The 72089-nt window shown below is 39.6% G+C and overlaps 3 protein-coding genes across 6 annotated transcripts; 2 read left to right on the top strand and 1 right to left on the bottom strand.

Annotated features, from left to right (window-relative positions):
* Positions 1–5124: 5124 nt before the first annotated feature.
* LOC113057379 (uncharacterized) lies at positions 5125–8779 on the bottom strand. Of its 2 annotated transcripts, none has more exons than XM_026224761.1 (3): positions 8492–8779; positions 7240–7410; positions 5125–6101 (listed from the first exon to the last, which is right to left on the bottom strand). In XM_026224761.1, the coding sequence occupies exon 3, from the start codon at positions 6076–6078 to the stop codon at positions 5434–5436; it is 645 nt and encodes a 214-aa protein (XP_026080546.1). In that variant the 5' UTR covers positions 6079–6101; positions 7240–7410; positions 8492–8779; the 3' UTR covers positions 5125–5433. The 2 variants fall into 2 exon arrangements, with proteins under 2 accessions (XP_026080546.1, XP_026080545.1); XM_026224760.1 differs by lacking the exon at positions 8492–8779 and adding an exon at positions 7760–8425.
* A 7709-nt stretch (positions 8780–16488) lies between these two features.
* LOC113057376 (interferon gamma receptor 1-like) lies at positions 16489–28449 on the top strand. Of its 3 annotated transcripts, none has more exons than XM_026224758.1 (8): positions 16489–16683; positions 22299–22416; positions 22490–22671; positions 23505–23638; positions 23743–23914; positions 24232–24258; positions 25194–25315; positions 25661–28449. In XM_026224758.1, the coding sequence occupies exons 1-8, from the start codon at positions 16614–16616 to the stop codon at positions 25985–25987; spliced, it is 1152 nt and encodes a 383-aa protein (XP_026080543.1). In that variant the 5' UTR covers positions 16489–16613; the 3' UTR covers positions 25988–28449. The 3 variants fall into 3 exon arrangements, with proteins under 3 accessions (XP_026080543.1, XP_026080542.1, XP_026080544.1); XM_026224757.1 differs by having other exon boundaries at positions 24229–24258; XM_026224759.1 differs by lacking the exon at positions 24232–24258 and having other exon boundaries at positions 16490–16683.
* Positions 28450–38050: 9601 nt separating this feature from the next.
* On the top strand, positions 38051–62385 carry ifngr1l (Interferon gamma receptor 1-like). The gene is made up of 7 exons (XM_026224756.1): positions 38051–38239; positions 58482–58599; positions 58714–58895; positions 60303–60436; positions 60541–60712; positions 61110–61231; positions 61402–62385. Exons 1-7 carry the CDS (start codon positions 38170–38172, stop codon positions 61636–61638), a joined length of 1035 nt encoding a protein of 344 aa, XP_026080541.1. The 5' UTR covers positions 38051–38169; the 3' UTR covers positions 61639–62385.
* Positions 62386–72089: the final 9704 nt, after the last annotated feature.

Raw genomic sequence — 72089 nt, 5'->3', positions numbered from 1 at the left:
AACTATACACTTTCTATAAATGAAAACATACAAAAAAACAATCTTTGTGAAATTGTAATTACGGTAACTTAAAATTTTTATAAATCGTTATTTTTTATATATTATCTAAATTAAGATACTATCTGATGATACTATAAAAATCTTAATGCAAGTACAATAAATGTATCTTTGTATGTATTATTGCATTTGCTTTTTTATTAATACAAGACTATAAATCAATGAATTATAATTCGCTAAATTCAATTCAATTCAATTCAATTGAACTTGAATTGAATTTAATTTAATAAATTCACTAAAAAAGTCTGACAACATTTAATCCACAATGAAATAAAAATGTTTTTACTCTGTCCTCATAGAAACTTTACTGACAACAGTTTAAATATGTCTGCATCTTTCACTGTTGATCGGACCATTATGTTTGTCATCTCTCTCTTTTTTTCTTGAATTATATTTCTCGACCTCAAAGGACTTCCGATTATGACAACAGTTTCTTTGAAAAAGTACCACCATTATATTCTGTATGAGACCATCATAATAATCATCATGATTTTTCACAGTGACGGCAAGCAAAAAACAAAGCTGACGTCTGGAGCCGGAGACAGCAGCCCACCATGGGCCTAAACCAACAAAAGTGCCAGTTTGTTTAATTATTGTGCGTGTTTCTCCACCGGCACGCCAAGCATCTCTAAACACCTCACTAACTCATTACCGCCCGCAACCCAGACTTTACCCACAATCCATCTCAGCGGTGAAGACAGCACACATCGTGCCGGCAGCCACTGAGAAAGAGGTTTATAATTGTAATCATATATGTAGAGACGCTGCATTTGTGCCATACTGTACGATTAGTAAGACAAATAAGTAATAATTTGCTAATGACAACATTATGTTGAGTCAGTTTAGGGGCAATTAAAGGGAGTTATATTTACATATGCCTAATGAATCACTGTGCAGTGGCAGCTTCAGGAAGCCTCATGAATATTCATCCATGCATGCGCCAGCCCCGCTGCAGTTTATAAACTGAATTATGGTTGATTTGCCCTTTTAAAAAATGAACATGGGCGCATCTCCCACAAGGAGCACGTGAACAATAAAGGCTGATTATAAAAATGTTTTAGTAGTGAACTGCCGGTGAGGAGACCAAAGGCTGATTTTTATAGACTTCCCAGGCTTTTGTGTAAGAAAAAACAGAAGAATAAATAAAAGCCATGCGTTGGAAGCACTGGAGCAATCTGTGGCTCCCCAGCCCCATTCAACTGGTTGGCACCCATTAGTGAGGTCATCTTTATCAGCGAGGGTTCACCAGCAATCAGCTCCAAACACAGCCTTAATCTGTCATTTTTCATCAAACGCCTAGTCTTTCAGCAGGTGCGCTGTTGTTTGAGATCCACACGCTGCATGAGGAGGGAGGCACCACATTCAGTTCACTGATTTTTAGCCGCAAGTTTTGCATTTGTTAATTGGTGGCTATTAATTGCAAGATGTGCGTTTTGAGCTGGGAAATGCAATTCCCTGGGTAGATTATTAATTGTAAATGCCAACATCTGCCGTCATGAGAGTGATTTGATCCTGCCAACTCTGAACTTTTGACCCTGATCCATATCACAAGTTTCTGTGTTCTTTATGATCAATAGGTATTTTGAAAACGTTTCATGGAATTTAGTGTTTTAGCAATCATACTTTATTTCAAACAAAAGATTATGTGGTGTCTACTAGACGAGAATATTTAATATTTTAAACAATGCTAGTCTTTACCTCTCATGGACAGTCACTGTGATCTTTTAAAGGATTTGGTGCTTTTCAGGGTTTTGACGCAGATAAATTCCCTAAAGTCAGACTTCCCAAGGTGATGGAAACCTGGAAATGGGAAAAGGAAATTTTTACATTGTGGTTCTGGGAAAATCATGGAAATACAATCTCAAATTCAAAATGTCAAGAAAACATTTTATCTAATTTAGATTTTCTTATTATTCAAAGATTTAAATTGTACATTTGTTTAGTACCAATCATACACCTTGAACTTATCAATTAAGCAATCTATTTTTCCAAATTTCTGGAAAACTGGGATAGTTACCCCTGTCTTCAAAGCAGGTGATCCACTAAACGTAGCAAATTCTAGGCCAATCTCAATTTTTTTCAGCGGTATCTAAAATAACAGAAAAAGTAGTAACTGAGCAAACTGTAATTTTTTTAGACAAACAAAATAACTTATTGTGCCCAATGCAATTTGGGTTTTGTAAACAGCACTCCACAAAAACTACTGTATGTTATTTAATTTAGGAAGTGTGATTAAAATTACATAAGGGGGTTGTGGGTGCGGCGTTTCTCACATTTGACACGTTAAACCATGATATTTTATTGTCTAAATTAACACATTTTTATTTTCTGTGCAAACAATTAAATGGATTGAGTCTTATCTTACATCAAGGAAACAATGCACCTGGATTAAAACATGTATATCTTCAACAAGACACTGTGCAACAGGGGTACCTCAGGGGTCCATACTAGGACCTCTACCTTTTAGTTTGTACCTGAATGATCTTCCAGATATTTGTTCTGATGCATTTATTCAAATGTAAGCAGACAATACTGTGATTTATATACATGCTAAAACAAATGAAAAGGTATCACAAAAACTATCTGCTGTCATGACCAAAATCTCAGACTGGTTAAATCAGTGTTGTTTATCGTTAAACGTCCAGAAAACTGCTTGTATGTATTTTAAGATTAGAAAGATGGATGAGACTATACCAGATATATTAGTAAATCATGAAAGATTATAAACTGTATCGGACTTTAAATACCTTGTAGTTATTTTAGACACTCACTTAACATTTGCAAAGCATGTTAAAAAAATTGTTTGTACAGTTACACCCCAACATAGAAATGTGTACTTTTAGCAGAAGCTGCAAGAATCTTTCTACACTCTTTAATCTTTTCTCATTTCTCTTACTGCATTACTTCATGGTCCCAAGCAGGAAAATCTACTCTTAGACCTTTACATAGTTTATACAAATGTGCTATAAAAGTGTTTGATAAGAAACCTGACACACATCATCATTGTCTAATAATTAGAGAACAGAATCTCTTTACTTTTAGAAACTTTGTAATATTTCACAACTGTAGTTTAATGTATAAAATTGTGAATGATCTTGCACCTTCACTTTTAAAGATGTTTGTTTCATTGCGCAATGACTGCATAAGACAGACAAGAGCCTCGTTAAGAGGTAAAACAGATTTTTGACAATCAGCTTTTTCTGTAAATGCTGTTAATAATTGGAATAGTTTACCAACTGATATTAGACAGTGTACTACCTTTGTGCAGTTTAAATTACATTTAAAAAGATTTTTAAAGGCAAGTCAGGTTTGTGATCATTGATTATACAAGGTAATGATTTTTGAATATTTTTTAATCCAGCTTCATGGTACAGGCCCCTGGGCAGCTTTTCTGAAAAGCATCATAAGTTCACCATAGACGCATTAAAAACCAGTGGAACTGTGATCAACTTAGGCTTACAATGCTTTTTGGAAATAACAGCCCAGGTTATTATGATCAGGTATCATAAACAACACTTACAATGAGCTCACATCTGACAAACCATCATCTTCTCAGCTTTGAGTTTCCAGCTGAGAGCAGTCAGAAAGAGAAATCAGCACATCACATAGAGCATTACTGACACCTGCTGGCTTGAAGCACTGAGCTCGTCCATTAGCCCACTATATATATATATATATATATATATATATATATATATATATATATATATATATATATATATATATATATATATATATATATATATATATATATATATATAAAATAACACTTCTGAAGAAAAAGGATGAAGCTTATGCTGATGTGTTGAGAAGATGTGCAGCCAGGTCTGTCCAAGATAGCCTACAGTATTTGTCCCAAGTGTGTGAAGAAGTCTTCATTACCTGATGGGATAGATACACTTACAATGATTTTCATGTTTTAAGAGCTTTATTTTTATTTCCAATACTTTGCATTTTAAAATAAACTTCAAAATGTCATTTAAATATCTGTAGTCCATCATTTTAGATTACAAAATGTAGTAATTGTGGTGCTTCTGATAAACTTATAAAAAAGCAGCTGCTTAAAATAAAATGTGCAAAACGTTATGCTTTACTACCAAACTAAGTAGTGTTATAATATTTAACTTACACTGGAAAGGTTATCGCAAAATCTTGTGAGATCTTGACAAAAAGTCACATGATTTATTTCCTCAACATGATGCATGCTGGAAAACGCTTAGACTTGAATAGCACTCAGCCACTGGGTTTTGGCATTTGTAAGACCTGGGCCATTCTTGCACACTTCCTTCCTTTTGCATATTGCACACAGTCTCAAGTGGTCAAGACTGTAAGTGTGGGAAACTGGACCCAGACATACTTCTGAAGTATCCTCTGTCCTCTGACCTGTGACATACTAACACTCCCAGAAAAGGTAGGCACTGAACTGACACATAATTTGCCCACAGTGAATAACACCCTTGATATATCTTTAAAAGAGCCACACAATGAAGTCAAATTCTATTGCATTGCAGTATCTCTGTGGACCCCAAAGCTTTTTAACATGTTGAAATAAAGTTTACTAAGCAGCATTTTTGAAATTTTACAAAATCTCATTATACATAATACACGTTCTCTCTTTTCTTTTGGCTGCTCCTGTTATGATTCACCACTGGATGGTCCATATGCTGAACATCACTATCTCTGTTTATTTATACTATTATGAGCAGCTAATAAATTGTGTTATCACATGCATGGTATGTTTTGGACAACATTGGAAAAACTCTATCTACATTTTTGCATAACTACAAATCAGACTGCATGAAATGCACTGCAGTTTCCATGTGAAATGAACACTAGAGGCAGTGGAACACCAACAACTTCACACAAATAATCTATTACATATGTTCAGTAGCTCACCTTGTGCAACAATGCACTTGTGATGCAGAACGCTCAGATACGAGTAGAGACAAGCTTAAACAGCAAAGTGTTCTTATCTCACATTTGCTTTTGCTGTTTTGAACGGGCATTACAAATGACGGGGATCAGATTCTGCAGGGTGGTGGAAAGCTTAACAACAACATCACACAATTCTTTGCCATTTTTTATTATATATAAATATATTTTAAAATCCCTTATTTATTGCAAATACAAAACATCTTAACAGAATTGAATCCCTAGTAAAACAGCAGCACATGTGCAAAGCCCACATTAACAACCTCAGAGAATTAATCTGTTCTTGTTTAGTTTTATGATAGTGTTTGATATTTTTTTTTTATGTTTGCAATGTACGCGATAAGTATAATTGTATAAATTAAGTATATCCATTATTAATTATGCACAACAGCTATTTGTGTTATGGTGACTACAATGAAGCTTTTAAATTCCTGAAAATTCCTCTCAGTACAGAAAAGTGACAAATATCCTGGACATTTCCGAAAGCCCGTTGCGAGACATAAAAATGTTTGGGAAGGACATCATTCCGCTGGGGTCCACTTTGGTCTGGACTGTGTATGACTTCGGCTCTGTTTTCCCGGTCAGCACAGAGGTGTGAATGACAGCGATCCGCGCCTCCTCGTGGTACAGGGCGTCCCTGTCCTTGCCGATGATAATGTCATAGCTCTGTCCAGGCTTCCAGAAGGGATAGGTGACCGTCAGGGTCTCCAAGCGCTGCACTGTGAAGTACTCAAACGGGACGGGCTGCTCGGCGGCGGGCTTGCACTGGATCAGCGACAGGTGCCGCACCTCAGAGTTGTTCAGCAGGAGGGCCACGTTAAGAGGCGAGCTGTACCACACCGTCAGACGCTTTTTGTGAACCGGGCTGGGACTCTCGCCCCTGTGCAGGACAGATGATTGATCCTTGCAGTTGCTGAAATCGCTGGAGTTCATGTTCTCACAGAAGGCCAGATCCTGGTCATATGTGCACATGTACAAGCTGCGCTCGGTCACGTAGGCCACCTTGAATTCAGAGCGCAGGAAGGCAGGCGCAGCGAGCCACAGTATGCAGCACAGCACTGCAGAGCTCATCGGACTGAACAGGATCATCTGGATTCCTTTGAGACCTGCGTCTGCAAGAAAGAAGAATAAATTATTGTTCAGCTTCGACCGTGGCTCCATTCCAATACCTGGTCATCTTTCTTGTTTCTGCATAAAGCATCCTAACTGAAGTGACAGGTCTAAGTGATGATGTGCATCGCTCTTCTTGCAGCCCGCACTGCTTACAGCCCAACACACATGAGAGATCTGACTCAATATTTATATCAGGTCTTTGAAAAGCTGAAGTAATTTTGAAAGGGTAGTATATAGCATGCTTCAGGGATGACATTGTTGAAGACCAAAACCCAGAAACGAGGTTGCAATTGAGCATTTTCAGTTCCATCGTCCCGTCAGTGGGCGTTTTTGAATGGATTTTGGTTAAATAAGGTCTGTGGTTAATTAACACTTAAAAAAAAATCTTACTTTTTTACTATAGTTTTCACTATAAATACCAAAGCAGACATTACAAACCATCAACTATTAACCATTAAAACCATTTAAATGGTTTCCTTAAGATTTAGTGGTCTGAACAAGCCACCAATAGATGACAAATTAGCAGTCCAGACCAGACCATCCGAGACCTTTACAGTTAACAAGTCCGATGTTAAAAGTTTGTAAAAATATCAAACAAAACGTCATAGGAATCAGAAACTTTTTTGGTCACAGAGTTTAATAATCCAAAAGCTCATGGAAAAATCAAACTGGATTTTTGTCAAAGGAGTTATAGCGACACTAATTGTTAACAAAAATACGTCATCAGTACAGTGTCCTATTTGGTGCCTGACAAAACCACTGCAAAATCGAATAATGAAATCTAAAATAAAATAGTTCATTCTGGGTTGGGTAAAATAGTTCATTCGGATTAGACTTATTGATTTACTGAATTATTTTCTTAAACAGTATTAAATTAATTCTATTTACGACCAATAGTTCTTTGTCCCTCCGTAATATTGGGTGATTATCCCTTGCTGTTATTCATTTCTATAAAGAATATTTGTCTTTAAAAAGGATTTGTTTTAATATGCCTTGCAGAAGGATTCTTAGGAACCAGCATATTTGTTCTGTCTCATGGAACAGCCCAGAGAGTGCCTTTAAATCCTGTCTATGCTGCCACTGGCCAGATTTCAGAACAGATCCAGTTTTCTTGCGCGTGAAAGAGCTGCGACCCACCAGTATGATTCAGTGATGCGGGAACAGGAGCGCCACTGTGATGGTTAGTCAGCCAATGTGAGATGTAGAGAGGACAATAAACCAGGCTCGGTCCTCTGCCAGTCTGTGCTGCGATCCACTTCGAGAAGTGCCATGGTTTTAAGGGATAGTTTGAGCCGTGGTCTCAGCTGGCTGAAAGAACAACATTGTCCAGAGAAACATGGTGAACATTTCAAAGCTTATGCACCATGGGAAAAGTGAAGATTTTGAAAATAAAGAAAAAAATATACTGCACAATAGGCAACCATTGAAATTTGACATTGACTGTATTTCCATGTGAACCTAGGGAATGCAGCAGAAATGCTTTGCAATAGATAATAACATAACAATGACAATTGAAGGCTTTCAAGAGTTTCGCAACTAAAGGACGGCACTGCACATTTTTTACTTTACACAGACAACTGCATCCTCAGCATATTTAAAACACTGTTTTCCAGTCAAGTATTTGCACTTATCTACATAATCAATAATGAAGCCTTACCTTTTTATAGACTTTCTTAAGCAACTTCAAACCCAAAGGTTTGGATTTTATGAGCTAGACACTCACAAAAATTCCTAAGCAGCAGTTCAGCTGCAGGACCGTTGCTTGAATTGGCAGTCTACCTCCTCCACAGTCTTAAACTATGTTTGGGTTACTTATTATACAACAGAACTGGCCGGAGGTGACGTGCCGTTTGCAACCAATGTTTCTCCTGCTGGTCCAGAACGCATGCAGCTGTCCTCCATTTTCTGCCCTGAATAACAGCAGGGTGTGTCCACACTTCAGCATGTCAGAGCTCGCTCCAGATTTACTCTCCATCTCAACTCTCGCACAGAGCAAACAGTGCTTTAAGAGCTCTTTCTGAACTGTTGGTTCTCAACTAACATTATTTTCGATCGTTAAATCCTCTTCTTAGCTTTGAATAAAGTGTCTAAAGTACATAATGGACCAATTCATAAAGCTTCTCCTTCATGAAGAATTCCTGGCAGCTTTGTCTGTGCTGATTCACAGTTTCCCGTAACTAATCTAAAAAAAAATCTGTGGGCTGTCTGAGCTGTCAAAAGATATTACCCTGAGCAAAGATGTTTATGATTTGTTAAACTGGTTAGACTGTCTCTAGAAAAACTCTGTCCACATATGGCTCCATTTACAGTAAGTCACATTTAAACAGCAAGAAAAGAAAAGAAAAAAGAAAAGAAGCAAAAAAAGAAAAGTTAAAAAGTCACACAGTACCTGTTTGTCGGCAGTCAAACACATTTCCATCTCTCGGTCTGAGCGTCTGAGGACCTCATTCATGGGCTGCGGGGCTGGACTTACCGGATCCAGAGGCTGCCAAAGACACAAGACCGTGTCCTCAGCATCTTGCTATGCATGACCGGCTAAGCCAAGAAGGAAAATGTGAATTACATCTGGGAGCAACATGAGTTTTATGAGTCAATAAAAAAATATGATGTAAGCACAGATGAAGCTTATAAAAGCATGTGCTTGAAAAAGGGCAGGGGGACGTCTACTGGAAGGTCTGGAAATCTTGATTATGTTAAGAGAAGAGTATATAATTGTTGTGTTTTCAAACAGTTTTCACCCAAAGATAAACTGCAGTGCTTTACAAATATAGGACAGGAAAAGCTAAATAAACTTATCACTGTATCTAAACCAACAACATGTTTATTAGATCCTGTACCCACTAAATTACTGAAAGAGCTGTTACCTGTAGCCGAAGAACCGCTTCTCAATATCATAAACTCTTCGTTATCTTTAGGACACGTCCCAAAACCATTCAAGCTGTTGGTTATCAAGCCTCTTATTAAGAAACCAAAACTAGATCCTAGTGTACTGGCAAATTATAGGCCTATTTCAAATCTTCTATTTATGTCAAAAAATTTTTGAAAAAGTTTTATCTGCTCAATTGAGCTCCTTCCTGCACAAAAATGATCTGTATGAAGAATTTCAGTCAGGTTTTAGGCCCCACCATAGCACAGAAACTGCACTTGTTAAAATTACAAATGACCTGCTCCTTGCGTCAGATCAAGGCTGCATCTCATTTCTAGTCTTACTTGATCTTAGTGCTGCGTTCGACACCATAGATCATGACATACTCATAGATCGATTACAAAACTATACAGGTATTCAAGGGCAGGCTCTAAGATGGTTTAGATCCTACCTATCCGATCGCTACCATTTTGTTTACTTAAATGGGGAGTCATCTCATTTATCATCAGTAAAATATGAATTGCCACAAGGATCCGTCCTAGGTCCCCTTCTATTTTCAATATACATGTTGCCCCTGGGTAATATTATTAGAAAATACGGAATTAGCTTCCACTGTTATGCTGATGATACTCAGCTATATAATATATTGGATAATAGTATTGTATGATATGGAAACTTATTGGTAACAATACACAAGGTTCAATTTGTCAGCAGTTAACTATTGTGATTGGGTGAAGCACACGACACAAGGTGAGTTCCCCGAAGGGTGGATTTTATTAAACAACATGAGGGGTTTCCAGTGCTTGGCCTTCTCTCTCCTTTCCCGTTGCGCAGTGCGTCGGTGAGGGCCAGGTGACACTTACGGGGGTTGGCGGTCAGCCTAGCCCGGCGGAGTTCCAACAGCACCTTCTGCAGCCGCTCCAGGTGATCCTCCCAAGTCTGTAAATGGATGACAATGTCGTCTAGGTAGGCAGCCGCATAGGCTTGGTGGGGCCGCAGGAGGACGTCCATCTGGGGAAGTCGTGGCTTAATGGTTAGAGAGTCAGACTCACAATCGAAGGGTTGTGAGTTCGAGTCTTGGGTTAGCAGGGATTGTGGGTGGGGGGAGTGCATGTACACTGCTCTCTCCACCCTCAATACCATGACTTAGGTACCCTTGAGCAAGGCATCGAACCCCCAACTGCTCCCCAGGTGCCGCAGCATAAGTGGCTGCCCACTGCTCCGGGTGTGTGTTCACAGTGTGTGTGTGTGTGTTCACTGCTCTGTATGTGTGCACTTCGGATGGGTTAAATGCAGAGCACGAATTCTGAGTATTGGTCACCATACTTGGCTGAATGTCAAGTCACTTTCTTTTTTTCACTTTCATCAGACGTTGGAAGGTGGCAGTAGGGGTCGAGAACGTGGTCTTCGGCTTGGCCTGATCGGTTAAGGGGACCTGCAGCATCGAGTAGCTGTCAAACTCCGAGACCTCGTTCAAGCGACGAAAGTCATTGCAGAAGCGGTAGGTGTCGTCGGGCTTCGGAACCATGATGATGGGGCTGGACCAGTGGCTGCGTGATGGCTCAATGGTCCCTAACCTCAGCATCTCCTGTACCTCTTCCTCGATTGCGTGTCACCGAGCCTAAAAGTACTAAAAGGCGGTATCTGTTCTTTACTAGAGTATTATTTTTTTCCCTACTTCCACTTTTACTTCAGTACATATTTTCGATGAGTTTAATACTTTTACTCCGATATTTTTTTATGTGCTGCATCGTTACTCGTTACAATTATAAAAATGTTATGAATCATTCCATTACAAACCCACATTACCACTGCCAGAACTGTAGATGGCAGGTTTGATGAAGCTGGCACATCATTGAGCGAATCAAGCGCGTGCTGACTGAACTGCTGTGAAGAGAGAGAGAGATGAACACCGAGCCGAGCCAGATAATGACTCGTTCACGAGTGAAGAACCGGTTGCATCGGTTTCCGGATCACCAGTAGTTTTTCTGACAGTTCGATTCAATAAACCGATTGAAGAAAACAGTTCACCGGTTCTTTTGAGCTCGACGTAATGACGTAATTGGCGATGATTGCAAGCCTTCGGTTTACATCACTCATAACATTAGCACAGAATCAGTTCAGAATCAGTCACCAAAAGAATCAGTTCGGTTCAGACGCTCTGGGTGTCGGTTTGCTTCACGCTGAATCACACATGCACCGTATCATCATCTCCTCGGTTCTCGAATCGTACACGAATTCGTAAACGGTTATTGACTCAAACGAGTCAGTCTGTTGTTCGTTATCTGGCTCGGCTCGGTGTTCATCTTCAGTTCTCTCTTCACAGCAGTTCAGTCAGTGTACTGTTTGAGTTCATGAATTACTCTGGGATATTGGTTTGTTTTAATTCAGAGGGAGTATCAGCCACATTGAACAACAGCTTAAGTCATTTGTGGATTAATGCGTATTGGAGACGCGAACCGTTTAAAACGATTCAGTTCGATTTGGTGAACTGTTTCAAAAAGATCCGGTTACATCTAATGATTCGTTCACGAACCGGATATCACAAACTGCTTTGTTTTGAACTGTTTTACAATAGACACGGAAGAGAAGACAATGCCAAATAAAGTCGTAGTTTTTGCTATTTTTTATATTTAACTGACCCTCTGATGTCACATGGACTACTTTGATGATGTTTTTCTTACCTTTCTGGACATGGACAGTATCCTGTACACACAGCTTCAATGGAGGGACTGAGAGCTCTCAGACTAAATCTAAAATATCTTAAACTGTGTTCCAAAAATAAACGGAGGTCTTACATGTTTGAAACAACATGAGGGTAAGTTATTAATGACATAATTTTGCAAATTGGGCGAGATCTGTTTTTTGTTTTAAAAAAAAAAGCTACAGTCAAAAGGAATTGTGATGGTCCTTTAGGTTAATCATTTGAAATAGTAAAAACAATGTTCAAACTTTTGACTACTTTCTTTAATAACTACAGAACACAATACTTGTACTTTTACTTTCAGAACTTGAGTAGTAAATTTTAAAATAGACTACTTGCAATACTAAAGTACAAAAAATGTTGAATACTTTAGTACTTCTACTTAAGTGTGGTGCTTAAAGAGCACTTCAACTTCTACTCAAGTCACTTTTTTGATAGAACACTTGTACTTTTACTCAAGTCTGGGTCTCGAGTACTTTATACATCTCTGTGTGGATATCATGCGCGAGTACGTGAGACCGCCCAGGCTGTGGAGAGAACACATCGGTGAACTGACTGACCAGGTGTTGCAGCTCCGACTTTTGGGCGGCCGAAAGGTGGGGGTCCATGTCAACAGCCATGGCAGGTACATGAGCGGGGCCCGGTCCCGACCCAATGCTTCAGGAGATTCACATGGTATATTTGATCTTCCCTCCATCTTCCGGTCTGCCGGACTCGGTAGGTGACAGGGCCATGCGGAGGGCGGCGAGCTCGCGTTTCACCTTGTCGGGAGGCCATTGTATTCAGTGATCGGTTGCTGGTGGATGCTCACTTCTGGGAGGTGCTTAAGATCTTCCATCTTCGGGGAGGAGAGCCACCTGGGAAAACAGACATGGGACATGAGCCAAACAACCAGAAAAAAACAATTTAAAAAAATAAGTCCGTAACAAGTCAAGTGGGGTGATAATGAATGTGGTGGCATCCTGGTCGGTAACTTCTTCACTGCAATTCCCGCATTCTCCACCAGTGTGACGGGGTGAAGAAGCACACAACATGAGGATCAAGGTGAGTTCCCCGAAGGGTGGATTTTATTAACCAACATGAGGGGAAAATAGCCAACCTGAGGGGTTTCCATCTCTCTCTCTCTCTCTCTCTTGTTTTGTATGTATTGTGAATGTAGAACATAATAATGTTTAGATAATGAATTATAAATGATAAAATGTATGATTGTACAATTACAGTTTAGAGAGAGTAAAGCTTAGGGAATTTAAAACATGTAACTGTCACAGCTATGGTGATCAAAATGAACGAAGAAGACAATGAACGATGCAAATAGTCTTTAATAATCCACGATAGAGCTAACACAGGTCAGACAGGCAGGGTGTTTGAACACAGGACTGAACACAACTATATATACTGAAGAAAATTAACCTAATTAATGTCACACACCTAAACTAAATTACACAATCAAACATGAGGGAAAACTGTGCCACACCGAGCATATAAGAGATGAGACACAACAAAACAGGTCCATTCTGATAGTAACAAGGTCATTATTCAAAAAGTGAAAAAATGAACTCTTTCATTTACAGGACTCTTTCAATATAACATTTATGTAGATTTAAAACTAAAATCTTGACTTTCAACAAGTTTAAGTTTCATTTTGACAGAACTACCACTCATCTATGAATCATGCTATGAATCACAAAATTTCCCCCTTTTTTTTTTTGAGTGTAATACATAAAATGACCAGAGGAGGAACCATAAAGTACCTTTGTCAATAATTAAGCAGAAGAATCATCAAGGAGAAGGGGACAGCTTTGTATGCTGAAAATCAAAGGAATTACATGTTTCTACCATTACTGTTCAGGAGCAATCATTAAACACGTGTGCGTTGTGACGAGGGTATATTGTCAGAATGGAACGTGGCAAAAATGTGCAGAAATATCAAACCATTTAAAAAGTACTATACATTTAAGATTTCAAACATGTGAGAACTTACTGTAATACAAACTTTTAACAGTTTCTCAATTTTTATTTATTTTATTTATTTTCCAGTTTTGTTTTGGACAGAATAAAAAGTCTTTTTTTTCCCTCTCAACACATTTACAGGTTGAGGGTGAATCAAAATGTCAGCAAATGTAACATTTTTGGGGTGATCTAACCTTTAAGATACCATCTGAAAAAGATTTCACTAGCTCAACTGATGTGGTTAAACAGCTAGCCATGCTGCACTGGAAAACAGTAGTAAAATGCTAAATTCTGTGGTTGTGGATGCACGGGTGTAACAAACTCTAGAACTGAATGTTCTGCATGTTTTCTGAAGCTGGAGAGGAAATCAACTTGTACACTTCAAAGGGAACAGTAAAGGTCTCTGTTCGTCATGGAGCATTTTCTCATTGTTGCTTGCAGTTTTCATCTATGTTTTCCAAATTTCCAGTCTAGGTTGTTTCTTCTCCTGCAATATTTAAGCTATTTATAGAAATTATGAATTGAATCATACAGCTGAATCAAAATAGCTAAAAAAGCTACCAAAGCATTATAAAGAAAACTTATGTAAAATACCGATGCTGTTGGTATGTCAACATCAGTGTCATGTAAGGTACAGCAATATTTTAAAAACTACTGACATCCGATCCATTGTAGCCCTGAACAAACCACTCAAACTACTCTTGTTTGCATATCTCCATTCCTGACAATTATGGTATTAACTGAGAATAGCTTTCTCAGATAACAAGGGCTAGTTGCACTACTTTAGTATCTTAAATTAGGACATTTTGTAAGTCAAGTCAAGTCTGCTTTATTGTAAATTTGGTGGGCCAGACATCAGTGTTGACAGGGGCAGAAGAGGGGAGATGGGGCAAGGTCGGGAGGGAGTTCAGCTTCCTGACAGACTGATGAATGAAGCTGTTCTTCAGTCTGCTGGTCCTCCCTGATGGTAGCAGACTGAAGAAGCTGTATGTCACGTCACTTTCACTAATTAACATTACTCTAGGGTTATGTAACTCATAATCATATAAGTTGAAAAACAGTCAATCCACAGACAAATGCACACTGCCTGCATAAAGTGCAGTAGCTGTGCCTTTTCACGAGGTGATGTGACTTCCTTCAGTAGGTGATGTCAGAACTACACAGGCACCACCTCTCAGCCACCCCGAGCACTGCCCATCGTCCCATCCCCCTTTTGCCCAAACCCCAGATAATATTCGCTGAGCAACAATGACACAGAAACATGTCAAGAAAACACTGTTCAGTCGATGGGTGTCAGGAAACTACATGATTCATTTGCACAGGCTTCTGAATTAGGGTTGGGCTGACAGATGATGACATCACTGATGGCAGATAGACTTCATGATGTCACCCATAACCCCTCCTCCCTCTCAAACCCCCCATAATCCAGTACACTGTTCGGAAAGAAAATGGCGTACTACTGAACCCCTAAAGTTAATAAATGCAAGATGAGTTATATGGTATGGAATCAGTTATATGGGTGGTGTTAGCGCAGTGGATAAGACACATGGCTGTGGTGTGAGAGACCAGGGTTCGAATCCACTGTGAGACACCAATGTGTCCCTGAGCAAGACACTTAACCCCTAGTTGCTCCAGAGGCGTGCGACCTCTGACATATATATAGCAATTGTAAGTCGCTTTGGATAAAAGGGTCAACTAAATGAACAAATGTAAGTTATATCATTGGGTAATTTACTGTTTAAAATCTGGGGCATCAGGCAAGGAGCCGTTACTATTCCTGGCATAGAAACTGCTTTTGAATGCATGATTTTAGTTTCACTTTTAGTTTCGGGATTAGAGATGGCATACTTTGTTTATACAGAGTGCCAGCACTTACCACCAATTTCACAAGATAAGATGTTTGTCAGTGGTTCTCAGGATCTGCAAATCATCACCGTCCTCAGTCATCTCTCCTTACTCTGTTTTATTAAGCAATAGTTACGCAGATTACTGCATTCGGTTAAAAAAAAAAAAAAAAAAAAAAAAAAAAAAAAAAAAATATATATATATATATATATATATATACTTTCCATTCTGAAACATCCTGTAAAGTGGTTTAAAAAACAACAGGCCAATCAGAAGAGAGGCTCATTAATATTAATTAGACAGGACAAAATCGACCTGTTCTAAGCAGAGCATCCGAGAAATGAGCTGTAAAAAAAAATATATATATATATAAAACTCCAGAAAGGTGTACAATAAGTGACCTTTAAATGTATACAGTAATTACACTGTAACAAGGACCCCTTAGAATAATGTGTAACCATAGCAGGTAATACTATGACAAATAGCCATACTGTATGTGACAACACTGACCACACTGAGAAATTATCACTACAGTCAAAGTTTGACAGTCCTGTTCAGCCTACACTAATATAATTAGGATTACGTGTAGACCTAGTCTATTTTCTTTACCAACAATTCAGGTAAGTTGACTTTCATGAAACGTTTTGCTTAGGGCTGATAAGCTTCTTTGAAATTGATCAGCAAGGTGGAAAGCACCGGATCTTTGAGATGGTCCTCCCTACATAACACCAGATCCTACTCCTTCCACTAAACCACCAATCTCCACCCTCTAGATGTGGAGCCAACCACGCCCCCTGGATCTCATGCTCTGTCTTCAGGGACTACTGGGATCTTTTGTTTTCACCAAGTTGCCAGATTTATTTTAATTCGCAAGACAAAACACAACGTTTCACCATGTTAGCAGAATTCAAATATAAAAAAAAAAAAAAAAATTTTACAATCAAATAAATAAACGACATATACAGTTTTAATGCATTAAAGCATTATAAACGAATCCGTCGCATTATTGGTTTTCTGAGGGTTAATATCTGGCAACCCTGCGAGTTCGCGAGAGACGATCACACACACACAGAGCTCGTTCAGGAACAGCTTTAAGACACACATCTGAGTGCGCCTTGCGACGGGTTTCAAAACACATTTCTGACAATGTCGAAGCATGCTGTGGTTCAGTTCGGTGTCGTTTACGCGTTACTGTTTCCAGGGGTCTTTGGGTTTGGTGAGTAACGTCATTAATATGCTAAAGCCTCTCGTGCTAACGGTAGCACATCTTTATAGTCGTATGTTTTTAACGTGATCTGTCACATTGTGAGCGTCTATGAGATACGCAGCATCCGTTCACTTTTATATTAAAATAAATTAACGTACATTCTTTACAGTAACATATATTGGACATAGTATGAATCCGCTGTGTTTGTGTTATTTAATTGCGTGGATCCATGAGCAGGCCAGGCACGATCAGAGAAATCCTGGGGATATAAACACGCTTTACTTACAATTATAATCTCACTGGCGCAAAATGACTCCAATCTTTAAGGTTTATCTATGGAGAATATGCTATTATATGCATTATTATTTTATCTTCTGATCTGTTTTTGAGTTCATTCTATAAACAAACAAACAAACAAAAAAAAAACCTTTAGCGTATTAAATCCCTTGAAATTCAAACGTTCACAGTTGGTTGTTTTATTTATTTATTTATTTAAAAAAACAACAACACTTATTTAGTGTTTGTTTGTCTATAGTCGTAACGTCAGGCCTGTGTGCTCACATGCTAAAGGTCCTCTTCTCTTTTGTTTTGTTGTTTTCATATATCTTGAGCTAATAGCATAGATCCGAGGAAATTATTTGTATAATAACAAAATGTTCATTCTATACTTTTACATGAATTAAAAACAAAGACTGTATTATTTATGTGTCAATGCACTTTATGTTCACAGTTAAAGAGGAAGTTTTGCACAAACAAGGGTTTTCGTTACTGTAACTATCTAACGTTACCACAAATTACAGTACTAGTGTTTTCGGCTCACGTGTTAGTTTTACATCAATAAACATGGTTCTGATTCAATACCAGTGAATATGAAAATAATTTAATCAGTGCCACAGCGTTTTTGTAAAAGTAAGTGCTTTACAAGAGACATATTTCTGCTTAAAGTCACGTGTAATGTGAGCAAGACATAAAATCGGCTAAAATAATTAAAACAAGACAATAAAGAGAGAATGAGAGAATTATGTTGAGAGAGATTTAATTAGTTTGAGCCAGTCAAATCAATAATTAAACATAATTTCATTACAACACAATCCAAATCTCTCCATTGCAGACACCCCATCCAGCAAAAACCAAATTAATAGTACATTTTTGAGCACATTTGAATACATACATTCACTACTTTAGTATTATGTTTCTGTCTCAAATGGCTAAAATCAATGGTAATGCATCTCTTTTGTATGCAGTTCATTCACTAACTGTCCTTGTTCTGTTGAAGCGTCTTAGCAGTCTGAGTCAATGACTTTATCATTTTTTCATTAAATAATAGATATCTGTTTGGTCTGCTTGGCACATACGAGAGCAGTCATCAGAGGATGCTCGTTCTTACTATCACGAGCGACGCCGTAGCCAGGTTTTGGGAATTAGTGAGGTGAGATGGAGACGATGTTCGTGAAAGATGTTTTCTGGGTTTGAAAGGATGAACACTGTAAAATTATACATTTGTCTATTTATAGCATTGTTAATATTTACTATAGATAAGGGTTGGATAATTATGTCGGTTGTTTATTGTTCATGCAACAATCTGTTATAGTTGTCACTTTAATAACTTTGTCTAGTTCTCTTAGGGAGGTTTTTAGCGTGACTTTGTGAAAATGTAATGCTTACTGAATAAAATAGCGTAGACTTCTTCATTGTTGTTTTGTTTCGTTCTGTTTGATCTGAGTACTAGTGTTTAATGCTACTGTTCTTGACAACATTGATAATGTTTCTAATAGATAATATCATGATGTATTTGCGTTTGCCTTACCGAATGTGCCTAAATGGGAACACAAACTACAGCAGGGTTAAGGTCAGTGAAGGCCGTCTGCATCGTGAAACACTGGGAGGGATGTTACAGAGATCAGCTCTGTGAGAAAACCACTGCTCAAAATGACTTCCAATACACTTAAATTACTCTCTCTTCTTATATATTGTTCCTGTTTTTCTTCTTCTTATTTATATAATTTGCATGCGTCATCAGTAGTGGATTCAGAGTTGATTGTCATGTTACTATGTGTAGTAAAGCATATTTTTATGAAGGTTTACATGTTGTACAAGTGGTTTTATGGAATAAATAAAGACAGGTAGTTTATTATGTCTTTAACAGAGATGTACACCATTTAGGCTAGATTCAAATATGCATATGATGCAAACCTTAGTATTTCTGTTTCTGAATGTAGAATGATCTGTTAGATATCATATATCTTAACAATGAGATTTTGACTGCAGGATCTTCATTTCTCTTCTCTAATGGCTGATCATCACATGGCTTCCAGCTAGAGTCCCACTCAATACGGTTGACTTTAGCAGATGTCGTATCTCTATTAAAGTCATTAATGTGTTTGCCTTGTCTCTATAATCAACGGATGTTTGGGTCTAGAGTTTTGAAGCTTGTTGTAATAGTTAGATTTTTTTTCTTCTGTGTTTGCGTGTTAAACCTTTTGTCATTTCTCTTTTGCACTTTCACTTCCTTCCTGTTCCTCTTTATATTCCTTCATGTCTGTCTCTTATGTTTTCTTTCTCTATCCTTGCTGTCTTCAGCCAGCAAATGCATTGAAATGCTCCGGCCCAGTTTTAAATGATTTAAAAGTACGTTATTGTTTCTAGAACGTGGTATGTAGCCTTTGGGATTATTTTCACACTTGTATCACAGTAAAACCACAGTTCGCTCTGATCTGAGTGGGTGTGAAAACGTCACTCGTGATCACACGTGGTTACAGCTGCAAATCAGTGTGGCCTTAAACCTTGTTTGACAGAGTACATTACATGGAGGTGTTACTCTGTCACTCTCGGCTGAAATCTTAATGGGGATCGAGCAAAATAAACATCAAGCAAAGCAACCGCATCCAGTGGATTATTGCTATTATACAATCTCTGCCCCCTGAGAGGCGTGACAGAGCCCTGATCAAAAGAAATCAGTCTAGAGTAACAACAGAAGATGGGGCAAATGAGCAAAGTTGGCATGTGATAGGGTTGGCAATAAGACCTCAAATCAAAACCTTGATTAATTGAACAAATACAATTATTGAACGATTATTTTATTAATTAATTTATTGATTGATTTAGTTTTGCCCTCATAGTTCTTTAAAGGTTTGTACTGTAAATATACTCTGCTATTAAAAGGTGGGATTTTTTTTGTTGTTATAATTCATATTTGTGATTTTTAAATAATTGCAGGAAACAAGCTATTTGTGGTTATTTGTTGAATATTTCAAACAATTAAAATCAGAGCTTGCTTAAAACGAAGATCGATGTCTTGTGAAAAAAAAAAAAATAACTGTGAATTGTTGGCATTCTGGAAAGTATGTTCATTTACTGCACATGTACTCAATACTTGGTAGAGGCTCCTTGTGCTTTAATTACTGCCTCAGTTCAGCGTGGCATGGAGGTGATCAGTTTGTGGCACTGCTGAGGTGGTCTGGAGCCCAGGTTTCTTTGACAGTGGCCTTCAGCTCATCTGCATTGTTTGGTCTCTTGTTTCTCCTCTTCCTCTTGACAATAGCCCATAGATTCTCTCTGGGGTTCAGGTCTTGTGAGTTTGCTGGCCAGTCAAGCACAACACCATGGTCATTTAACCAACTTTTGGTGCTTTTGGCAGAGTGGGCAGGTGCCGAATCCTGTTGGAAAATTTAATCAGCATCTTCAGAAAGTTGGTCAGCAGAAGGAAGCATGTAGTGCTCCAAGATTTCTTGGTAAACGTCTGCACTGACTTTGGTTTAAAAAAAAAAAAAAACACAATGGACCAACACCAGCAGATGACATTGATCCCAAATCATCCCACATTGTAGAAACGTAACACTGGACTTCAAGAAACGTTGGCTATGATCTTCTCCACCCTTCCTCCAGACTCTAGGACCTTGGTTTTCAAATGAAATACAAAACTTGCTCTCATCTGAAAAGAGGACTTTGGACCACTGGGTAACAGTCCAGTTCTTCTTCTCCTTAGCCCAGGCTCTTGATGCCTTGACCCCAGCCTCAGTCCATTCTTTGTGAAGTTCTTGAATCGATTTTGCTTGACAATCCTCATAAAGCTGCGTTCTCTCAGTTGGATGTGCATCTTTTTCTTCCTCACTTTTTCGTTCCACTCAACTTTCTGCTAACATGCTTGGATAAAGCACTCTGTGAACAGCCAGGTTATTGGCAATTCATTTTTGTGACTTACACTCCTTGTGAAGGGTGTCAGTGATTGTCAGACACCATTTTGAAGGCTCAGGAAACCACTGCAGGTGTTTTGAGTTGATTAGCTGATTGGCATGTCATCATGCTAATTTGTTGAGATTGTAATTTGGTGGGTTTTTGTTAAATGTGAGCCAAAATCATCACAATTAAAAGAACCAAAGACTTAAACTACTTCAGTCTGTGTGCATTGAATTTAATAAGTGAGTTTCACAATTTGAGTTGAATTACTGAAATTAACTTTTCAAACCTAACTTTTTAGGATGATTTGAAAAGGTAAGATTTTTTCAGAAAAGTCAAAATTGTCTAATTAATTTATATATATATATATATATATATATATATATATATATATATATATATATATATATATATATATATATATATATATATATATATATATATACAACAATAAAACAAGGAATTTAAAAACTGTGAAAATGATTAAAAAAATTATTTACAAGACTTTTAAAAATGAATATACATAAAATATAGTGCAATCAGTTCAGACATTGCACAGTGCTCACTGCTCATTCAATAAATGCACAGCTAAACGGATGAGTTGAGTAGCAATGAATAGCAATATATAAAATGCTACAGGGACTTCCATGAATACACCAAGAGTCTGAATTATTTAAGTCTCTATATTAACACAGAGCTGCATTTCCTGTGATCATGGCACATGCTATCAGACAACTTCCTCAATTCAGAATGAACTGAAATAGCAGGCTGTTATGATGGTCGGTCATTCACCAAACACATGTACTCTTCTAAGGCCTTTTTTTTCTAAGGCCAAGTACCTTGACTCATCAACACAAACTCAGCACACCTGAAAATCGAAGAATAGTCCAACAACACTGTCAAGAAAAAAAAATAATAATTCCAATCTTTCCAATCATTTCTGCTAAATAATGAAGTTTATTATCACAAGCAGCTCTGAGTTAACTGTCGTACAGTGAGTGGCTACTGTTCAGCTTCCACGCTGTGCACAAACACTTCAATAGTGCAGATTGTTTTTGATCATTATTAGAGCATCCAGCCATTTAATGTTGCTGCTTCTTAACTTTCAGATGATAAAACACATTTGAGGTTGATGATTGCATTGAACGTTTGGATTTTAAGCAGCTAATTAAATTTGATTGACTGATGGTTAGTAGACTGTTAGGGGGCAACCCTGATATTCAGATCATAAGATCCAAAATTCAGTGATTTTGTGTTTGAGCAAACCTCAAAATCTAGTCCCAAGATTTTCATGTCTCTGAAGATGACATCCGCTTTAAAAGTCAGCATTTCAGTAGCTGTTGAGCAATACTGGAAGGATTTGCTGTTCTCGTGAGCTTTGAGTTTATGAAATAGACTAAATAAGATAATAAACTGAATCTGAATCTAACTTTGTTTTTTTTCTACAGTTCCCTCTCCAACAAACGTCAGTGTTGTTTGTCACAATTTTGTGAATGTCCTCTACTGGAACTACAGTAACCCAACTGAACAGACGAAATTTGCCATAAAAGTTGAACCTTATGAAAGGTATGTGTGTGTCAAAGCAGCAGATCAAGAAATAAATGACATTCCTTAATCTCTCTGTCCCATTTATCTCCAGTCCTTCCCAAACAGTGGACACCTCTCAGACGTACCTTGATATCAGCAGCTACAGCACAGATGTGGAAGATGATTACTTGGTGTTGCTGACAGCACATGATGGGCAAGAGAAATCAGAAAACGTCTCCATTAGATTCACCTACAGCAAAGACTATTTTGATGAGAACAAACATAAATATAAATGTAAGTTTTCTGAGTATAACAGTGTTTGCAAGGCACTGTTGATGACACTATTGATATTTCTCAGAAATTTTACGTCTCATTTTCTAAGTATAAAACATCTGCAGGTCATTCAGCCCAAACCGTTGGTAGAGTTGGCATCATTAAAGGGATATTTCACCCAAAAGTCTGACTAAAGTAGTAATACTTTGTCCCCCACTAGAATGAGATTTTTGGCGGGGGATTCCCATCAAAACATGATTGGGCTAGTTTTGAGTAATTAGGCGGGTTTTATTGTGCAACCCTGTAGTCCGGTGTAAAATGTTAGTGTAAATGTATAGGACTTTTCCTTTTTTTTTTTTTTTTTTTTGAGACCCATTGCTAGTGTGGAGAGACTGTTTATGAATTATTGGGATTATAAAACAATGAGTGGGTGTATTGTTACCATTATAGACAGGTGGTTTTCACACACTGTCGCCACACAACGGTGTTCAAACCTTATAAAAGTGATTTTTGCATTCTGTGGCATTTTTAAGATCTTTTTGATGGAATTCGAGAACTCTCTGACCCTTCAATATTTGCTTAATTGGTGCTTTCTGTACTGCATCTAACTCCTTACATGGCAGCATTTCATTTACACAGAACCAAAGCCTAAAAGAGAATAGCTTCACTAGATCATTAACTCTCATTCTGTTGCCTTCATGCTCTTCTTTTCTTTCACCTCTGCTTTTTCATTCAGGAAATGCAAATCTATTTGTATATTTGAATTTTAGTGTTGGAATTAATTTGCTTTAGTCTATTACCAAATGACGTTTCCATTTCAGATTTCTTAATGCTATATTGCCCTCTGCTTGCAGGCTCTTTGGACTTTCCAGCTGTGAATACATCTGTCCACAAAGATGTGATCGAAGTGTCCTTTCAGCACCCTTTCAAGCTTTATAAGCAAGAGATTATGAATGATGAATTTACGTACACAATCACACATGATGAGGTTGGAAGAGCAGTCACACAGACTCCTCCGTGTCCTTATTAAAATGTTAGTCATGTTGGGACGTTGAATCGTTACAATCACTCTGTTCTTTTCTCCTTCCTCAGCAAATGGTAGAATACTCATGTTTTGAGGATGAGGATCTGTGCAATGCAGAAGTCCACTTTAACCAAAGCGTTGCTGGACAGTGTGTGGAGCTGAAGCTTGAAGGGGTGATTGCTGGGATTCCTTCATATACCTACAGCAACGTTTGTGTCCCTCAGCAGACGCCTGAGACCGGTAAAACCATTATCAGTTTATTTGTTCATTTTTGGTAATGCAGTGCAACTAACTTATCGTGCTAAGAAGTGCAGGCACTGACACGAGCTGTGTTTGAAATCATCGCCATCCCCTCGCTGACTATTCCCCACACACTCTCTGTCATATAGTCCACTACATGAGAAAGGGGAAGCCAAACATCATAGGAAGATGATGATGTTATTGATTTTTGGCAATTTTTAAATCAGATCTGGGTTAGGCTTTGTTCAACTTAATGTACAAAGTTTACTTCCTAAAATGGATACGTTTCATAAATGTGTTATTAATTTTCATAGAAGATTCTGCGATTTCGAGCCATATAAAAGGTAAAAAATAAAATAATTCCCTGCTCAGTTAAACTTAATCTTTAAGACCGTTGTGCTTAAAGTGAAAATGAATGAAAAGTGTTTATTGTGGCATAGGTTTAAGATCTGCTCACAGTGCATACTATTTCATTATGCAGGTTTTTTCCCCAACGTTAGCATAATAACAGATCACACACGGTGTTGAGCACAGATTAGTCACCAGTGAGGATAAATCTGCAGAACGCTACAGTTGTGTTCTCGAATACTGTCATCACAAACAGTAGAAACCATGTAAATGAGGAATTAGTCATGTTCTAGTACCAGTCATTAAACCATAGACATTGCTCTTCCCTGCTCATACAGTATTCATTTTATTTGTGCAGGAATTAAAAAGCATTACATTTGATTTAAAAAATACTGCAGATACCCTGAACATTGTATAATTTATGTAATCTATGTTGGTTATTTTAGGCAATGTTATATGTAATCCAGACAGGTGGTTTGATTTCAGCAAGCGTGTATGTTAACATTTACTACAGTTGTAAAGTGCTGGAAAATCTTAAAATTGTACCTCGAAAGTGCTTGAAAAATGCTTGAATTTTTAGTTTTTACTTTGGCTTTTATCTTTAATAGATTCTCGAAGTTGATTTTTAAGGAAATATTATTAATTGGAGATCTTTACTGGAACTGGTTACAACCTTTGCGTGCTGGAGTTAAACTCTTTTGTGATACTTTTATTATTCAGCTATTAATATATGCATCTTGGCCAGGTCACTTAGGAAAGTAACCTGGTTAAATAAAAGTCAAATAAAAATAAATAGGTCAGTATTGTCATTTTTGAGCTTGTAGCACCAAACAGCACTACATTACTCTGAAAGTATATTCTTAAATTATTCATTATTATTTGTGATTACTAGAGTTGATGCTTCATTGAATTGTTCTTGACTTTTCTGTAGACAAAACGGGATTAATCGCAGCTCTGATAGGCGTAGGAACCATTGTGCTCTTCATTACCATGGGCTTTGTGTGGCTGCTCTGCAGGAAGTGGTCCAAAATCCCCAAAATTCCTGCATTTTTGGTATGTGGCTTTTGGTCATTTCATTGTGTATTTTTATATTATAATAAATAATAAAAAAAAAAAAAAAAAACTTGTTACTCCAAATGTTTTTATCACCTGTGGGAATATCCCTATGATAGTGATATCTTATGACGTCTACTTTCATTTTATGAACAGCCAACAGCCATGCACGTGTTTGAAGCACTATGAAGATCAGTACATTGACAGAATTTAACTTTATCAGGTGTTTCTTTAGGAATTGTTATTTGTTCAGCAGTGCTATGTATTTGTGATGTGTCTGCTGATCTGCTGTGGACTCCCCGTCAGACGAACCAAGACTAATCTCTTGCTTCTTTCCATATGCAGCGGAACGTCATACCCGGCCAGTCTCCTACAACCCAACCCGAGCCGACCCCCATTTCTAAAATGACACCTCAGGGACACACACCCCTACTGACAGAGTCCTTTAGTTATGATTCCTTCCCCAGTTCCCCAACTGAGAAAGACTGCAAAGAAAACACTATCCTCGATGACACCGTAGTGGATCTCCCTGTGGTCTCTGAAGAGGACATGGAGGGTGAAGACTTTGAAGGCTTTGGCAGTTCGTCTGACTATGACAGACCTAAATTCCTGCAGGAGATGAGTCCAGGGGACTTTACTGAGGGATACGGCCCTCGACCTCCAGTGATTTAGGTCTGAACGTGTGTAAGAATGACACTGGAAAGTGTTTGCATTTCTTGTGGAAAGACGGCTTGTTCACACCAAGTCCTTGTAATAATTTTTTGTTCCATTAACTATTTCACACACTGATCAGAAGACTTGTGTTGTGTGCACAGAAACAAAGCTACATTATAATCAAAGCTGTGTACAATGCAGGCAGTGACATCTGGTTTCCACCGTGCAGAGGGTTCGGTTGTGGTGAGAGCGATCCCGTTTGGTTGTGATGAGCTGCACTGACAGGGTTAACTACAGCCTTGGCGAGTTTCAAAAAAGTGTTGAAACATACGCTGTGAAGATGTTTTTCATGACATTTGCAGACATTTTCAGTAATGCAGTGTTAAAGTGTCCTTGTTACACATTATACGTGTACTTGCTCTTATAATAACGATAAATTATGCATAATTGCATGCAAGTGACCCTAATCCTAACCATATACTAAGTACATGTAGTTAATTTATATTACTCTTATAATACTTAATATAATATAATATAATAAACAGTGTTGGGGGTAACGCATTACAAGTAACGCGAGTTCTGTAATCCCATTACTTTTATTAAAGTAACGCATTACTTTTTAATTTACAAGAAAATATCTGAGATACTTTTTCGAAAAAGTGACGCTAGTTACTTTGTTTTCCCATTTATTGACTGACAGGTCTCCTGTCCCCATATTGGGAGAAATCAGAAGTACAGAGACGCTGTGTGAACATGTAGTTCTAGATTAAATGTGAATGTGCATTAATTCATCCCCCAAAAAAATTATTTAGTATTCATCAAAAGAAATTAATGCAAAATTGACACAAACCTGCAATAATTAAATTTAAATAGCACAAATGTTTCTAATCCCATTTTATTAACTAATGTCTTTGCTGCTGACCTTTGATGATCCAGTTCAACCATACTAATTGGCAAAACAGACTTTATAGAAACTAACAATTGTGCCTTTTTTTGTTTTTGTTTTCTTTTTTGCTGAAGAGTGTTGAACCTTCTTCTCCTGTGTTCTGCTGTACAGACGTGAATTTACTTTTCCTTCAGCCTGATGTTTATTCATTACACTTTTTGGTGTGAAAAGGCTTTTACATTTGCTATAAATAGAATTTCTTATATTAAAAACAACCAAGCCCTGCTCTTATAGTGAAAAAGTAACACAAAAGTAATGTAACGCATTACTTTCCATAAAAAGTAACTAAGCGCTTCTCTAATTAAAATGATTTAATAAATACCTGTTTATTTTTAGCACTTATTCGGACATACAGCGCAGAGCCATGACCACTATATGGAAGAGCAAGCCTGTAAGCCCATAAAATAATGCCAAAAACCACCTCTATGAAAACGAGAATTAAGTTGTAAAACCTGCAATCCATTGCTTAACGGCTACAATGAATGGAGACTATCTTGTGTTTTTCCATGGGTGCTCAATCATTTCATAGGCTCCTATGCTTAAATGTATAACTACAATGTAACAAGGACACCTTAAAATAACGTGTAACCACATTTTCTACAATCCTAAAATACAGTTTTAAATTTAGGTACACCTAAAGTATACCTGTAAACACTGTAAAAATCAACACAGAAAATGAACATGGTACATTGGGCTGCATTTCCACTCGATTTTAAAACTGCATTGACTTTTCAACAGTAAAACACATCTTGCACATACCTGTCAGTTAAAAGCTTTGGTGAGGCCTCTCTAGCATGTGAGGAACATAAACTGCTTGTGTATGTGCATTTGAGCCATGACTCTACTGTTTTTCATAAGGGTATATTGCAGGTTGTTACTATTATTCTTGATTTCATGAAAACACGTGTCATAGCATGCATTTACATCATAGGTGAATGACCTGCTGGATTCAGTGCTGCTGTACTTTAAAATTGGAAAATTTGCCAAGGTGAATATATTACATGATTGTCACTATATGCACACTTATAGTCAGTGGTTTATTGTAACATCTGTGAAGTGTTTGCTGTGATAACACCATATGTTTAAGCAGGCTACAGTTAAAATCTACCAGGCGCTTAAATATAATCTTACAGCTCTCTTGCTAAAAATATTACACATTGTAGATAGTATAAATAGAACAGCATTACTCTGAATGACTCATGAGGAAACCTTTCATGATAAAGGGAAAAGTGTTGTTACTTTTTAGTATATAGGAAAATGTCAACATGCAAGTTCAGGGGCAATAAAAAAAAAAAAATTAGTTTTTTTTTTTGTTTTTTTGTTTTTGAAGCAAATTTGCACTTAATCAAAATTGATTGCACTCCTGGCCTTAATAATTTTTCATGTGTATGTGTCAAGTTTCTTTACTGCATTCTTTTCTAATGTAATTTTCTTTTTTAACTTTAACTTGACAATTGTATATCATGTATGTTAGATGTTCATGTGCTTTTACACATTTCATTCACAATAAAGTAATTGGCTGGCTGCATCATTACTTGAGCTGTTACTTCAATCTCTCGCACTGAATGCATACAGTTTGTAGGAGAACTGTGTCCTTACTCCACTCACCTAATCACTTGATTGGTTCATTTAAAAACACCTTATGGCTTAATATTATATGTCCCTACTTCCACAATTTTGGTGGAATTTTTTTTTTTCACAGACAAGCTATTATCATGTATATGAATATGCATTTAGTATGTCCTATTTTATTATCTGTATACAAACTATAAGTAAATTAATGAATGTAATTAAATGCAAAGAGCACATTGCTTGTTTGATCTTCAAAAAAAAACAAACTGCAATATATGACTAGTAAAAATTATAGCTGATTGAAGTAATTCCTCCCTTATTATCTGATTATCTAATATGGTCAAATTTACATAAAAAAACAACATATTTTTAGACATTTTAATATAAGTCTCAGGTGTCCCCATAATGTGTGAATGGCTCTTTAAATGCAAATGAGCTGCTGCTCCCCCCCCCCTTTTTTCAGGACAGGGCTGTGCCTGAACAGCTGGTCCCTCAGATACACTGAAACATCTTTTTGGTTTTGATGTCTATCATTCTGAAAATTATGTTTTATTAACAAAGTTGAGGAGGTGCACCTCAGGTACTTAGCCTAATTAACACAAGTGGAGCACATTCAAGTTAATCAACACCAAAAGGTATAAATACAGTTGATGTTATCCACTGACAGTTTATTAGCATTTTGGTTCGCTTAGTTCTACTAAAATGTGGCAGAATGACAGCGACAGAACAAAAAACACATAATAAAATAATACATAAAAAATACAAAAAAGTAGGTAAAGAATGACTATACACATGACAAATGTATGGCAGGCATATTACAATAAGCAGTTATGTATTTGCAGGTATATTATGTGCAAAAATTTAAGTGTACACTTAGTATGTGTGTTCGATAAATAAGTGTATGTGTATATAAATATAAATAGTGTAGTGTGTTTCATTAGATGGATTGCCTGAGGGCAGTTACCTTACTAAACCCAAATCTCCTTTCATCACAACTACTACTTTCTTTTTTCTGAGTTCACTATTGCATTCAATTGGTTCAAAGAGATAATTAGTTCAGCCTTACCCCATAGGCAACACAAATTCAATGACTGCTTATCAATCTAAGTGTTACGTGTTGTCTTCTGGAAAGGGGGATTTTTATACTTAACCACAAATTTTCCTGCAAAATGTGTGGTATGAGTTACCCACTTGGGCTCATCTAGTTGTTCTGGTCTCCACTGTCTTTCAACGTCCTTGGAATCAATGTCCTTACTGGGGCGCACTCGATCTGGATCATCACAGCCGGGTGTTTTTCGGCTGCAGGACTATTTCATGTGGCTTTTGCAGGTCAGTCGCTCACTCCACCATGACTTGCCCCCAAATCAATCCCTCCATACCCCTATGCCCAGATACTTCCTCCGTGAAATCTTCAAGCTATGTCCCAAGATCCGTATGTACCACAATCATGGTTCCGAGCAAACAGCCCCATCAGCAGCATATAACAGGCAGCCATGCATCTCGTTCAACAGCGGGAAATGCTTCAGGCAGAGATGCCGCTACATTCACATTTGCAGATTCTCCAGTGGAGCTCACACTCGCATCGTTCGTCCAGTGTACAAAGCTGTGAATAAAAAATCTAAAAGCTAACTATCGACTCCCATGAAAATTTCTCGCCTGACCATCGTACTTGCCCACCACCTAAGCAAAGAATTAGCTAATTATCCTTTGCTTGTGTACTTAAACTTTGCAATTTCAACATTTGCGCAACTTGCATTTTCTCTCACTCGCTTCTTCAGTTCATGCACTCAAAGACCTTATTTCTTTATACCACACGTGCTGCAACAAACTTAGGTTGTGGATGATGTTCTTTACACAGTGGAATGGCCTTTCCCATTTCCCATCCAACTATTTAGAGACGCAGCTCCCTCAGTTGGCTTGGGAGGTTTTTTACCAAGGACATCTCCATGCCTCCCCCCAACCAGCAGGGCTCACCTCAGTCCTCAGCTTTTTTTTTTTTTTTTTTACCCCCTCGTGGTAACAGCCTTCCTGTGGAGGAATTAATGGGTTTCTAAAAGTATTCAGTGTGAATCTACAATTTTCATAGTCATGAAAATAAAGAAAACTCTTTGAATGAGAAGGTGTGTCCAAACTTTTGGTCTGTACTGTACGTAACCTGAGACAGCTCCCTTTTCGAGGGATCTTCGAACTGTGTCCTCTAGGGGGCGCTTTGGGGAACAGTATACCCACGACGCCATGCTGAGGGGAGTGCAGGCCAGAATGATGGTGATCACTAAGTACCAACTTTACCATTTCCATGGGAGTTGACCCTGGGACGTTTAGACGGCTGTCTGTGACAGTGCCCCTTACGGCCAAAAGGCCTAAGCTACATACCCAACTTAATTGTTAGGGCCTCAGCCCAGGGTCGAGCTGAAGGCTTCACATGCAAACTTTCCATAGCATGAATTTTCAAATACTGTTCTAAGGAGGGGCTCTCGTGACACTCTGATAGAGCAGCTCATAGATGAAATGTTGCATCTCAAAACAGTATGATTGAGAGTCATCAACTCGAACTATGACAATACTGGAGCGCTCTGGGGAAAAAACAGAGATCTCCGTCTCATATGAGAGGAGACCCCTCGGAGTGACCTGGCCGGACATCCATGAAATTCCCTGCAGTGCTGTGCCAGGCCTGATGTTCAAGGAGGCTCCCGCAGAAGCCTGTGATCTCACCCGCCTAATACCAGAACATTTAGCCAGATCGCTGGTGCTGGCGAGTGTTTAGTAAACAATGTAACTGAGCACTGCAAAGGAAACTCACAGAGTTTATAAGTAGACACGTAACCACCAGCAATTAAATACACATAAGTATATACATAGAGGGTTACATTTACTCACCCACCCTCCTGCGCAGGAGCCCCGCTCAAGGGGTGCCTCTTTTTAGTCTGGACCATCAGTCAGGTGGTTGCTATGAACATAGAACCATAAAAACATTATAGGTCCAGCAGAGGAGTCTGTTATGCGAGAGGTTTCCACCTAACCTTGATCAGGTGGAGAGCTGGTGGTTACAGGGGAAATAGGAAGGGGAGGATAAAAGCAGAAGTTAACCCTCTGAAGTCAATTAACGCATATACGCATTATGAGGCTATTTTCTCTTGATAACCTCTTAGACTCCAGAGGGTTAAAAATCCCCAAAGGGAACGAGTAGATACCTCGGTATCACTCAGATTCGGACAAGAACGCTGCCTCGTCTAGATCATACCCCTTAGGTTCTGCTTACCTCCTCGTGACCCACGATTCCGCTAACCCCTGCCCGCAGGTGGGGGAGGAGAGTGAGTTGCAACACTAGCCTTCTGTGCCCATCTTTGATCCTCAGATCGAGACAGGCCAGGTCTCCTATGTTGTTCAGGCTCAGACCAGGACCTTCGTGGAACGAAGGATCTCAAAGCAGCAGAGTGCGCCTTTGCCTCCCTAAACTTCTCAAATCACAGTCTCAATGGAAATACCGAAAAGTTCAGAAGGCGAAACCTGAGCATCGAGCAGAAATCATTTTCTTTCCTCTCAATGTCTGCCAGGTTCATCCACAGATGTCTCTCCGCTGCCACCATGGCGCCATAGTCCTGCCCATGGCGGAGGCAGCCTGCTTGGTAGCACGGAGAGAGATCCGAGGTGCGGCGCAGCTCAGCTACCTCAGCAGAAAAAGGCTCTATCCAGGTCTCTTAGCAGATCAGTCTGATATGCTTGAAGCACCAGCACTGTGCTGTAATAAAGCCACAGCCTGACCTGCTACTGTGTATGCCTTGCTATTTAAGCGAGATGCTTTTCTGAAGGGGCTTAGATGGCAAGGGAGATTAAGAGAGGATGTTTCCCCTGCAGAAAGAAAAAAATTCCACAGATAAAAATTATTTATAAATTATTTATAAATATTTTAGCTCTTTCTACAGGGGCATTCCCTCATAGCTGCTTGTGCGCATCACCTCGATGTTCGCAGATTACTTTCATGCTGAAACTTATGGATGCGAGAAGAAAACTGCATCTTTCATTTCTTTTTAATCTCTGTATGGAGATCATGCACAAATGAAAGGCTCACCTGAGCTGGAGGGCTATGGTCAAAAGGTAATTTTCGCTCAATAACCTCCAACAGCTCTACATACGCAGGGCAGGAGAATTGAGAAGGCTCAGCCTCAGCTTCTTCACCATCCTCAAATATCTCCTGTTTTTCCCGGGTAATAACCCAGCAGAGCACTAACCTCAGTATCAGAAAGTCTTAAAGATATAACATCATCCTCCCTAGTCTCTCTCTCATCCACCGCCCTTTTTTTTTTATGTTTTTTTTTTTTTTTACGAGCGCGAAAGGGAAAGTCCCTCTTTAAACCATTCAGACAGATCCACCTGCATTCTCACAAGCTTATTCTCTTCCACGCCTTGGCACGGACAGGTCCTGAACCACGGGAAGCAGATGGCTGCCTTTTTTTCCCCTTTTCTTTCAGAAGAGACGAACTAAAGCAGAGCTTTTTCATTAAAAAAACGCTCACAATGCACGCAGATTGCCTCCTCAAAGACATCGCGTGCGTGCTCTTCACCCAAACAAATGACGCAAAGATCGCGTGTGTCATCGTGTGTCAAATAACGCAGACACGGATGCACACATCGTCTAAACACTTGCTAGTTGTCGCCATGATAAACATAGAAAGATCGCCCTTACCAGTTCTTTTTGCACACTTCAAACAAAACAGTCAATGAAGATGAAGAAGATAATGACGTGCTCTCCCGGTGCTTATTTATAGTCACGCCGGTAGTGACATCGGAGGCTGTCGCCGGCTAACAAGGTGTTTTTTCAATGTATGCTTCAGACACGGGTCACGCTGAGGTGTTCCCCAAAGGGCCCCCTAGAGGACATAGTTCGAAATTCCCTAGAAAGGGAACTGTCTTTAACTGTCATTTTGCATTATTGAAACACTGTTTTCCTAATGAATGTTGTTCAGTTGCTTTGACACAATATATTTTGTTTAAAGCGCTATATAAATAAAGGTGACTTGACTTGACTTGACTTAAAACTGTATTTTGCCATCTCAAAAAATATATCTAAATTACTACCTATGTTCTCAATGTAAAATGCAGAAATATTCATCCATGCATTTATGACCTCAAGGGCTTGCACTTTAAATCTAGATTAAAGCCCCATCTCTTCATCCTGTTTTACACATAACACACTTGTAATGATCGAACGAAGTTCAGATATGTTTGAAAGAAGGAGACGGGAGTCGGCGTACCGAGGCTCGTGGGAATTTTATGAACAACTCAAAAACGATCTCGCGCCACACACGCATATACTTCACTAACTTCTCAGCTCTTTCTCCACGCTGGCTTCACGGTCCCGCGAGTCCTCAGTTCTCTCTCTCTCTTGCCGTCTTTCAGCTGTCTTAAATACTGCCTCCCCACGCCAATCACTGCAATTAGAAGCAGGTGTTAGTCATTTTCCACTTGACCCACTTACAACCGCTCGTCTCCTCGCTCTCTCTCCCTTCACAGACCTCGCTGAACCACGCCTCCCGTGCCACATACCATCCGGCCTGTAGTCCCCCCCCCCCATTCCTGGAGAGGAAATCTGTGCCCTTGGCCTGTGAATCACCTTGAACTTAAATGGCTGTAAAGCCAGATACAAACGGGTGATTTGCGCGTTGGTATCCTTCATGCGGTGGAGCCACTGGAGGGGCACGTGGTCTGAGCAGAGGATGAACGCTTGGCCCAGGAGGTAATAACGAAGGGTGAGCATCACCTACCTGATGGCCAAACACTCCTTCTCTATGGTGCTGTACTTAGTCTCCCTCTTTGAGAGCTTTTGACTAATGTACAGCAACAGGCAGTCCTCCCCCTCCACCTCCTGGGACAAGACCGCGCCCAGCCCCCTGTCCAACGCGTCAGTCTGCAACAGAAAGTGGAGAGAAAAGTTAGGAGAGTTCAGGAGCGGTGCGCCACACAGGGCAGCCTTAACCCGGGTAAAGGCATGTTGGCACTACTTCCTCCACTAGAACGTATCTGCTGCCTCCTTTTTAGTGAGGTCAGTCAGCAGGCTGGTGAGGTCCGAATAACCTGGAATAAATCTCCTGTAATATCCCGCCAGCCCCAGGAACTGCCTCACCTCCTGTTTGGTCTTGGGCCTGGGGCAGGTTGCAATCGCTGCCGTCTTGTCAATTTGGGGACGCACCTGCCCGTGGCCCAAGTGGAAGCCCAGATACCTTACCTCCACCCATCGTTAGCCCCGCCCATCTCAATGCCCCGAGGACAGCCCTCACATGCTCCATATGCCATTGCCAGTCTCCGCTATAGATGATGGTATCATCCAGGTAGGCCACGGCATATGCAGCATGGGCCGCAGAACTCGATCCATGAGTTGCTGAAACGTAGCCGGGGCCCCGAACAAGCCGAAAGGAAGCATCACGAATTGGTGTAATCCAAACGCCGTGGTGAAGGCTGTTTTTTCTTTGGATATGTGAGATAAAGGGATCTGCCAATATCCTTTAGTTAAGTCCAATGTCGAATAAAAATGAGCTGTACCTAACCGATCGAGCAACTCGTCAATCCGCGGCAAATTCTAATTGTAAACAGCTGATGTCAGTGAGCTGCGAGAGGTGATCCCCTCCCAGGGCCAGGGCGAGGGATTTGTCTTTGATAATCGCTTCTGGCCCGAGATCCTCCTCTCAGCTGACTGCGGTCGCGAGCAACGCTGATTCCTCCTTGCTCCATTTTTTAAGGAGGTTGAGGTGGTAAATTTGCAGTGCGTCGCCTCTATCTGTTCGTATCACTTGATAATTGAGATCTCCCAAATGCTGTGTGACCTCAAAAGGGTCCTGGCCACTCTGCTAATAACATGGAGGTTGGCAGTAATATGAGTACTTTATCTCCCGGTGCAAATTCTCAAAGCTTAGTTCCCCTGTTAAACAACTAGCTCTGCCTTCCCTGGGCCTGAAGCAAATTCACCATAGAAAGCCACCCCAGTGTATGAAGTTTTACTCTCAGGTCCATGACATACTGAATTTCGTTCTTGCTATCTGACCGTCCGTCCTCCCAAACTTCTTTTAAGACTTCTAACACCCCACGGGGCTGGCGTCCATAAAGAAGCTCGAAGGGGGAAAACCCCGTGGAGGCTTGGGGGACCTCACGCACAGCAAATAAAAGGGGTTCCAGCCATATTTGCCAATTATTTGCAGGTTACGAATCATTGTTTTCAACGTGCAATTAAACCGATCAACCAGTCCGTCCGTTTGTGGGTGATAGACACTGGTACGTACCGCTTTAATGTCCAACAATTCACTTAACGCGCGTGACATAAACGCGGTGCCCTGATCCGTGAGAATCTCTTTCGGGAGATTAAACGAAACAGGGCATCCGCCACACTCTTTGCTGAGATGTTGCAGAGCGCCACTTCCTCCGGATATCGTGTTGCGTAGTCTACGATGACTAACACAAATCGATGTCCTCCTGCCAATCGTTCTAATGGCCCGATGAGGTCCATGCCAATTCGTTCGAAGGGGACCAGCACTAAAGGGAGAGGACGCAAAGGCACTTTTGGGGTGGCCGGTGGGTTCACCAACTGACATTCCCGACACGACGTGCACCATCTGCACACGTTCTTGTGAATACCCGGCCAAAAAAATTGTGTCATTAGACGATGTAGTGATGCCGTCACTCCTAAATGCCCTGCCATTGGATTTAAATGCACCGTCTGGAACAACATTTCCCGACGGCTCGGAGGTACTAACAACTGGGTTGTATCCTCTTTTGTCTGAGTGTCGTGGGTCACTCGATACAACCGATCCTTAATAATGGCAAAATACTGGAAAGAGAGCACGCGATCAGGGTGCCCATCGATGAAACGGACCTGCTCGAATGCGTGTTTGAGGGTCGCATCTTGGGACTGTTCAAGGGGGAAGTCATCGCGACTGGAGAGGGTTAGCCTCGCGAAACCGATTGGTTCCCCTGAGACCGCCCACTAGGTCATGGCACAGATTCTCCCACCTGAGGGCTCGCCCTCCCCCCGGCCGTCTCTTATTCCCAGAGGCATCCACTGTTAAACACCTCAATAATTGTTCGAAAGTGGGCCAATTGGTTCTCAACATTAGTGGATGTTGGAGGCGCGAACTAACGGCCACCTCCACATAATGCTTTTTTCCTCTAAATTTGATGGCTATGGCTTTTACAGGGTATTCCACTATATCTCCGTGCACACACCTCACCTTAACCATGCGGCCCGTATCCAATGCCCCCATTTGTATCAGGCTTTGATGGATGGAGGTCTGGTTACAACCTGAATCCACCAAAGCCCGATAGGTACTCCCCTTAATACTCACGGGTATTTGGTACAACCCGGCTTGATCGGGGGCAGCCTGCTGGTCGTCCTGGATAAATAAAACATCCCAAAAATAAACATTTAATAAACATAATTAAGATAAATTGTCCTTTTATACAGTAACGTTTAAAAGACAACACAAATAAAGTGGCCTTTAAAAACGTTGTATGTTTTAATTCTATGACTCTCCTCATTAATCAACACATTCTTGTATTCTGTCTGGAATATATTTCTAGCCTCTCCATCACATCTTGCTCTTCAAAGGGATAGTTCACCCAAAAATGACAATTCTATCACCATTTACTGAACCTCTGTCATCCCAGATGTTTCAAGGGGACAGGACCACTTCAGAAACCACACAAAGTGAACATGACAGTCAATATTAGAACATTGGTATTTATCGTTTCACTTAAGACAATGATTCATTAATAGGGGATGCATGGTCTGTCATATTCTCTTTGTATATAGTTTCTGAAGTGTCATTTTTGGATGTTCCATTATATAAAGAGAAATGTTTTTTTTTTTTTTTTTTTTTCAAAACTCTTTGTGTTCATCTGATAAATTAAAGTCATATAGGATGGCATGAGGGTGGAAATTATGGACTTTGCTTTTAATCCATTTCCCTGTATTTTTTTTTTTTTTTTTTTTTTTTGGTGTTCCGCTGGGTTTAATTTTACTTGTTGTTTAACTAAATATACATGTTTTACATGTGCCATTGCATTTGTTTCGTTCCCTCCCTTTAACCATTCTTCTGTATTGTATGTCGGGGAAAAAAAAGTACTTCTATTTTTTTAATACTTGAGTACAAATTAAAGTTTTTTACTTTTTTACTTTTACTCAAGTATGATTTTGAGCAGATACTTGTACTTTCATTTGAGTAAAATTTGTGAGTATTTTTTACACTTCTGCAGCTACAATTGTAATTAGTAAATAATGCAATTTAATTACAATTTATTTATTTACTATTTATATATTTGATTTAAATTCTTTTTTGACCCCTGTAGTAGTTTTATTTTTAATTATTATTATTATTATTTTTACTTCCATAATATTTGAGGGAGGGGGAACAATTAATTGAAATTACAATCCTGTTTAGGGCACCCATTGGTTCAGCACTTTTTTTCTATGGACGTCTTAGCTTATCGGGACAATTATTACTAATAATTTTTCTTTTTATTCCTACATTAGCCTACGTAAGTATCTAATTTTGTCAGAATTTTGTCCCTCCCCCAAGTCAGGCGGAATATTTGGCAACCCTGTCAGATCGGCACCAGAAGCAAGTGCGTGAGAGACGAGAACATCCACTAAGGAACAGGAACGCCCTGCAACGGGTTACAAAACACATTTCTGACAATGTCGAAGGATGCTGTAGTCCAGTTCGGTGTCGTTTGCGCGTTACTGTTTCCAGGAGTCTTTGGTTTTGGTGAGTATTATTTTACTGAAGCCTCTCGTGCTAACGATGGCACATCGTTGCATGAGCGTCATGCACTTATGAGTTTTGAGGGGGCAGGTGTGTGTGTGTGTGTGTGTGTGTGTGTCTGTGTGTGGAATGGGGGTTTGGGGGGGGGGGGGGGTGTTGAGTTGGAGAGGGTCGTTCTTGTGTCTCAGGTGTGCATGAGTGAGGGGGTGGGGGGGGGGGGGGGTATGTGACACAGCAGCACTGCATAACAGATATAAGCTAATAGATTTATTTGATTCAATTTTTATTCAGGATATTTCCAAACGCAATAACTTATCAGGAAATGTCTTAAACATTATATAAGAATATATTTAAAGGAAATAATTTACTTAAGTACCAGATAAGTGTGTCATAACATAGTTTTAATACGAATGACTTTGTATTTAATGTGAATTGAATAAAAATAGGCCTATTGTCAGTTAATAACATTTTCATTTTACAAAGAGCAAAGAACATTCTACATTATCAAATAACTTTTTCACTTCTGTCTAGCCAGAGTTCAGGCACTCTTAAAACTCCCATTTAAATCACTGAAGCTGTTTACACTGCAAAATGAACATCTTACTTACATTCGTATCTGCACTCTGTTGTTTATAATTCAGACAGTGAGCAAGTGAACGAAACGCATTTCAGCGCTGACTCAACAGAATCGTGTGTGAGGAGTTCTACTGCAGCGCTGTACAAACGCGTCTGTCTCTGCAGCGCAGGCCAAAGCGCAAACGCAGATTTGAATTTAGTAGCTGATGATATTACGAACTGAACGATCTAATCACACCGGTATGATTGTATCAAATAGAAAAAATATATAATTCGGCTATTTTTTGTATCTTTTGGAAGCTGTATTTAAAATCCACTTCGTTAAGACATCACTTCGAATGGTCATGACGCCTCTGCATTGTTGTAACATATATTTTAATCAGTCCCATTGTGAAATATAATGTGAACAAGAAAGAACAACTGACTAAAAGAATAAAAATAAGACAACAAATAACACATGAGGAGATAAAATGCGATAAGAGAACTACATTGACTGAGGCAGTTGCATTTTGAACTCCAGCCAAAATTAAAAACATTGATTGGTGAAATTTACTAAGATTAATGAATGATGCACAAGATTGTTGCAGATGTGAGAGTGAGTTTGTGGTAAGAGTGCAAGTACAGCTATCAGAATGAGCCGTTTGCTGTACTGCATAATATAGAGTATTAGAGAATCTGACCAGGGCCGTATTAAGACAGTGTGGTGCCCCTGGGCAATATAACGCAAATATATAAACAAATCTTTCGATCCCTGTAACATTTTGAATTGTAGCTAAACGTCTAGCATCCTTGTCTTTCTTTAACTTTCTTTTTGCAAAACCACTCAATTGACGTCTGTCCATTTTGATTCATTTTCTGTAGCCGTTAAAAAAAATTACACATTTTGCGCATACTTGCTGTGGACCAACAGATTGGAGACGGAAGGGGAGGGACTGATAGTGGTCATGTAATCTTTATTTATTTATAATCTATTATTATTGTTGTTAAGTTAGTGTTCATAAACGAGTTATGCATGGTCTTTTAAGAATTTCAAGTTAATAATAACATTTACGAAAAATATATTTTTAAAGCTTCTGTCATGTGGTGCCCCCCTAGTTGTTGTGAATGGTTGGTGCCCCTGGGCACTGGCCCAAGTGCCCTTATTGGTTAATCCGGCTCTGCATCTGACAGCTGAAAGCCATGACTGACCAGTCCAATCGATGATATGTGCTTCTTTAGGAAAAATTTATTTAATAGCCAAATTCCTGGAGAGGTACCATTCATCTTACACAAACTATGGCAGGAAAGGTCAGTGAAGGCCGTCTGCATCCTGAGACACTGTCTGGGATGGATGTTACAGAGCCGCTGAGATCATCAGCTCTGTGAGACAACCACTGCTCAAAATGACTTCAATACACTTAAATTACTCTCTGTTCTTATATATTGTTCCTGTTTTTATTATTATTGTTATTATTTATATTATGTGAACTGCCTAATAAAACATTCGAGGAACATTTTTTTTTTCTTTTATTTGCTTTTTTTTTGGTTCAAGACTTAGTGAGGTCATTTTTTTTATCTCTTCAGACAGATAATTAAAAAAAATGCAGTCTATCAGCATGCTAAACATTTTAACGTCTTCAAGAGATAAATAGAGTTGTTTATCATCTGTTGGTTATCACATTGTTTCAGTACAGTAAAGCATTTATTTTATATGACAAAAATCTTACTATTTCTATTTTTTTATTTTTTCTGAATTTAGAATGATCTGTTAGATATCATATATCTTAACAGAGACATCTGCATGTAGGATCTTCATTTCTCTTCTCTAATGGCAGATCATCACATGGCTTCCAGCTGGAGTCCCACTCAATACGGTTGACTTTAGCAGATGTCTTATCTCTATTGAAGTCATTAGTGTCAGTTTGCCTTGTCTCTTTAATAAACAAATGTTTGGGTCTAGAGTTCTAATATTTGTTTATGTGTTTGAGTGTTAAACCTTTTCTTATTTCTCTTTCGCACTTTCACGTCCTTCCTCTTGTCTATTTTTGATTTTTAGTTCTTTATTTAAAAGTACATTATTGGTTCTAGAACATGGTATGCAGCCTTTGGGTTTATTTTCACACTTGTATCACAGTAAAACCACAGTTAGGTCTGATCTGTGATCACACGTGGTTACAGCTGCAAATCAGTGTGGCCTTAAACCTGGTTTGATTGAGTACATGGAGGTGTTGGTTGAAATAATAATCAATAATCAAACAAAGCAACAGTGTGTGTACAGGCATAGGCAGTCTTTAATAATCCAAACAGGGTAAATCCAACACAGAAGAAAGCACCACAACACATAGTAAAGAAAAGCCCAGATAACCAAGAACTGAAAGAGTGAGCAAAAGACGTGATAAAGAGATTGAAAGTATGCAGCTGAAACTCATGAATGTCCAAAAGCACGATGCTGACCGAACACAAAGTTCATATATATGAGGCTTCAAATGCAAAGCCTGCAAGCACCTAACATGTTCTTCTAATATGAGCATTTTTACCAGGCTCATATATTTAAGTTCAGTTATTTCACTTTAATGGCAACAACCTATTCATTGCCAATAAAGTGAAATTAAAAAGCCCAAACATAGAATGAAAAAAAATATATATAATAATTTTTTAAAAGTGTTTAGGATGGCACTTACAGGCTTTTGCATTTGAAGTCTTCATATATACACAGGTGCATCTATATTTTTTTGCATTTCAAAAATTATTCAAGATTCATTACATATAAAGTAAAACATTTCAAAAGTTTTAGATTTTATTTTGATGATTAGAGTTTAAAGCTCATGAAAGTCAAAAAATAAAGTATCTCAAAATGTTATTGCTTTCGGAGGTGGATGCTGCTGTGTGGGAATGCAGTTGTTTAACACTTATGGGAGGCAATTATACAGAAATACTTTGACAGACTTTGCACAGGCATTTTTGAATAACCATAAGAACATTTTAGGTGCTGTGGTAAACAAGGTTTACCATCCAGTACCGCTAAGTCACTTGACTTTTTTGATGCATTTGGAGTAATTTATTCACAAAATGCATTTCCCATTATCCACATTTCCTCTTTTTCGCACAAATCAGAAACGTTTTTGTGAATTACAGCATTTTTAGTGGAAATTTAGCATTTCCATCACTCAATTCTGATGCGATACTTCAAAATGCGCAGGGTGATGGAAACCCAGCTACTGAGGTGTGGCATGGAAGAGATCCACCTGTGGCACTGCTTAGGCACTATTGAGCCTTCAGCTCACCTGGATAGTTGGATTGACTGTTTCATCTTTCTCTTGAAAATATCCCAGATTCCATATAGAGTTCAAGTCAAGCATTTTGGATGGCCAAGCAAGCACAGTAATATCATGGACAGCAAACCACTTGGAACCAGTCAACTTTGCTTTTAAATACTTTGATACAGCACTCTGTGAACAGCCAGACCTTTCAGTAATTACCTTCTGTGACATTCCCCTTATTTTGGAGGGTGTCAATGATCGTCTTCTGGACTATTGCCAAGTCAGCAGTCTTCCCCATTATTGTGATTTTAAAGAACAAGAGACACCTGTAACTTATACGGTAGCGATGGTCATTAAATTAAACTCAAATGTAAATATTAGGGCCGGGACTTTAACGCGTTAATTGAGATTAATTAATTACACAAAAAATAACGCGTTAATTGAGATTAATTAGTTACAGAAAAAAATTTCCCGCATTTTTAATAACTTATTTTTGCACCGTGGAACGTTTCTAACTGGATGAGTTTCGGCGGACCGATTATACTGAAGCACCAACTAGCGTTCGCATATCACCGCAGCACATGATCGAACCATAGTTGCGCTTATAAAACGCGACTTTGGGCTTTTTTTTTTGTAAGTCGCGTAAAAACAACACGGGTTGCGGTTGCATTTTTGGGCTTATTAAAGAATAGATGGTTGCTTGTTAGGACAATCTGACAAGCAACTTCGTTTTCTTTACATCTATGGTGTACATTGATACTGATACATTGATTGACACTGTCTGCTTAAAGATATAGCCAAATCAGTGCAATCGTATAAGTGCTGTGGCGTAACATTCGACAAAACATTCCGCTGAATCCGCCCCCTTATCCCCCTCATTGGAGTAAAATCACGTTCAACGTGCAGGCGGCGCGCTCTATGATCTACAGAAACACACGTATTTCAATTTCTACAAACAATGCCTCCGACGAAGAGGAGAATTTTATTTTATTAAGCTAAATATATGTTACAGCTACCCTTAATGCTCTTGTCTTTCCCTTCTTGTCTTTTTGTCCTTTTCCTTCTCCCCAATCCGATTCAGCCTCACAGGTGATCGGAAATGAGGAACGTTTTTATTTATTTTTATCCTTTTTTTCCTAATCAGTTTATCCTTTTCTAATAAAGCAGTGGTTTCACTTTAATATGTTGCAGGCTCATTTATTGTTAATAAATATTAATGCGGAAAATAAATTATCAAATAATATTGGGCTTGTTTTGGGCTTGTTTTTGAAGCTCCAGTTGCGTATTTGTCTCGCGAGAGTTGGCAACTGTGGATCGAACCTCAAGTATCACCTCAACGCAAAACATATAGCAGCTAGCGTGGACTTTACACTTTATGTTGAACTATGTATTATTTTGTTGGTGCAACTGGCAGTTTATGTTAAACTCTTTATTGTTTTGGCCAAGGTTATTGAGAGTTGGACTTAGTATGTTATGGCCTCTGAAGTAACAGAAAGATGTTTTCTAATAGTCATGGTTTCCAATGTTCTGAATGTAATTGACAGAATTGTGTATTACTTAAAAAAACTGTTTACAGAAGGTTCCAGCACCTATAAGCTACCTGAATTTCTAAAATGTACTATTTCTAAATTGTTTCTAAATATGCTATAGCTACACTTAATGGCAAAAATTGCACTGCTCTGCTAGACTTGGTTGAATAAAAATAAACAATATTTTGTTGCTTAAGGTTATGTATTCAGTCATTATTCAATGGTATACTATAAATCCATGTGAAAAAAATTACTTCTCACTGTTCTCAGGTCAAATATTTATATGCGATTAATTTCGATTAATTAATTACAAAGCCTCTAATTAATTAGATTAATTTTTTTTAATCGAGTCCCGGCCCTAGTTATAAGATTATTTAATATTTTTTCATATTTAATAAAAAATTTTTTTACTTTAATGAGCTATGAGCTCTTATCCATTACATTATATTATTCATTTAGCTGATCCAAAAAAAAAAAAAAACTTTTGAATTGTTTTACTTTGCATGTTATGAATCTAGTATATATGAAAGTTTCACTTTTTGAAATGTAAAAAAAAAAAAAGAATTATTTGAATTTTGCCAATTACGATCGCGGGACCCAACGTAGCAGAGTGCGTCGTGGGACAACACCTGATGGGTGAGTGCGAGTGGGTAGAGACTTTTGTGTGTGTAATATGGGAGAATAAGGGTGAACACACACACACACACACACACACACACACACACTCACACACACACACGGTTCGTTTAGCCAGCCCTGGCTCAGTTGTAAGAGGTGGTTTGCCATGAGTGCGGTACGCATGTAGTGTGAGCAGAGTGTGGACCTTCTGATAGGTGTAGCACGATTGTGTGTACATTTCTTAGGCCGGTGACTAATTGGCTGCGTGGCGTCTCTGCTGCGTGTCAGGAGCTTGGCGGCTGACTCGCGTTTTCTGTGTCTTTATAACACCAGAACCGTGCCTGACACGCTGCTGCTGCTGTAGGGAGACCAGGCTCTTGTCTTCATGACAACAATATCAACTTTTTTTTTTACACACCTACACCTACGCCTACTGATAAAGGACACCGTCAACAGTATTGATGGCAAAATAGACTATGTTTGACAGGTGCAATATTTGAAAATCGATTATTATTTATTTTTATTTTGTTAATTACATTTATATCTGAATTTATGTCAACCTATAGACTTTCAAATATCAAAATGTCATGAATTAATATGTATTTGTGTTCAAAATGACATATAAAAATATTTTTCCTATTTTGCCTGGAAACGCTTCCAACACGCGCACGTGTCGCGTGAAAAATAGGCGTCGGTTCTATTTTTAACATGCACGTGTTTTCCGCGCGGCTTGAGCCGCACATGAGACGCGCGTCTCACGCAGGCAGTCTGCAAGCTCTAACCTGTTAACATGGGAGCCAAATTAATAACAGACACGCCACGCAGCTGAGACACTTGCTCCACGCATTCAGTGTGTCGTCGGCCTTAGTGGCAAAAGTGATAGTTCTGTGTAACGATGTACAAACTTCACAATCATCGGGAAGAAGGAGGGGGGAACCGGCGGACAATCAAAATAAATTTCATAATAAAATGAAGACAAAACAGTGCCACGCACAAACAAAATCAAACCACAAACTAAAACTCAGGCCTGGTCACGGTGACCTGCGGGAACCTGGGGGTAGGACAGATGAGGCGAGAGAAAAGGAGATGGAAGGATGAGGAGTGACAGAGACCAGAGAAGGGAGAGAGGAGCAAAAAGAAGAAGAAGAAAAAATTAGGTTCCCTGACACGCTGCTTTGCCCTCCACCAGCTGGGTGATCTCCTCCATGGTGCCTGGCGGTGGCACTGGACGGACCTCGGCGGACGGCACGACACTCCTCTGCCGCCCGGTGGATGGCTCCTCTGGTTTTGGGCAGCCGGCAGGAGTCTCCCGTTCCCTGCTCCTCCCCATCATGGTGGACGGCAGCAGGCTCCGGCCCTCTGGTGAACGGCAGCGACTCCTCAACTCCCTCATGGACGTCAGCCGCCCCTCCACATCACGGGCGGCTGGCAGCGAGCTCGCCCATCCCCGGTAACTGACTCCAGCCCACCGCCTCGAGCGTCCATGGCGGCACACTTGGATTCACCACAGCGGCGAGGGATCTTCAGCAGCGTGTCCTTCCTTCTCCCGGGCTTCGGCACCACTGTAACGATGTACAAACTTCACAATCATCGGGAAGAAGGAGGCGGGAACCGGCGGACAATCAAAATACATTTAATAATAAAATGAAGACAAAACAGCACAGCAGCCCTTAATGGCCGGCTGCCGCGCACAAAAAAAATCAAACCCAGGCCTGGTCCTCTCTCGTCATTCACTGTCGTTGCTCCTGTTTTATTTCCTTCGATCTCCTCCGTAGGACTCAAGACCGCCCCCATTCCCACGGCTCCATCCGGTGACCGGGGTTTCCCCAATAGCGGCATCGGATTGGATTCGCTTAGATAAATAGGACCCACCTCGGATTTCTGAGGAAATCAGAAAAAGAGCTGTGAAAAATACTTAGACATGGACTTCTTATACTCACCTAAAACCCCCGAGAAGGAATTGGAAGAAGAGATGATGGAAAGGCTAACTTTGGTGCTGAGAAAGCCGTACAACAGTAGATTGTGCATGGCGAGGTTTCTCTGTGAAAATACGGACAGCGTGCAAGATGGATGAATCAAGATCAAAGATGATGTGACCTCATATCATAATATGTTCCCTCAAATATAATCTGGTGATGGTATTAACTGTTTTACAGTGATATAATAAAGGTTTTAAATAAAAAATCCTAGAATGAAATGGAAATAAAATATTTTAAATATAACAATCAATAAAGAGGATGTATAATAAAATATTTAAAATAAAAATCCACAAGCTACTGCATATGTGCCAATGAGTCAAATACCAGTTGGTGCTTCCTCTAATATTCCATCACAACTAGTTGGTGCTACTTGTAATATTTATTCACAATCAACAAAGATGCAGCACAAAGGAGGATTGAACACTCATGACAGCAGTACTCACCATCAACAGGATCCAAGGGAAATATGACAACACAAGCTACAAACCCTCTTCAATCTCAAGATGAACCTCTGTTTGAGAGGCAGGAAGAGCTCACTGCATATCTGGTACATCAAGCGCAACCTCACACACATTCATATAGAGAGATTCCAGTCTTTTATGTTAATTCACTCCATTATGTACCCTTTATTCAAGCGTTTGAGCATGGTATTGAGGAAAGGACTCATAATATAAAAGGGATTGCTTTTATTTTCTGGAGCAATTTACCACAGGACAACCGAAAGAATTGGTTCAGAGTTGCCAACATCTTGATCCTGAAATAGGGTATTCATTAGCTACAAATCATTTGAAGAAACAATTTGGCAATGAGTTTTAAGTATCTGCTGTGTATATAGATAAAGCTTTAGGCTGGCCCTTGATAAAGATAGAGGACGCCCAAGGGTTATATGCAAATTCCTTGTTTCTGCGCTCATGTTGTTATTTTATTGAGAATATATTTTATATGCAAGAGCTCAGTATGCCAAGTAATATGAGAACTGTTGTAATGAAGTTACCTTTCAAGCTGAGAGAATGTTGGAGAGTAACAGCCTGTGAGTTAATGCATTTGATCCAAGAAATAGCTAATTTCTTACATCTTTTGGATTTCATTGAACAACAAAGTGCAAGCAAACCTAATAAGATATTCAAGGGAAACAGTTTTGCTACAAATGTTGTTGCTTCAGTTCCAGTTAAAAACTTACAACAAGGGATTTGTTCAGTGAGCAAGACCAATGAAAACAAGACTTGCTTGTTATGTCAAGGCATTCATGTATTAAAAAGGTATTGTGCTTTAAAGAAGTCACATCGAGAAAAGATTGACCTTTTGAAAGGAAAATGAATTTGTTTCAGTTGTTTGAATTCAGGACATGTAAGCAAAGTGTCACGATTCGCACACACAAACAGGTAGATTCAAATGCAGTTTATTTAGGGGTATCCAAAAATCATAATCCAGTCAGGCAAAAGGTCAACATCCAGAAAAGCAGTCCAAAAACATGGAACACGACAAACACTAGGGAACACGAAAAAGCAGGGTGACATAAACCAAGGACTCCATGACAATGACAGAAACAAACGTTATATATGGACAGGTGCAAACAATGTGAGTGAGAACAGCTGTGTGCAATGAAGTGATTAGTCAAGATAAGGGCTTGAGTGAAATGCAGTACTGAAGTGGGGTGACGATAAGGGGAAGTGAAACCTTTAGTGGGGAACAGAGGACAGGAAGTGAAAAAACAACAACAAAACAAACTAAAGAGACCAGGGCAGATCAGAGAGTTCAGGGGCCCAGGGCAGTGCTGACAGAGCAGGAATCCAGGGTGGAGCAGGTGGAACTGGAGCCCACCGGGTAGGCACAGGCAGAACTGGAGCCCACCATAGCCGAACAGACGGGAGCGAAGCCCACCAGGTCAGAGCAGAGGACCAAGACAGAGGATCACCACAGCCGTGCGGACGAGTCAGAGGCCCAACAGCGGCGCAGAGGACCACCTCAGCTGTTACCGACGAGACAGAAGCCCACCAGGGCAGCAGTTGCCGCCACCGCTGTAACAGTCTCCTTGACATTAATAAAACAGGCCGAGAGAGCTTTGCTGGGTACAACAGACAGGATGTGATGAGGCTCTGGAAGTTCAGCTGAGACGTGACCAGGCTCTGGAAGAATGGTATTGATTTGACTGGGCTCATAAAGAACAACCGTGGCATGACCAAGTTCACAGAGATCAGCAGTTACTTGACCTTGTTCATGGAGATCAACGGTGACTTGACTTGACTCATGAGGTTTAACTGTGGTTTTACTTGACTCATGGGTGTTAATGGTGACTTGACCTGACTCTGGATGGTCAATGAAGACTTGACTTGACTCTGGACGGTCAATGGTGATCTGACTAAACTCTGGGAAATCAACGGGGACCTGATCAATGTTGATCTGCCTAGACTCTATGTAATCAATGGGGACCTGATCAATGGGGAACTGACTCGACTCTGGGAAATCAATGGGGACCTGATCAATGGTGATCTGACTCGACTCTGGGAAATCAACGAGGACCTGATCAATGGGGACCTGACTCGACACTGGGAAATCAACAGGGACCTGATCAATGGGGACCTGACTCGACACTGGGAACTCAATGGGGACCTGATCAATGTCAAAGTCAAAGTCACCTTTATTTATATAGCACTTTAAACAAAATACATTGCGTACTGAACAACATTCACTTGGAAAACAGTGTCTCAAAAATGCAAAATGAAAGTTAAAGGCAGTTCATCATTGAATTCAGTTATGTCATCTCTGTTCAGTTTTAAATAGTGTCTGTGCATTAATTTGCAATCAAGTCAATGATATCGCTGTAGATGAAGTGACCCCAACTAAGCAAGCCAGAGTCGACAGTGGCAAGGAACTGAAACTCCATCGGTGACAGAATGGAGAAAAAAACCTTGGGAGAAACCGGGCTCAGTTGGGGGGCCAGTTCTCCTCTGACCAGACGAAACAAGTAGTTCAATTCCAGGCTGCAGCAAAGTCAGATTGTGCAGAAGAATCATCTGTTTCCTGTGGTCTTTTCCTGGATGTCCTCTGAGAAAAGGTTTTTACAGGGGATCTGTATCCGGGTGACTGCAGTGATCCTCTGATCTGGACACAGACGGGATCTGGTGGCCAGAGTGACCTCAGAACAAGAGAGAAACGGATAAATATTAGCATACAGTAGATGCCATTCTTCTAATGATGTAGCAAGTGCATAGGGTGTTATGTGAAGTGGTTCTGGTTCCAGTTTACCTAATTAATGCAGCCTAAAAATCCTTTAACTGATTTGGATATTAAAAGCATATTAGTATGTTATGTGTATGCCAGGTTAAAGAGATGGGTCTTTAATCTAGATTTAAACTGCAAGAGTGTGTCTGCCTCCCGAACAATGTTAGGTAGGTTATTCCAGAGTTTAGGCGCCAAATAGGAAAAGGATCTGCCGCCTGAAGTTGATTTTGATATTCTAGGTATTATCAAATTGTGTTTGAGAACAACAGTTTTGAGAACGTAGCGGACGTAGAGGAGTATAATATAAAAGGAGCTCATTCAAATACTGAGGTGCTAAACCATTCAGGGCTTTATAAGTAATAAGCAATATTTTAAAATCTATACGATGTTTGATAGGGAGCCAGTGCAGTGTGGACAGGACCGGGCTAATATGGTCGTACTTCCTGGTTCTAGTAAGAACTCTTGCTGCTGCATTTTGGACTAGCTGTAGTTTGTTTACTAAGCATGCAAAACAACCACCCAATAAAGCATTACAATAATCTAACTTTGACGTCATAAATGCATGGATTAACGTTTCTGCATTTGACATTGAGAACATAGGCCGTAATTTAGATATATTTTTGAGATGGAAAAATGCAGTTTTACAAATGCTAGAAACATGGCTTTCTAAGGAAAGATTGCGATCAAATAGCACACCTAAGTTCCTAACTGATGACGAAGAATTGACAGAGCAACCATCAAGTCTTAGACAGTGTTCTAGGTTATTACAAGTGGAGTTTTTAGGTCCTATAATTAACACCTCTGTTTTTTCTGAATTTAGCAGTAAAAAATTACTTGTCTTCCAGTTTTTTATATCGACTATGCATTCCATTAGTTTTTCAAATTGGTGTGTTTCCCCGGGCTGCGAAGAAATATAGAGCTGAGTATCATCAGCATAACAGTGAAAGCTAACACCATGTTTCCTGATGATATCTCCCAAGGGTAACATATAAAAGCGTGAAGAGTAGCGGCCCTAGTACTGAGCCTTGAGGTACTCCATACTGCACTTGTGATCGATATGATACATCTTCATTCACTGCTATGAACTGATGGCGGTCATATAAGTACGATTTAAACAATGCTAATGCACTTCCACTGATGCCAACAAAGTGTTCAAGTCTATGCAAAAGAATGCTGTGGTCAATTGTGTCAAACGCAGCACTAAGTTCCAATAAAACTAAAAGAGAGATACACCCACAATCAGATGATAAGAGCAGATCATTTGTAACTCTAAGGACAGCAGTCTCAGTACTATGATACGGTCTAAATCCTGACTGGAAATCCTCAAATATACCATTTATCTCTAAGAAGGAATATAATTGTGAGGATACCACCTTTTCTAGTATCTTGGACAGAAAAGAGAGATTTGAGATTGGGCTATAATTAACTAGTTCTTTGGGGTCAAGTTCTGTTTTTTTGATGAGAGACTTAATAACAGCCAGTTTGAAGGTTTTGGGGACATATCCTAATGACAATGAGGAATTAATAATAGTCAGAAGAGGATCTATGACTTCTGGAAGCACCTCTTTTAGGAGCTTAGATGGTATAGGGTCTAACATACATGTTAGTTTAGATGATTTAACAAGTTTATACAATTCTTCCTCTCCTATAGTAGAGAATGAGTGGAACTGTTCCTCAGGGGGTCTATAGTGCACTGTCTGATGTGATACTGTAGCTGATGGCTGAATGGCTATTATCTCTAATAGTATTGATTTTAGAAGTAAAGGAGTTCATAAAGTCATTACTGCTGTGGTGTTGGGAAATGTCAACACTCGTTGGGGCTTTATAACCTGGGGTTATGTTTGTTTTCTTCTAAAAGAGAAGAAAAGTAATCAGATCTAGCAGTTTGTAATGCTTTTCTGTAGGATAGGTTACTTTCCCACCAAGCAATACAAAATACCTCTAGTTTTGTTTTCCTCCAGCTGTGCTCCATTTTTCAGGCTGCTCTCTTTAGGGTGCGAGTATGCTCATTATACCATGGTGTCAAACTGTTTTCCTTAACCTTCCTTAAGCGTAAAAGAGCAACTGTATTTAAAGTGCTAGAAAAGAGAGAGTCCATAGTTTCTGTTACATCATCAAGTTGTTCTGAGGTTTTGGATATGCTAAGGAATTTGGATACATCAGGAAGATAACTTAAAAAGCAGTCTTTTGTGGTAGAAGTGATGGTTCTTCCATACTTGTAACAAGAAGTAGAATTTACAATTTTGGCTATATGAAGTTTGCACAGAACTAAATAATGATCTGAGATATCATCACTTGGCTGAATAATTTCAACACTATCAACATCAGTTCCATGTGACAGTATTAAATCTAGAGTATGATTTCGACAATGAGTAGGTCCTGAAACGTGTTGTCTAACACCAATAGAGTTCAGAATGTCTATGCGAGTATGCTCATTATACCATGGTGTCAAACTGTTTTCCTTAACCTTCCTTAAGCGTAAAAGAGCAACTGTATTTAAAGTGCTAGAAAAGAGAGAGTCCATAGTTTCTGTTACATCATCAAGTTGTTCTGAGGTTTTGGATGTAACGGATATGCAGATCATCGATTCATGTGTTTAATTCAGATTTTCCAAATGAAACTCTTTTTGCACCAAGTGTCTGGCCTGGCGCCAGCCTGGCTGGACTTAAATTATTTACGATGTTCATGCGAGCTTCAAAGAAGAAATGAAAACCCCCAACCACATTCCAACATACACAAAAGGAAACCTTGCGTAAAGTTCCTTACTTTTGTAAGTCCTTATTAATATGTATTTAAAATATGTTTATGGATTGCATAAAATGGTTAATCCTTGTTATGTGAAGAGTATAAGTTGCAAGCTTATACTTTAGGAAATGTCTCTCCACACTTTAACTTCCTCAAAGAGAGCCACGTTTCTGCAACCCCCATCTTTGCAGGTCGTAAAACTTTACGACCACACTGGAGAGGAGAGAAGCCAAATCTTCTCCCCAATGCATTCTATGGAATGAATTCGTTACCTGTTAGTTTTTATGTTGTATAAATGTATTACGTATTCCCTTTTGGTACATTTAGATGTTTCCCAACATCTGCAGTGTTATCATGTGTTAAGCAAATCTTTCAGATGTAGAATTACACATATTTAATGTAACTTCATGTTTTGATCACATATACCTATTATGTTTAGTCTTGTTCTAATCGTCATGCTCTGACAGACCCATTTATCTAGAACAAAGTAAGGAAATGTATGTAATCTGAAGTACAAACTTGCTAGAAATATCCCTGATGGAATCGGACAAGCCCTAGATCTCCAGGGGGGGGCTGTCTTCACAGGGACAAAGGAACTTTTCCCTCCGTTTCAGATCGCGGACTTTCATTGGCTGTTTACGCGAAAAAGGGGCGTGAACCATTTCAAGCCATAAGAACGACCGAACAAGGTCCGCCTCGCTCTTCTTCCTCTTCTTCTCGTTCTTGGTTCTCGGACACGCTGCTCTCCTGTGCGACCCTCCGCGCGGCCTCGCGCCGCGCTCATAGCGCAAGCCCCCCCCCTCAGCACAGGGGCTGAGAGAAAAAGCCATTTTAATGGCTCCTTTAGAAGCTTTCATTTCGTTCGTTTCTTTTCTTTACTAAGTTTATTCAACTATTCGCCTCTCCACGCAAGGAAGACGAATTCTGGGACATTGTTTGTTGAACCTTTCAAATACCGCGCGAGGACAGAACAAAGGACCACGTGCTCCACGCTCACGCAAAGATCCAGCGAAGCGTGCACGCGCGTCACATGGCCTCCAGCACACGCACGCTGTTTTCAAAAGGACAAGCGCACAAAGCTTCACAAAAAGACCACGCTCACGCGCTGGGCCATGCAAGTATCACTTTTCTATGGAGATTTAAATGCTGCTTTAAAGTGTTTTTATGATCTGATAGTTGTTGGCTTCCAAAAGTTACCGACTATGATTTTCATACCTGAGCTCCTTATGTGATCTCATTCTATTTTCTCTCTCTCTCTCTCTCTCTCTCTCTCTCTCTCTTTTATTTGGATTCGTTATGTATTGTATAAAGCTTACTGTTTGTATTGTCGTATGCATATTTACTCTGTGTGATTTGTAGTTTGATGTATTACTAGTTTAATTATTAAAAACCCATATACTGACGATTGGCTTGGACTCCACCCCACTCACATTACGAGTCACTGAGATGTCTGATCTATAGCTACAAGCTCTAAATTTAGAAACTAAATTTATCATAAGGATAGGATAATATTTTCATGGCCAGAGAATACTTTTCCTTGAATTATAAGGCGTGATAACTTTATTGAAAATTGATAGGTCTACAGTGGTTTGCTGGACATACCACGGTTTGATTTGCAGTAATTTACAGTAAGAGATATCACAATAATTGATATGAAGAATGTAATATTGACATATTAATGAGTAAGTTACAGTGCCCTGTGATTATTTATTGTTATAGGCAATTGAGCTATTTTTCATAATCAATCAAATTTAATGTAACTGTCATCTGAGATATAAATTAATCATATTCCTGATTAATTATTCAAATTCCCTATATATCATTTGAGTTAATTATTCTGTAAGACTCATTGTTGTTACATGGATATGCTAAGGAATTTGGATACATCAGGAAGATAACTTAAAAAGCAGTCTTTTGTGGTAGAAGTGATGGTTCTTCCATACTTGTAACAAGAAGTAGAATGTACAATTTTGGCTATATGAAGTTTGCACAGAACTAAATAATGATCTGAGATATCATCACTTGGCTGAATAATTTCAACACTATCAACATCAGTTCCATGTGACAGTATTAAATCTAGAGTATGATTTCGACAATGAGTAGGTCCTGAAACGTGTTGTCTAACACCAATAGAGTTCAGAATGTCTATAAATGCTGATCCCAATGGATCTTTTTCATTATCGACATGGATATTAAAATCACCAACTATTAAAACTGTTGTGGACCTGACTTGACTCTGGAGTATCCACGGAGAACTGACTCGACTCTTGAGGGTCCACGGGGACCTGACTCGACTATGGAAAGTCAACGGGGACCTGATGATTGGGGACCTGTCTCGACTCAAAAATAAGCGGGGACCTGATCAGTGGGGACCTGTTCAATGGTGACCTGACTCAACTTTGGAGAGTCCACAGGGACCTGACTTGACTCTGGAGCGTCCACGGGGACCTGATTCGACTCTGGAGCGCCCACAGGGACCTGACTTGGCTCTGGAGAGTCAACGTGGACCTGACTCAACTCTGGAGAGTCAACGTAGACCTGACTCGACTCTGGAAAGTCAACTGTGCTTGGCTGGTGGCCATGTTGTGCAGTGGTGCTGGGCTGGCGACCATCTTGTGCAGTGGCAATTCCCACACTGCTGAATCTAGGTTTGATGGAGTCCTTCTGTCACGATTCGCACACACAAACGGGGGAATCCAAAAATCATAATCCAGTCAAACGAAAGGTCAACTTCCAGAACAGCAGTCCAAAAACATGAAACACTGATTAATGAGCTCAACATTAGAGGAAAAAGGTTTAACAATTTTCTCCGTACTATAGGACAAGAACAGCCTGTGTCATGTAATGTCATTTCTGGTTTAGAGGTAAGCGGTATCAATAATACATTCTTCTCCCTTCCTGAAGAAAATGCCTGTCAATTTGGAAAATATTGTAATGCAGGAGGAAATTTCCAAATGGCCATATTTGGACAGAGTAAAAATTCCACACATTGAAGCCAATGACTTTCAGAAATTAGCAGTAACTGCAAGGATGAAATCGGTACTCCCTCTGTTACCGTCAACTGGATTTCTATTAGGATGCTTGAAGAATTGCTCCAATGTCAGTATAATAACGACAGTATAATTACTCACATTGTCGAGAAAGAAGATATGTCAAGGGGTGACAACCCATTCAAAAAGTGAAACTTGTATAATATATTCATTCATTACACACGGCCTGATATATTTCAAATGGTTATTTATTTTAATTTTGATGATTATAACTGACAACTAAGGAAAGTCCCAAATTCAGTATCTCAGAAAATTTTTATATTGTGGAAACGTGTTAATATTGAAGACACCTGGTGCCACACTCTAATCAGCTAATTAACTCAAAACACCTGCAAAGGCCTTAAAATGATCTCTCAGTCTAGTTCCGTAGGCTACACAATCATGGGGAAGACTGCTGACTTGACAGTTGTCCAAAAGATGACCATTTACACCTTGCACAAGGAGGGCAAGACACAAAAGGTCATTGCAAAAGAGGCTGGCTGTGCACAGAACTCTGTGTCCAAACACATTAATAGAGAGGTGAAGGGAAGGAAAAGTTGTGGTAGAAAAAAGTGTACAAGCAATAGGGAGATTTTTTTTTTTTTTTTACAGTAACGCAAATAGTTACTTTCCCTGGTAACGAGTTACTTTTATTATAGAGTAATTCAGTTACTAACTCAGTTACTTTTTGGAACAAGTAGTGAGTAACTATAACTAATTACTTTTTTAAAGTAACGTTCCCAACAGTGGTCTTAAGTTATATTTAAATTTTCTGAGATAATAAATTTGGGATTTTCCTTAGTTGTCAGTTATACTCATCAGAGTTAAAAAAAAATAGACATTTGAAATATATCAGTCTGTGTGTAATGAATGAATATAATATACATATTTAACTTTTTGAATGTAATAAGTGGAACTTTTTGATGATATTCTTATTATATGACCAGCACCTGTATGTGTTGCCAAATAGAGGTGCAATGGTCCAATAAAAAGGACTGAAAGAAATTAACCGTTGCATGGGAAATATACTGATTTCCTTTCTGATATTATGAAGGAATATGCTAAAAAAGTGCCAGCATAGGCTGCTGTTGTCATGGACAGGATCTTATTGCTGTTTGTCAAAAGGGTGGATTGTGTTTGACCAAATGGATCAGTAATAGTCGCAAAGTACTGCAATCAGTTCCAGAAGAGTACAGAAGACATCCAGTATTTGGATATAGACAGAAACGAATTGCCCGTAGAAAGAACTTTGGGGCTTCAGTGTTGTGCAGAAGCTGATACATTTCATTTTAAACTGTAGTTGTAACCCCATCAGTGTATATGGAGGGGTATTTTGTCTACAGTTATTTCAGTTTATGATCCTATGGGATTACTTGCTCCTCTTATGCTGCCAGCTAATTTGCTACTACAGGAGATGTGTAGACAGAATCTTTAATACTTTAATACTTTTATGCACAATCAAAGATTATTGTTCTGTCTTACTTATCTATCATACATTGCTGCCTTAATTACTGTGCTATACATTTAAAATAAACGTCTGTTACATTTATATATAGATGTATATACTTATTTTTTCATGAATTTATTTTACATCAATAAAAAGAGCAATGTGTTTTACCAAATTTTAGTCTTATTCACTTTTATTTGTAAATAAAATATTTCACAACATTTTATACAATTATTGCACTCAAGATTTTTCTATAATCTAGAGTATATTTTGCTGCTGAATTATTCACTAAACTTATATTGGTAGTTTTGACATAGATGATTATATATTTTCTCATTTTTTATTTTTCATTAAAATGAAGTTGTTTTTATGTAGTAGATTTTATTGGGATGATTTTTGTTCACATTTAACAAAAACCCACCAATTCACCATCTCAACAAATTAGAATATGGTGAGATGCCAATCAGCTAATCAACTCAAAACACCTGCAAAGGTTCCCTGAACCTTCAAAATGGTCTCTCAGTTTGGTTCACTAGGCTACACAATCATGAGGAAGACTGCTGATCTGACAGTTGTCCAGATGACAATCATTGACACCCTTCACAAGGAGGGTAAGCCCCAAACATTCATTGCCAAAGAAGCTGGCTGTTCACAGAGTGCTGTATCCAAACATGCTAAAAGAAAGTTGAGTGGAAGGAAAAAGTGTGGAAGAAAAAAGATGCACAACCAACCGAGAGAACCGCAGCCTTATGATGATTGTCAAGCAAAATTGATTCAAGAATTTGAGCGAACTTCACAAGGAATGGGCTGAGGCTGGGGTCAAGGCATCAAAGAATCAAGAGCCACCACACACAGACGTGTGAAGGAATTTGGCTTCAGTTGTCGTATTCCTCTTGTTAAGCCACTCCTGAGGCGTCTTACCTGGGCTAAAGGAAAATAAGAACTGGACTGTTGCCCATTGATCCAAAGTCCTCTTTACAGATGGGAGCAAGGTCCTAGAGTCTGGAGGAAGGGTGGAGAAGCTCAAAGCCCAAGTATCTTGAAGTTCAGTGTTAAGTTTCCACAGTCTGTGATGATTTGGGATGCAATATCATCTGCTGTTGTTGGTCCATTGTGTTTTTTGAAAACCAAAGTCACTGCACCTTTTTACCATGAAATTTTGGAGCACTAAATGCTTCCTTCTGCTGACCAGCTTTTTGAAGATGCTGATTTCATTTTCCAGCAGGATTTGGCCCCTGCCCACACTGCCAAAAGCACCAAAAGTTGGATAAATAATCATGGTGTTGTGCTTGACTGGCCAGCAAACTCACCAGACCTGAACCTCAGAGAGAATCTATGGGCTATTGTCAAGAGGAAGAGGAGAAACAAGAGACCAAACAATGCAGATGAGCTGAAGGCCACTGTGAAAGAAACCTGGGCTTCAGACCACCTCAGCAGTGCCACAAACTGATCACCTCCATGCCACGCTGAATTGAGGCAGTAATCAAAGCAAAAGGAGCCCCTACCAAGTATTTAGTACATATACAGTAAATGAACATACTTTCCAGAAGGCCATCAATTTACAAATTTTTTTTATTGCTCTTATGAAGTATTCTTTTTTTTTTTTTTTTTTTTTTTTGGTGGGTTTTTGTTGAATGTGAGCCAAACTCATCACAATTGTGAGCACTGAATTGATTTAATACACAAGTTTCACAATTCGAGTTGAATTACTGAAATAAATGAACTTTTCCATGATATTCTAGTTTATTGAGATGCATCTGTAGCTGTTGAGCAATACTTCAAGGATTTGCTGTGCTCATGAGCTTTGAGTTTATATAGCAGAGTAATAAAATGGTTGTAAATGTAACTTTTTTTTCTACAGTTCCTTATCCAAAAAATGTCAGTGTTGTTTGTCACAACTTTGTGAATGTCCTCTACTGGAACTACAGTATCCCAACTGAACAGACAAAATTCAGGGTAATGGTCAATCCTTATGAAAGGTATGTGTGTGTTATACAGCTGATAAAGAAAAAAAAAGTAATTTATTTTAGAAAAAAAATACATTACTTGATGACAATCACATTACTTAATCTCTCTGTCCCATTTATCTCCAGTCCTTCCCAAACAGTGGACACCTCTCAGACGTACCTTGATATCAGCAGCTACAGCACAGATGTGGAAGATGATTACTTGGTGTTGCTGACAGCACATGATGGGCAAGAGAAATCAGAAGACGTCTCCATTAGATTCACCTACAGCAAAGACTATTTTGATGAGAACAAACATAAATATAAATGTAAGTTTTCTGAGTATAACTCCAATCATATGGATACAGTATTACTGTTTATTACAGTATTTGCAAGGCACTGTTGATGACGAAACACTATTGATATTTCTCAGACATTTCAGGGCTTGCTTCCTATAAAACATATGCGGTTTATTCAGGCCAAATCATTTAGTGTTAATCCAAACATTTAATTAGCTTTTGGCCAAAGTATATTTCAGTTTTTACACATACACAAGGGTCTGTGTACAGTGTGTTTGATTTAGTCACCAGATCTCTGTAATTGTGCTTACTTTATATGTGCAGGCCAGACAAGTGAATTGACTTGGTTTGGCACTAATCAGATGACCCAAGCCACTGTTTCACAGTAGAAAATGAAACTGAAGAGACTGCAAAAAAGCAGAGACTGCAACAACTGCACATGCCCACATGCCCACATTGACAAGTACTTGTGTGAGGATGTTATAAGATAGCAGCCACTTTAGTGGCTAGAGTACAAAGAGATTTTTATTGATCACAACCTCTGGTGAACAACATAGCGCAGACACTGGACAATGATGAAACAACAACAACAAAATAGAGACTGCAACAACAATTGATGCTTGATGGGGTTATGAGATGGTGGCAGCTGTAGTTTGCATGAATACAAAAATATTTTTATTGTGCAGAACTTAGAGCAGACGCTAGACAAAGATGAAGCTTTCTAGAGCACATTGACTGCCTGTGTTCATGCATGCTATAAAATGGAGTATACTTTGAAAGGCCATGGGTGTATGTACACCTATCTTATTTGGTTCGATTGAATCAAACTCAAGTTCGTTTCCCCCTTGGTCCGGATCTTTTGGGCAGGTGTGAATACAGCAATCACACTCTGTTGCAGACCAAACAACCAAACAGAGATCCAGCTGAAGAGGTTATCTTGGTCTGCTTCCAAACAAACTCTGGTATGCTTGAATGGATTAACCAATGAAGGGATGACCTGAAGCACATGTGTGGTTTGTTTACAGTTTCTGGTTCACTTGGGAAAAGGGCAGTGTGAAAGTGAACCACACCAGAAAAAAACAACAATAACATTGTATTTGGTCCGGATCAAATCAAGTGAACTAGCAGACTTTCCTGGTGTGAATACACCCTAAGTTACACGCTAGCATAAACATAAAAAAACCAAGTATACACAGGGCTTATACAACAGAATATCAATTAGCCAGAACCATAGCCTAAAAGAAAATAAATGTCACTAAATCTTTGACTATCATTCTGCTGCCTTCACGCACTTCTGCTCTTTCCTTCAGGAAATGCAAAACTATTTGGATATTTTATTGTTGTAATTAATTTGCTTTAGTCTATTAACAGATGACTCTTCTATTTCAATTTTTTCTTGTTATTCTGACTTAATGCAATATTGCCTTTTGCTTGCAGGCTCTTTGGACTTTCCAGCTGTGAATACATCTGTCCACAAAGATGTGATCGAAGTGTCTTTTCAGCACCCTTTCAAGCTTTATAAGCAAGAGATTATGAAAGAAGAATTTACGTACAAAATCACACATGATGAGGTTGGAAGAGCAGTCACACAGACTCCTCCATGTCCTTATTAAAATGTTAGTCATGTTGGGACGTTGAATCGTTACAATCACTCTGCTCTTTTCTCCTTCCTCAGCAAATGGTAAAATACTCATGTTTTGAGGATGAGGATCTGTGCAATGCAGAAGTCCACTTTAACCAAAGCGTTGCTGGACAGTGTGTGGAGCTGAAGCTTGAAGGAGTGATTGCTGGGATTCCTTCATATACCTACAGCAACGTTTGTGTCCCTCAGCCGACGCCTGAGACCGGTAAAACCATTATCAGTTTCTCATGTGAGAGCTCTTGTTCGCACATGTTTCCCTGTGTTTGAAATCACTGCCTTAATGGCATATAGTCCACTACATGAGAACGGGGTGAAAAAGCTGTGGCTTAAACCATTTAATACCATGAGACCCTAAGAGTGTGGCAATTCTGTTCTGTGCTACAAGCTGAACCAGACAAAACTGCAGCCTGTTTATTGTTTTAATTAATTATTTTTTATGTAATGTATACTACTGAAATACGATGAAAAAAGTATCCTAATTCCAAAAATAAATTGTTTTGCCAAATTATAGCATCTTCTGCATGAAGAGAATGCAATCCCATAATAATCTTTGTGAGTACTAGAGCAGACACTTCATTGAATTGTTCTTGACTTTTCTGTAGACAAAACGGGAATAATTGCAGCTTTGATAGGCGGAGCGACCGTTGTACTCTTCATTATCATGGGCTTTGTGTGGCTGCTTTGGAGGAAATGGTCCAACATCCCCCAAATGCCTCAAGGTTTGGTATGTATCTTTCAGTCAGTCCTTTCACTTAGTTTTTTTTTCTTCCTCATGATTCTAGAGCTGTTTCTTTAGGAGTTGTTTGCAGTGTTTTGTATTTGTGATGTGTCTGGTTATCTGCTGTTGGCTCCTGGCAGTACCAAGACTAACTGTTTGCTCTTTTCCATTTGCAGTGGTGCATTATCTCCAAGCAATCTCATACAATGCTTCTTTCCCAACCTGAGCCGACAGACATTTGTCCAGTGACATCACAGGGACCCCTCAATTACCTGACTGAGGAAGACCAATCAGTCTCAGCACGTGATGACACTGGAGCGGATCCCCCTGTGGTTTCTGAAGAGGGCATGGCTGGTGAAGACTCTCAAGGCTTAGGCTGTTCGTCTGACTATGACAGACCTAAATTCCTGTAGGAGATGAGTCCAGGGGACTTTACTGAGGGATACTTTGCGTTAGGTCTAAATGTGTGTAAGAACAGTGGAAGGTTTTTCCATTTATTGTGGAAAGATGGCTTGTTCACACCAAGTCATTGTCATAATTTTTGGGACCATAAACAGTTTCTCACACTGATCAGTAGCCTTGTGTTGTGTGCACGGAAACAAAGCTGTGTACAATGCAGGCAGTGACGTCTGGTTCTCACAGTGGCATGATGTGTTTCCCACTAACCTGCATTAAACTGAATTAATGTGTGAATAAAATATTTTTGCTAGTGAAACAAACAAGTAAAAACAACAAAAGTTAAAAGTAAAAGTAAAAATATTAAAAGGTTAGCTCACCCAAAAATGAAAATTAGACTATGTTTTACTTATCCCAGAAGCATCCTAGGTGTATATGACTTTCTTCTTTCAGACAAATCCAGTATTTGGCATTTAGGTAATTTAAACAATTGTTCTGGCTATTCCAGGCTTTGTCATTGCAGTCAGTGGGTGTTACAGTCGAACAGTCCATCAAATAAAGCTTGCGCATTCGTAATAAAACGTGCTGCAGACGGCTCCGGGGGGATGTATAAAGGCTCCCTGTAGCGAATCCATGAGTTTTTGTAAGAAAAAAAATCCATATTTCAAATGTAATAAACACTTCTCTCTTACTTCTGCTGACTGTCATACACTGAAGCAGTTCTGGCATATGCATGGCATTAAGTGATTAGTGATGAATGCAAAGGAAAAACAAAACAAAACACCAGTCTCAAATTAATTGAGATTATGTATAATAATGCATAATAATATGAACAAGATGAAAAATTCATTAATTCATAAATTAATTTTAAAAGTTCAAAATCATACGACACAGAGGCAGAGAATACCAAATATGCAAAACAACACCTATTATTAATAGAAATATGTACTAAAAAAGACCAATATACCAAATAAGAGTGCTGCAAAATGTTTCAAGTGATACAGGTAAATACTTTCATAAACCATTTGAAATAATTAATTTGTTCCCCACACATTTCGTGCCCATAAACACATTTAGGCTATTCTTTTTGAATTTGCAATAATCAGAATGTGTCCAGTTCTCACACTGTACCTGAAAATAAAATAGATGAATATTAGTAAATGTGTACAGCTAAAACAGTGTAGAATATAACACTTATTCTAAACATTAATACATTAAATTAAATATTCCATGTTAAAGTATGAATATTTAAAATGGTGCAATTTATATTAACTTTTCATTCAAACAGCAAAAAAAAAAAAAAAAAAAAAAAAGACACTCAAAATTACTGTTTTATCAGTTTGTGTTGTTATATATGTTTTTTTGTATACCATTTTAAGCATGCTTTTGTTAGGATTGTTTTCCAGCATGCTGCCAAATCCAGATCCAAATTCCTCATCACACCTCAGTTTTAAAAAAAAATCCTAGATTTGGTAGAAATGTTTAGAATTGAATAGCATCAAAAAAAAAAAAAAAAAAAAAAAAAAAAAAAAAAAAAAACCTTAAACAAAGATGAAACAGTTCAAACAATGAGACCTCCAGTTCTTTTTACGTTTGTAGGAACCTTCATTTCCCATTGGGTCGATTAGAAGGAGTGTTTTTTCAGGCATGTTGATAATCTAGAATGTAATTTCATGTAATCATAAATATGTAAAATAAGTATGTAATATTTTTTAGATCACCCATGTAATACATAAACCTTTGAATTACTGACCTAAAGCATTAAAGAATGTCTGCATAGGACATACATACTTTCAACTGAAAAAAAAAAATGCAATGTTGTATATGCATGCACGCACACACACACACACACACACACACACACACACACACACACACACACACACACACACACATATATATATATATATATATATATATATATATATATATATATATATATACACATTTAATGTTAACACTTTTATCCAAAGCAACTTACAAATGAGGACAATGGACGCGATCAAAAACAACAAAAGAGCAATGAAATGCAAGTACTATAACAAGCCTCAGTTAGCTTAATGCAGTATTCGTAACAAGTTTTTCTTTTTAAATCATATAATAAATACAAAGAAAATAGTGTCAGGGTTTTGCAGTGACTGTTTGTCTCATGTTTTGTTTCTTGTGTCTATGTCTATGTTCTTGGCCATGTGCTTCTTTAGCCCCTCCTCCTTGTTTCCTCTTTACCACATCCTCTTGTTAGCCTTGTTTGTCTAATTGTACTTGCTAAATGTAATTGTTATCTTTGCCGGTTTTTGGTCATTCTCACCCCTTTTGTCACAGTTTTTGTCTCTGTCTGTGAACGTGGCTGAGTATGTGTCTGTGTCTCCCTGCACTTGTTTAGTCTAGTCCTTTGAAGTTCTGTGTTCTTGTCTAACAATCTGTTTTTTCTTGTTTTGTTTTTTTTATTTGTTTTTTATTGGTTAGTATTCATTTTGTTCTGTATTTTGTTCGATATTCTTTAAGTTAGTGTGTTGGTTTAAGTTGGTAATTATTTCTTTCTTATTGTTACATGACTCTTTATTTTTTTGTTCTTTTATTTATCCCCTTACTGTGGGGTAACTATTTTCCTGTGGAGCTTTGTCCTGTCTTGTCTATTTGTGTTAGAGTTCCTGTCCTGTTCATGTGAGTTCCGCCACTGGTTCCACGTGCCTGGCACTCGGTCTGCTTCGGAGTTGGCAGTCAATTAGTATCTGAGCTCTGCTCTATGGTGCCTTGTGTGCTCTTCTCCATCAGCCTGGTCCTGTCGCCCCCTCTGCTGCTATAGTATTCTGCCAGTTGATGTCTGAAGTTGTTCCAGTGGCCTTCTCTAACTGTCTTTGTTTACTGCGTTCCTGTTGTAGTATCACTTGTGCACTTCACAACCCTCTTGTATCAGTCTGTTCTGTCAATAAACCCTTGTTACTCACACTGAAATTGAGTTCTCCTTCTAAATCCCTGACAAATAGACAGAATAGAGCACGCTACTGTTAGAGGCATTTTTTGTTAATTATATAATAAAGAAAAGTTATTTTTTTAAAGAAAACAAGCAGTTAGTAAATGAAAATAGTGCAAGTCTAAATTGCATTTATGTTAATATATTCACTACATTTTATTTTGATGGTCTATTGACTATAATCAATTTTGCAACTACTGTACTTATCAACTAATTCTTATTAGAGTATTATAACAGACAAAGGTTGCATTTGTATTAACCCTGCTGTCAGGGAGAGCAGCGCTTTGGGGAACGTTGGTGTGGGAGAACGGACATGACTGCTGCACCTCGTTCCAGGCACATTCTCATTTCTTCGGCGAGTTTCCGATCGTGCATTGCTGGTAAGGAGGTGGCCAGATAACTCGCCAAACTGCGACAGGGAGAAGGCTTGGTGGCGGATTTTTTCCATTCGATTCCGCACCCTGGCCGCAGAGTGCCTTTGGAATGAGGAAGTGCAGTGGGATTTGTTCCTGCATGGGCTGTCTGACCACGTTCATAAGGAGATTTACGTCATGGACTTTCCAGAGACGCTAAACGGACTGATAGAACTCACTCTGAGAGTTGACGCTCGTCTAATCGCGTGACCAGGTTGACGCGCCCCATCCGTCCACAGCCCAGCTCAGAGGACCACCAGCCCGATGGTGCGAGTGAGGTCAGCACCGCATTCAATCACGAGCCCATGCAGGTGGGGACAGCTCGGCTTTCCCGGGAGGAGAGCGAGAGGCGGAGATCCCAGGGACTTCATCCACTCCTGTCCGGTAAAAGAGCAGACCCAGTAGTAAGTATGAGGCTACTATCAGGTGGGATCTCCACCGAGAAGACCTCATCACCACCATCGACCCTCCTCCGGGTAAGACTGAGATGGTGAACATTGACGCACTGCACCAACACACTTCTGGATTCGGGAGCGGAGGGGAATTTCATGGACGTCAAACTGGCTGTTAAACTTCAGATCCCCATCACTCCTCTCTCGCACCAGATCACCGTCAACGCACTCAATAGTGAAGAACTTTCCAGGATTACACATTCCACTGAAAGTATCACCCTCATCACCTCTGGCAATCACACAGAAATCCTCTCATTCCTGCTAATGGTCTCACCACTTGCACCAGTGGTTTTGGGACACCCGTGGCTTTCTAAACACAACCCCCGGGTTGACTGGTGCACTATTTCCACATGGAGTAACCACTGTCATGAATCCTGTTTAGTGTCTGCCTGTCCCTCTGTGTCTGGTTCTGTGTATCAGAGTAAGGCAGCAGATTTGTCTAACGTGCCTGCGGAGTACCTCGACCTGAAGGAGATGTTCATTAAGTTCCGTGCTGCTTCTCTCCCTCCGCATCGTTCCTATGACTGTGCGATAGATATAAGAACATCACGGTAAAGAATTCTTATCCTTTGCTGTTGATATCTTCAGCTTTCGTAGGGTTGCAGGGAGCATCCATTTTCACGAAACTGGACTTACGCAATGCATATCATTTGGTTCACATCAGGAAGGGGGATGAATGGAAAACCGCTTTTAATACCCCCAGGGGGCACTTTGAATATTTGGTTATCCCCTTCGGGCTTTCCAACAGCCCAGCGGTTTTCCAGGCACTCGTAAATGACGTGTTGGGAGACATGCTAGATCAGTGGTTCCCAAACCTGTCCAGGAGTACCCCCAACACTGCACGTTTTCTTTGTCTCCCTAATTAAACACATCTGATTCAACTCATCAGCTCATTATCACATAATATAATAATATTAATAATACGTTTATTTTATATAGCGCCTTTCTCAGACCCAAGGTCGCTTTACATAGAAATAGAATAACAGACATAATAACAGAATAAACAAATTAACATTACATATGAAACATAAGAATTAGTGATACAAACAGTAATACAACAAAACATACAGTAGATGGATTATGAATTGTATGAGGAGAAGTGATCATTAAACAGAAATGTCTTGAGATGCGTTTTGAAGAAAGGAAGAGATGAACAGTCACGAAGAGGTTTGTGGGAGGGAGTTCCAGAGTTTTGGGGCCAGGGCACTGAAAGACCTACCACCCACGGTGGAAAGTCTAGTGCGGGGAATAACAAGAAGGTTTTGGTCGGAGTATCTGAGTGAATGGGAGGGGGTGTATGTAATCAGGAGGTCACAGATGTATAGAGGAGCGAGGTTATGGAGAGCTTTGAAGGTGAGTAGTAGTATTTTGTATTTAATCCGGGACGGGACTGGTAGCCAGTGGAGTTGATGGAGAATGGGGGTGATGTGAGCAGATCGTTTTGTATGTGTAAGGAGCCTGGCTGCTGAGTTTTGAATGTATTGCAATCTTTGAAGGGATTTGTGGGTAGACCAAGGAAAAGTGAGTTACAATAATCTAAGCGGGACATGATGAAGGAGTTAACCAAAGTCTCTGCATCACTAATAGAAAGGAAAGGTTGGAGACGGGCAATGTTACGGAGGTGAAAGAAGGCAGTTTTAGTGAGTGATTTGATATGATGATCAAAACTGAGAGTGGAGTCGAATGTAATCCCAAGGTTTTTGACAACCGGGGTGGGGTGAACGGGTGAATCATCAATATTAAGAGTAAAAGTGTACGGTTTGGAGAGCATGCTTTTGGGGCCAATCAGCAGAATTTCAGTTTTATCCATGTTGAGTTTGAGAAAATTGTTTTCCATCCATGTTTTTAAGTCAGAAAGGCAGTCAGTGAGCAAGTTGGGGGGGGGTGTCAGAGGAGGAAGTAGTGGTAAGATAGAGTTGAATGTCATCAGCATAGCAGTGGAAATTTAGACCGTGGCTCCGAATAATCTGACCAAGAGGGTGGATGTATATGAGAAAGAGGAGTGGCCCGAGAACCGAACCCTGAGGGACACCACGAGTGACTGGGGACATAGAAGACTTATGTGTGCCAAGTGCGACAAACTGTTTTCTGTTGGTGAGGTAAGATTGAAACCAACTTAGGGCTGTGCCTGAAACACCAATGGTAGACAGACGGGAGATTAAGACATTGTGATTTATTGTATCAAAAGCAGCACTAAGATCGAGAAGGATGAGAATGTTGAGTGAGCCAGAGTCCACAGACAGAAGGAGGTCGTTAACTATGCGTAATAGGGCAGTCTCTGTACTGTGACATGGGCAGAAGCCAGATTGAAAAGGCTCGTACAGGTTGTGATGGTGTAGAAAAGTGTGTAGTTGTGAGGCCACCACTTTTTTAATACCTTAGCCAGAAAGGGGAGGTTGGAGATTGGACGGTAGTTAGACAGTGATGTAGGGTCAGAATTAGGTTTTTTGAGAATGGGTGTAATTACAGCAGTTTTGAGTGCAGCAGACAGATCACCAGTTGAGACAGGCGTTTACAATCAGTGTAATGGGTTCAGCTAAAGATATGACACAGGCCTTGAGTAAAGAGGTGGGGACAGGATCGAGCTGACATGAGGAAGAGTTAAACTTAATAATGATGTCAGTGATAGTGGTATATAGTCAATAACAGTAAACTGGGAGAGCTGTGGGCCCATGGGAGGAGGAGTAGATTGAGAGCTAACATGGGTGTTAAAGGTGTTGTAAATTTGGGTAATTTTGTCTTCAAAGAATTCTAAGAAGTAATGGCACTGTTCAGGGGTCTTAGGACAGGCAATGAGAGGGGGTTTGAGAAGTTTGTCTACAGTCCTAAATAAGGTTTTTGGCCTGGACATGGAGGAGGTGATGAGTGATGAGTAGTAGTTTGAGTGGGCAGCGTTAAGGGCGTCTCTATATGTCTGGGTATGTTCAGTGTAGAGCAAAGAGTGAATTGTAAGGCCAGTTTTTTTATATAGCCGTTCAAGACGGCGGCCAGCGGCCTTTAGTTGCCTGAGCTCAGGGGTAAACCAGGGACATCTACGGTTTGCTGGTACAAGCCTAGACCTGACAGGGGCTAAGCTATCAAGCAGGTTGTTCAGGGAGTCATTGTACATATCAACCAGGTTATCTGGGGATGAGTTCTCGTCCAGCTCAGATAACGGTGAGGCCTGTATAGAGGCAGCAAGCATGCTGTGGTCAATTGATCTGGTATTATGACCTGTGATGGTTATTTTCTCAGAGGAGGTAGGAGTTGTGACCGTATGAAAACAGCATTCAATTAACTTATGGTCAGATACACCAGAAATGGAACCAGAAACAGAAATGTCATCCAAGCCAGAGCAGCAGAGCAGATCCGGAGTGTGGCCATGAGTGTGAGTAGGAAAGTTAACATGCTGTGTTAAACTAAAACAATCCAATACAGAGTTAAACTCCGAGTTGTAAGAACAGTTTATATCCACATGTATGTTAAAATCCCCTAACATAATTGTGGCAGAACAGAGAGATGAAATTACTATGAGAAGTTCATTCAATTCAGACAGAAAATTTGCAGATGGTTTGGGGGGGGGGGGGCGGTAGATTAACAGTAGTAGTAAGGGTATAGTAACAACCTTTACAGCAATATATTCAAAAGATGTCACTTCAAAAGGCCTGAGTTCTTTAACAGACAGGTCAGAGTGGTGTACTACCGCCAACCCGCCTCCTCTCCCTACCAATCTTGGTTTGGATATATAACAATAGCCAGGGGTGTCAGCATATTTAAATGAATACAATCACCAGGTTGCTGCCAAGTCTCTGAGATACAAAACAAATTCCACTTTTTGTCAAGGATAAGATCATTTATTAGGGACGTTTTGTTTGCGATTGATCGCGCATTTAGATGGGCAATATTAAAGTTCTGATTTGACGTCGAGGCAAAAGCAGACAGTCTGGAGGGGTGACTGAGATTTTCGAAGTTAATTCCCCTGTTCTTATGCTGGGGTCGCCTACAACGATCGGGCGTGTATGTCGTTGGAATGAGCGCATCATGTCCGTAGATAAGAGTCGGTCCTCTTTTTCCGCGATGAACATAACGTGGACTACGAATAATACCGAGCGAGCTGCAGAGTTTATACAGCGTTGAGTCCAAGGGGGTGTAGCAACGCAACAGTTTGAGAGTAGTAGGGGTGTAAACATGGGGGGGGGGGGGCGGTAGATTAACAGTAGTAGTAAGGGTATAGTAACAACCTTTACAGCAATATATTCAAAAGATGTCACTTCAAAAGGCCTGAGTTCTTTAACAGACAGGTCAGAGTGGTGTACTACCGCCAACCCGCCTCCTCTCCCTACCAATCTTGGTTTGGATATATAACAATAGCCAGGGGTGTCAGCATATTTAAATGAATACAATCACCAGGTTGCTGCCAAGTCTCTGAGATACAAAACAAATTCCACTTTTTGTCAAGGATAAGATCATTTATTAGGGACGTTTTGTTTGCGATTGATCGCGCATTTAGATGGGCAATATTAAAGTTCTGATTTGACGTCGAGGCAAAAGCAGACAGTGTGGAGGGGTGACGGAGATTTTCGAAGTTAATTCCCCTGTTCTTATGCTGGGGTCGCCTACAACGATCGGGCGTGTATGTCGTTGGAATGAGCGCATCATGTCCGTAGATAAGAGTCGGTCCTCTTTTTCCGCGATGAACATAACGTGGACTACGAATAATACCGAGCGAGCTGCAGAGTTTATACAGCGTTGAGTCCAAGGGGGTGTAGCAACCCAACAGTTTGAGAGTAGTAGGGGTGTAAACATGCTCCATTTCCAAATTGTAAAAAACATACACACACAGTATAGAGCAAGTTAAGAGGACATTAGTACAGCTGCCAGCGGAAAACATGACAGCGACAGTGTCGACACAGTAAAGTTTCGACACGCAACAACAGCAAAGCGACACATTAAAGTTTCCACAAGCAACACAGTAACACTCTGCTGATGTTACATGTTAGCCATATATCGTTAATGCTACAATGCTAAATGCTCACAACACAAACAGTAAAGTTCACACAAGCAACACAGCAACACCCCGCTAATGCTAGATGTTAGCCGACCAGGCTCACAACACAAACCAGTCCGAGATGTAATCAGCGTAGTGCAGTACGCAGACCACAAAACAGACTAGGGACAACAATGAGTCAAGTGGGTAAAAACACACTCACCACAAGTAGTCGCAGTGAAGGGAGCGAGGAAGAAACCTCATGCAGGAAAGGAGCCGGTGTGCTGGGCCATAGCAAACAGAACAGAAGGAGCAGTGTGTATCAACGTTTGTAGAAATAGTCCACAGATTGAAAGTTTGTAGCAATAGTCCACGGATTGAAAGTTTGTAGCAATACTCCATGGATGGAAGGTTTGTAGCAGTAGTCCACGGATTGACACAACAAAAGCAAATGTTCCAATGTCCCAACGGAGATTGTGGCAAAGTTTGTAGCAGTAATCCACGGCAAATTGTAGCAAAGTTTGTAGCAGTAATCCACGGGTTGGCAAGAGCAGCGTGAACAACAATGCTACCGGGAAAATTCAGGAGGCACTGGGAGAAGATACGATAAACTAAATCCACAAGAGTAGTTTGACACAAACAAGTCCAGCAGGGCAGGAAAGCACCGGTTTAATAGCGGCAGACACAAGAAAAAAAAAGAAAGAAAAAACGACACAAAAATGTCCAGCAGGATAGATTAGAATAGAGGAGACCCGGTGAGTAGCGGCAGACACACACGCACAGCGTTCACTCAACCGGAACCGGAAACACATGGGTTAATGAGCTGATGAGTTGAATCAGATGTGTTTAATTAGGGAGACAAAGAAAATGTGCAGTGTTGGGGGTACTCCAGGACAGGTTTGGGAACCACTGTGGTAGATCAATTCATATATGTTTACCTGGATGGTATATTGATTTTTTCTTCGTCTCTCCAGGAACATGTTCAAGACGTTAGACGAGTGCTCCAGAGACTGTTAGAGAATGGGCTTTTTGTCAAGGCGAAGAAATGCTCATTTCATGCACAGTCTGTTCCCTTCCTAGGGTACATCATCTCTTCTGAGGGAGTGCGCATGGATCCTGACAAGGTTAAGGCTGTGGTAGATTGGCCAAGTCCACATTCCCGTAAGGCCCTACAGCGGTTTCTGGGGTTCGCCAATTTTTACCAGTGTTTCATTCGCAACTTCAGCCAAGTAGTCGCACCTCTGACTGCCTTGACCTCCCCCCGAATGACGTTCAGGTGGTCGAACATTGCCAAGGCAGTGTTCACCAACCTCAAAAGTCGCTTCGTTTCGGCTCCCATTCTTGTCACCCCTGATCCCACACATCAGTTTGTGGTGGAGGTCGAGGCGTCAGAGGTGGGAGTAGGAGCATGGCTTTCACAACGCGCTTCCTCAGACGACAAAATTCATCCCTGTGCATTCTTTTCTCAATGACTATCGCCTGCCGAACATAATTATGACATTGTTAACAGAGAGTTGTTGGCAGTTAAGTTAGCGTTGGAGGAATGGCGTCATTGGTTAGAGGGTTCGGGGGTACCTTTTATCGTTTGTACCGATCATAAGAATCTTGAATACATCAGATCTAAGAGATCTAAGAGACTCAACTCCAGGCAGGCTCGGTGGGC

Source organism: Carassius auratus, chromosome 38 (genome assembly GCF_003368295.1).
Source record: "Carassius auratus strain Wakin chromosome 38, ASM336829v1, whole genome shotgun sequence".
Classification (NCBI taxonomy): Eukaryota; Metazoa; Chordata; class Actinopteri; order Cypriniformes; family Cyprinidae; genus Carassius; species Carassius auratus.
Note: the sequence above shows the minus strand (reverse complement) of the source record. Positions and strands in the feature narration are given on the sequence as shown.

Excerpts from the sequence above, each read along its gene's own strand:
- LOC113057376 (XM_026224757.1), top strand. The coding sequence starts at position 16,614 with ATGTCGAAGCATGCTGTGGTTCAGTTCGGTGTCGTTTACGCGTTACTG. Across the intron at positions 22,417-22,489 it reads AAAGTTGAACCTTATGAAAG|TCCTTCCCAAACAGTGGACA; the intron begins GTATGTGTGTGT and ends ATTTATCTCCAG. Across the intron at positions 24,259-25,193 it reads GATTTCGAGCCATATAAAAG|ACAAAACGGGATTAATCGCA; the intron begins GTAAAAAATAAA and ends ACTTTTCTGTAG.
- ifngr1l (XM_026224756.1), top strand. The coding sequence starts at position 38,170 with ATGTCGAAGGATGCTGTAGTCCAGTTCGGTGTCGTTTGCGCGTTACTG. Across the intron at positions 60,437-60,540 it reads ACAAAATCACACATGATGAG|CAAATGGTAAAATACTCATG; the intron begins GTTGGAAGAGCA and ends CTCCTTCCTCAG. Across the intron at positions 60,713-61,109 it reads TCAGCCGACGCCTGAGACCG|ACAAAACGGGAATAATTGCA; the intron begins GTAAAACCATTA and ends ACTTTTCTGTAG.
- LOC113057379 (XM_026224761.1), bottom strand. The coding sequence starts at position 6,078 with ATGATCCTGTTCAGTCCGATGAGCTCTGCAGTGCTGTGCTGCATACTG.